Raw genomic sequence first — 57,794 nt, 5'->3', positions numbered from 1 at the left:
GCCTTTCTCAGTTGCTGCCATGGTGAGTGGTGGTGCTGGCATGCTGGTTCTGATTGGAGGTCCAGCAACGGAAACTCCCAGACCCTAGTTGAAGCAGAAATCCCATCCATTCTGCTGCAGACTTCTTCATATCCCAGTATGAGGAGTGCACCGGCTGTCTAGTAGGGATGGGAGGGTGGAGGGACAGAGCAGGCCCTGCAAGGCAGGGAGCAGGTGACTAGCAGCAATAGAGGCTTCACAGGCAGAGAAGCTGGGCAGCTGCTTCGACCGTCTATGATGATCCTTCTTTTGTGGACTTACGGAACTTCAGCAATTCAGTTATTACAAAGCACCATCCTCCCAAGGGCTTGCAAACTCCTTCCTCCTCAGGACTCTGGGACCATATAAACACCCTTAAAAAAAAATCATGAATGGGCCTGCACAGTGTCACATTGCACACACACATGGCATGGAGATGACTGAATTCTGTGCTGAGTGGAGACATCAGCCCTTGGCGACATGGACTATAAGGCACCTAGAGTGGTACAAGGACCCCAGCTTTGGAGAGGAGGTGGCTGGGGTTTCCCATCTGGCTCCCCTGCCTAATGGCTCTGTAACAGAAGAGAAGTTTCCCTTGGCATTACTCAGTGTCCCATTAAGAGTGATGAGTATAGCAATTCCTAACCCTAATTCTTTGCAGCCAGTCCATCCCATAAGGAAGGGAGGTAGTCACATGAACACAACAGGGGCAGAGCTGCCAAGGTAGGTGCTTCCCTGAACTCATGGGGAACACCTTGACAGAGCCTTCTTGTTGAGGCAAAATAAAAAGACTGGCAAAGACACCATCCCAGAGCAAACAAAAAGCTTGGCTCTAAAATGCCACCAAAGGTAGCAAATTCAGCCACAATGAGCTTACCAGTGGAAGGAACAACTTTGTGGTGTATCCCACGGCATCTCAAAGCTGAAGGTCCTGAAGGCACTACTTGTTCTAACAAAGCGTGAGCCCAACTTTTTACTTAATGTTTATTTGAAAAGTGGTGAGTCTTCCACACACTAGTTCACTTGCCAAGTGCTGACAACAGCCAGGGCTGGACCAGAAGCTAGGAATCCCATCTTTGTCTGCCTCTCACATGGATAAGTGCTCAAGGCTTGGGCCGTTTTCCACCAGCTTCCCAGACACATTAGCAGGAAAGTGGATTGAAACACAGAGCAGCCACAACTCCTGCAATATCAGATGCTGAAATCAAAAGGGGTAGCTCAACCAGGTGTACCTCAGCACTAGTCCCTGAACCCAGAATGATGCACCAGGTTATACTAGACTGCTTTGTAGGGACAAGATATTTTCTGGCAGAATCCAGCAAAGATAAATTGTCCACAGGTTAGTTACAACAGCCAACATTTACAACTAAGTGCTCGACACCACACTGTGGATGCTGCCATGCTGTTCCCATCCCCACTCTACATTACCAGTGTCCTGGAGTTTGTGGTTTTGCTTTTTTATGCACAAATGCCCATCCTAACCAAAAAAAATTTTTTTGCTAGCAGGCTGGGCTCCTGGGCTGACTTAAAAGCAGCTACCTGGAAGGCTTGTATCTCAGAGGGTGGGGACCTCCCTGCCCAAGGCTGTCAGCTCAAGGTCTAGTTCAACAGTGAGTACAGGAAAGACAGCTGGACAGCCAAAGCCTTAAGTGAAACCAAACTGAAGGCAAAGTCCTAGTTCTCTGAAAGCTCCCACTTTCTTAGCAAGGTTTAGACTGCAGAGCCTCAGAAGCCACGTGAACAATGGGTGCTGCAAGAAGCGCCGACTCCTCTCTGGGCGAGCCTCCCATGGGTCTTGCAGCAGGCCTCTGGGTGGAAATTCCCCCGCTACCAGCCCTCACTTTAATTCTGCCAGGCAAAATCCTCCTCTCTGGCCCAACTTCTTGTTTGCAACCACAGGCTGCCCTCCAATTCTTTCTCTGGAAAATCAAATACACACCACCTTGAGAGTCTTCTTTGCAAGGAGCACTTACCCTGGTGTATACTCCAAGTGTCCTCCTTGCCAATTCCTAGAGGAACACCGCTGGCCAAATGCAGGTAGCTGAGTGGGCCAAGGGCCCATGTGTCACTTCAGCTGCTGAGCTCCCGTCCAGGTGTAAAGTGGAGCCTCCTAATGCCTGGATTCCTCTCCTGGAAGGTGTCAGAGTCCTGCAGGGATGATGCTGCTGCGTTGGCTTGTGGAACATTTATGATACACTGAGGGTGTTCAGCTTCTGAATACTCCTTATTCTCATAATTCAGAGCTTTTTCATTTCTAGCTGTTGCAGCACAGAGAGATGTAATAAAAAGGAATCTTACATCTTCCTCCTCCTCCGATCAACTCCTGAGAGTTCATTGTGTAACATAACCCATGTGGATAGACATCCCTCACTCGCTAAACTAGGTATGATTTCTTCTCAGTATTGACAAAGTCTCTGGCCAGGACCTGCTTGCAAATACATTTCCAGCTCTCGTGTACTTCTCTACAACCAAAATAGACATTTTTAAAAACAATTATTTTATTGCAAAGTCAGAGAAAAGGAGAGACAGAGAGGTAGATCTTCCGTCCAATGATTCACTCCCCAAGTGACCATAACAGCTGGAGCTGAGCTGATCCAAAGCCAGGAGCCAGGAACTTCCTCCAGGTCTCCCCACGTGGGTGCAGGATCCCAAGGCTTTTGGGACTGCTTTCCCAGGCCACAAGCAGCAAGCTGGATGGGAAGCAGGACTGCCAGGATTAGAACCGGTGCCCATGTGGGATCCTAGCATGCTCAAGGCGAGGACTTCAGTGACTAGGCTACTGCACCTGGCCCAAAAATAGACATTAAAAAAAAAGATTTATTTGTATTGGAAAGGCAGATAAACAGAGGAGGAGATGCAGAGAGGAAGATCTCCCATCCGCTGGTTCACTCCCCCAGTGTCACAATGGCTGGAGCTGAGCTGATCTGTAGCCAGCAGCCAGGTGCCTCTTCTGGGTCTCCACATGGGTAAAGGGTCTCAAAGCCTTGGGCCATCCTCTACTGCTTTCCCAGACTGCAAGCAGGGAGCTAGAAGGGAAGTGAAGCAGCTGGGACATGAACCAGTGTCCCTAACGGATCCCCGCGCACACAAGGCAAGGATATAGCTACAGGCCATTGCACTGGGCCCCAAAATAGACATTTTGAGAGAGGACTTGAAGAATGAAATTGGCTGCTGTGATGGGAGCATTTGTGGTCTTACCAAACAATCAAGCACCTGCCTCACTATTAGGTGCACAGTTGGAATTCAGTATTTCCCGAATGCATGAAAAATGGAGCTGACTTCCTAGCTTAAAAAGCGAGGCTTCTAGTGGGAGGCATTTCACCTTGGTGAAGACGCCACTTGGAAGGCCTGGATTCCACACTCAAGTGGAGCGTATAGGACTTGGTCAGCTCACTCCTGATGAGCACTGGGCAGATGGGGCTGGAGTCACAATTTAGGGCTTTGCCCTCCACGTGCGAGACCAGAATGGAGTTCTGTTTCTGGCTTTGACTTGGCCCAGCCCCATCTGCTGTGAGCATCTGGGGAGTGAATTAAGGTTTTAGAAAACAGGAAAATTTTTAACCTACTAAGAATTTATGACCTGACAGTTTATACTTCGAATTAATCCAGGAGATATTCAGCCCATTGTTTGAGATTAGTACAATATAGATGCTTTTTTTGGGAACAAGGTCAATAGCTGCATCAGAAAATATTAAACTCCTTTTAATTAGAAGAATTTCTGTTAAAAGTTTCAGTACCTTTTCATTAAACACCAGAACTTGAATAAATGTATTTTCATGTATTTGTGTTGCTATGTTTCTATGATCTTCCTTAAAAAAAAAATTGTGACTCTCTAGTCGTCATCTGTATGTTCGCTGTGGTTGGAATAAACAGCGTGAATGAACCAAGTGTCTAGTGCCCCAGTAGGTGGAAGAAAATTCGGCAATATGCCTGCAGTGAGCAAGTGGAATGAGCTGGTTGACAAGCCAACAGATTTTATTGAGCAATCTAAGCTTTTATCTATGCAGAAGCACATCAATGTTTACACAACTTTTACACAAGAACAAAAAAGAAAAAAACATTTAACCTAACAAATCAGTTTACACACATTACCAGTAAAAAGAAAAATAGCAAGTCAATGCCTTGTCTTCTTACGTTGTCATCACTGTTACTCAAATCACAGACAAGCTGCCAAATATAAACTTTGGGGCTGGCAGCAAAGTCAGCTGGCCCATAATCCTGAACATGTGCGTTTATGAGAACTGAAAGTTACCTACCAAGAAAAATAGGTGCTTTCACTTAGCTCTTTACATGTCAGGAGCTGTTTTGGGGCTCAGAAAACAGCAGCTTCTGCCTACAGGGAAAATTTCAGCAACTGCAGACTTGAAAGGGTATGCAGACAGGGGCAAAAAGGGCAAATACTTTTCCCAGCAAAGGACAGACTCCCAGCGAACGCTGGGCGGCAGCAAGCTGATGACATCAGAGCAGATGGGGAAGAGGAATCAACGTAACCTTTGTCATGTGGGAAAGGCAGATGATAGAGGGTGTGGGGAGGATTCACCAGGAAGTAGTTCAAATCTACGGAGCACGCGGCATCTCCTGTAGCTACGGCCGAAGTATCTGGTACCTCTAAGTCATGAAATGACAGAGCACAAAGGCCCTGTGCAGCCCTTCCCAGGACTCCCAGGAATTTCTTCATGCAAGACTTATTTGTTGTGGGGGGGGGGGAACAACCCTCCAACCAATCTAACAGTAGAATGATAGGCAAGCAAATGGATGCATTAAGGACCATCAGAGAAAAAGCAAAGTTCCAATAACCAAAGCCACAGATGTCATCCTTTCTAGACGTCTGGCCTTCACTGTTCTCCATTGTTGATTTTCAAGAGAGACTGTCTGAAAGAGAAACGAAAACTCCATCACCACAGTTCATTTCTATCTCAACTGTAAGCAATCAAATACTCTCTTAAATACTCACCAAATTAAGTCAAAACTTTGAATTGATAGTTAACTATGACAGTGGTATATGTTACCTCTAGCTGCTTATAATCCCCATCAAAAATATGAAATACAGCTCTTTGCACGTCCTTCAAATACAGCGAACATGTGCATTAATTTGGGTGTTGAAGAATCTATTCTCACTTTTAAACAATAAATCACACAGGATTTTATGTTGTCGCCCCCACAGCGTTCCTACTTCAGTAATGTCAAATTAAGACAGATTTTTCCAATTTTAATCACATTCAAGGAAGCATCATTTAAAGATGAGAGTATTCAACTGCATTCTCACCACAATGAAAGGTATATGGGTAGATAGTTTTTCTAATAATACAACCTCTTGATTTCATATTCAATGGAACTGGCACAATCTACAAAGATCCTGTAGCCTGCCATGCAGGTAGCAGCAAAGGTGGGGCAGACAGAACCCTGCCTTGGTCTGCAGCAGTGGTTCTGGGCACCCAAGGCAGTCCTGGGACCTCCCTAAGCATGCTTCCTCAACAGGAAACAGGGGTCTCCTTTCTCATCAAGGGCATTGTGAAGGTTAAGTATGTGACAGGTCTCTATTTGCTCTGGGACCATTGTTGAAGCAACAGAAACAGGAAATCTAACTTACTTAACTTTTTAACAGCTTTTTCATCTCAAACAACTTAGTTTGGTTGGTTGGATTGTTTAACAGGAAAAGAAGAATTTCTTCATGTTTTTCAACCTATGGGGGAAAAAAGAAATAGCATAATGTAGTTTCTGAAACCGTTAGGGGAGGATGAGTTCATTTGCAGGAAAGCTTACTTGTTTCTGCAGTTCTGTACAGCAGCAATTCATTCTGTGTGTCTTTTCTAAAAGCAAATGTGACAAAAGCTGTCAGATGACACTCACTACAGGTAACAAGCAAAACTTAAGCGTGGAACAGAAACAGATCTGCTGCTCATGCATGGTGTCAAATACAAAAGACCTGGAGTGAAGCGTTTGGGATCTGCTGCTGCAGCCTGGCTTTACCACATCTCCATGGTTGCCTATCCTATATAGAATCTGTCTTTTTAGTTGAGGGCACGTATGCTGAATAAAAATCTTTGAAAATACTAGAAAGACTCAATCCCAAATTCTCTGAGACATTCCTTTTCATCAGGATCAAATTTAAACTGAAGTAGGGCAGATGCACAGCATCCTCCTCCCATCTCTAAGGCTCCTGACAGCAACAGTTCCCAGGGCAGTGCTGTCAGCCTGACCTAACGGTGTCTGGGCCAGAGGGACTGCTGCTTGCAAGGAGGTTCCTCTGAGATGGCCACAGGTCCCTGAGCGCAGCCCCTAGGGTGTATGAAGGCAGAGACAGGGAAGGCAGCCCATGGGGACACGGCAAGCTTCTCGACTATTCCTTACACATACCCATGTCATCAGTGTCACTTTGAACAATACCTTTAGTGAAAGTGCTGGGCTTTTTAGATGTGGTATTTTTTGCCAGACCATACATCACCAGCTTATTAGCTACACTGACAGTACCATTCTCTGAACATTTATCAATCGAAACTGTGTGGACATTCTTAGTAATTCCTTTCACAGAAAGCATTACATTCTGATTCAAGATGAAATTTTTCAGCAACTCTATTATTGACTGAGAACAACTTCCATTAAATTCCATTAGTCCTAGGGGAGAAAAAAAAGAATTAGTCTTCAAGTCCCTTTAAAATGAATAACAAGCAAAAGGCTTACTGAATTTAGCTGCATTTGAGTAGGTTTTAGTGTTCTACTGCTACTGGTTTAAAAAACTCAAACATATTCAGTATATACTAACACAGTCTACAGGGCACAAAACAGACACAATGCCTGTCTTCCCTATTCTTGGCAAGCGCAAACAATTTTTAAAAAGATAATTTTTCAACTCTGAGTCCAAAGAATAAACAGTAAACTATGAGGCCGAGCATCAATGCTAATACCCAACAGGATCTCTGAGATATCAGGGGTACAGTACAAGGCTATTTTATTTCAACTAACTTTGTGTAAATTCCAATGGAGACTCAAACATATGCAAATCTAATGAGCAAAGTAAGGCCACCAAAAATGTGTAATTTAAATGTCTGTAGCCCCTCAAGAGAGGCATAATAAAGCACAGAGACCCCAACTCCAATCCTGCTGCTGCCAGTTAACACCTGCATGGGAACCTGAGGCCAAACACAGTTCTTGAACCTTGGCACTCAGAAGTCAACCTGTGAAATGGACTGAATGACCAAATACAGTCCGTAAGAAGTGTGAGAGTAAAGGGTATGAAATTTCTTTTTTGCTGTTGTTTTCTTGGGGGGGGGGGAGGACAGGGATCCTGCTTTTTTTATTTTTGATGTTTACATAGTTGATAGGGGTGAGAAGGGTGAAGGATCAGGGGAAAGAGGGTGAAACCATTCTTTTTCTTCTTCCTGTATCTAGGGGAGGGGGCGAATATAAAGGGAGAAGCCATGTCCAGCCTCCCAACTGCCTCAGTAACTCGAGGATGGGGAGCGGACCACGTGACGTCATCCCAGGATCCCCGTGGTAGAGTATTTTCTGAGGGTTCTGCTCCAGTGGTTTTGATGGTTCTGAGATGCTGCTGACATGACTGCTCCAAGGATGAGGAAATCCCTCCAAGAACCCTCCTGCTAACATAGTCCACCTCAGAGTCTCCATTTGCCCAGAAACTTGCTATCAAGCCTCACTGGGGTAGTTGATCAATTTGTTCTGCCCTCCTTCCTCTGCATAGCAATTGGTGTTGCAGCCCAGCCCAGCCCTGCCCACCACACTCACTTGGCTCTCATGTACCACAGGGGGAGCTGCAGCCCAGAGTGACCCCAAAGCTCCCCCACAGGACTGGCCCCAGCTCTGGTTCCTGTGCCTGCCAGCATGTGAAGTCGACTGGTCTGGCCTGCCCCACATCCCATTCAGATCTCATATCCATCATTGGGCTTTGAAGCTTAACCCAACCAACTCCACCTTCCAGCTCACACTCATGCCAGCGGGTAGTGCTAACAAATTTCTTTGGAAACTACTCAATATTGAGAAATCTGGGCAGTTACTTGAAATATCCATTTAATTCAATGTGAAAAAGGAAAAGGAGGAAAATATCCATGGACACCCAAACTGGAAAGGGTCTTAATAGTCTACCTTCAAGTGCACATTTGATAATTTGGAAAGGAAGCTCTAGGTGTCTGGCAGTGATTGGTTGTACTCTAGAAAGAGGCAGAGTTTCAGTATTTCCATAGTCTGCATATAGCACTCTCACATCATTGTCTGATGTCCCCAGAACAACTGCACGGTACCAGAGGTCATCACCTGAAAACAGAAAGGAGTCTCGGGTAAGACGTTAGTCAACAGGGCCCCCAGTGCAAAGGTGTAGCAGGTAAAGATGCTGCCTGTGGTGCTGGCTTCCTTTGTGGACACTGGTTTCAATCCCAACTGCTCCATTTTTAATCCAGCTCCCTGAGAATGACCTAGGAAAGCATCAGAGGCTAGCTTAAGTGCTTGTGCCCTTGCACCCCCTTGGGAGACTCAGAAGAAGCTACAAGCTCCTGGCTTTGGATTGGCCCAGATCTAGCCATCCACAGCCATTTGGGGAATGAACCAGAGGATAGAAGATCTTTCTTTTCTGTCTCTGATCCCCTTCTAACTCCGCCTTTCAAATAAATCAATGTTTTTTAAAAAGTTATATTCAGTAACCCCTTAAATGTTATTCATAGTTATACCACTTACACACTCATGTCAAGACTTGTGGTTAGACTCCAAATGAATTATATGCATTCACCTTCAGTCCTTCCAAGTTCTACCAAAAGGACAATCAACTTTTTTTAAATGCATAAAACCACAAGAAGGGAGAACAAGAGAGAAGACAACCTAACAGTTAAAGCTGGACACTCGAACAGAAATGAGTGAGCACAGCCAAGGCAGTTCCATGAGGCTGGCACAAAAGGAAGCCCCAAAGTGAAGCTGCAGCTCAAAGCCCTGAACCCCGATGCTCACGAATTAGTACTCATTCCAAAGTAGGAGCAGACACAGAGCAGCACAATGATGGAAAGCATCCTAGATTCAGCCAGATTGCAAGCTCCCCACCATCAGATGAAGACACTAATGGTTCTAGAAAAAAAATTATCTAGGCGCAGACTTGGGAGAGCCCAGAATGACATCTGTCTCTTGACTAGAGATACCAACAGCCAAAACACAATAAATGCGATACCTTCCAAAAGGTAAAGGGAAGAGGACTGCCAACCTATTGTTTAAGTATTTTAAATGTGACAGACAACAGAAAATCATCTTGCATGAACCCTTTCTCAGCTTCTGGATATGTGATCCACCCAAATACTGGAATCAACCAAACAGCAACTAAAAGAAAATTAAGAATTCCAGAAAGCAATGAGGACAGAATCTTGCTGAGCAGGTTGAACAAGAGAGAACTCAGCCAAACAATGGTGGTCCACCCTACACTGACCAGATCCCAAGGGTGTTGGTCAAGCCCTAAAGGACAAACAATGATGGTGCACCCAGCACTGAACGGATCCCAAGGGTGATGGCAAAGGCCACAGGGCAAACAATGGTGGTACACCCTGCACTGACTGGATTCCGAGGGTGATGGTGAAGGCCTCAAGGACAAACAGTCTGGACACAAGCAAGTTATAAGCCTGAAGTGGCCTCTGACAGGCTCCAAGTTCACAAAGCAAATTTACATGTGTGCAGAGTACCAGAAGATTAGCCAAAGTACATAGAGCCCCAACAACAACTAAGGTATCAAAGGGACACACAGCACAGTACCAAAAATGACTCACTGTGAACAGTGATGCAGAATGCTGCTCTCACCAAAAATCATGATTTGTCACAAGAAGAGAAACAAAGCTATGGACAGACATCAGCCAAATGATGGAGGACAAGTTCCCAAGCTGTATCCCCCATACTCAGGACAAGTTTGCAGCCATGCACAAAACTGAAGTACCTTTGCAGGTGCTTTGACATCCAAATAAACAGTTCTGAAATCACAGGGGAGCCAGAGACTGAGAAGGGCTGCTCTGAGATGGTAAGTCGGACTCAACGGGGCAGACTAGGCCACAACTGTGATGTTGGCTACTTCCCCAAAGCAGCCCTGTCCTGTAGGCTCAATCCCAGTTCTTCTGGCTGCCATCCTGCCAGCAGCTTCACCTACCCGAGATGGACAGGAGCCATGTACAGCCATTCCCCCAGGCCCAGGCCTGCCAACCAGACCCAACAGTAGACCCTGAAGCCCTGTGGCCTGCTCCAGATACACTTCCTTCAATTCCAAAGGCAAACCAGTATTCATGACACATATTCCTTAAATTAGCAAAATAATCTGTCAACATGGAATATTTAAGAGAAGAATGGTTGAGTTACTCTCAAATGAACAACTGACTCCCCGAGCCATTTGATTCTACTAGTACATATCAAGTATTATATATTATTCACAATATTAACATGTAAATGCTAATGTCATTGATTCACCACGTAAAGTATGATTACCTAGAGCTAGTTATATGTACAGATTTGCATAAAATGTATATATCTTTACTTAAAATTAATTTTGGGCCAGGATTGCGACACAGCACATTAAGCGTCCACTTGAAATGCCAACATTCCCAAACAGTGCCAGTTCAAGTCTGAGCTACTCCACTCATAATTCAGGTTCCTGCTAATGCACTTGGGATAATGGTAGAAGACAGCTCATGGACTTGGGCTGTTGCCACCATGTGGAAGACTAGGATGAAGCTCCTGGCTCTGGCCTGGCACAGACCTTGCTACTGTGGCCATTGCAGGGGGAGGGGAGGGATGTGAAACACGGGATGAAAAAAAATCTATATTCCGCTCTTGTCAGTCTTTCAAGTTATCAAATAAACCTTTCGAAAAAATTAAGAAAGCTAACCCCAAAATATAAACACACAATACTACCTTAATCTGTATCCAATCAAATGAAATGTGCATGTAATAATAAGATCCACACAATCTTACGTAAAACACAGCTTAACATTTTGTGTAAAATAACCTTACTTGTGTATCTGGCACAGCAGGCCTCTCCAATTCTTGGTATGTAGCACGGCAGGCTTTTCTGAGCATTGCAGTATTCTAACAATTCAGCTGTTAGGCTGCACAGCTTTCTCTGGTTTTCTGAAAAGAGACAGAAGCAATGCTCTGGAAAATTCCCAGTGCCACCATCAGTGGCAGCACACAGCACAGAATGGAGTCTCACTCATCAGATAGCCCTCAGCACATTGAAACCTATTCAGAAACACACTTGGTCTCGGCTGCCCTTTGCTCAAGGATGGGAATTCCGGCGGGGCCTGCAGGGAGTTTCTGGGGACTAGTTTCCTGATGCAGGTCATTATAATACTGTGCTAGTGGCAGGAAAACTCACTGACTGCTATGGTTTACAACTCTTTGGTATACTTCGCAGCATGTTGTTCTTAATATTACTTGCAAGTCATCATAACCTAGGTTGTTGAAAGGATCAAATAATTTCAGTCATCTATTGATTATTGAATAAGAGATTTTGTAATGCTAAAGATATATTTAATAGCAGTTATCTATTATCACAATTTCAGGCTGGCAATTTGAAGTAGAGGTTCATTTTTTTCTGCCTTAAAGCACCTGTAAATGAGAAATCATTCAATATGCACTAAATCATGTTCTGATACTATAAGGAAAACCTCACATATGTTCAAGAGATTCCTTAATTATAATCTCCCATGAAGCAATAAAAAGGAAAATGACAGTTTTTACATGTTATTTTTTTCTTACTAGTGCTAGTGTGTAAGATACAGTAAAACTACGATCATGGATTACAAACTCAATATTCCTACAACTATCTGGTTCAAACTCACTTCATGGTTGTAGAATAGAAATTTAGTAAACCCATTCAATACAGGTAACCTGTTTTTTACTAGCAGATGATATAGTCATTCACAAGAGATTTCACAGGACATTATCTTGTTACATAAAGCTGTTGGTTTTCAAGACCAAACTGCTCAGAGTGTGGAACACAGAGCATCCCATCAAGTCCCATCTGTGTTTTGATAACTCCATGTGCCTCAGGTATTATGATCCACCATTCTTTTAAATAGCAAGTGACATAAAAACCATCAGATCCTCTTCTCCCCTTCATTTCCTAAGGAATTCAAGACAAGCACATTCCTTGCACAGTGTAGAACAACAGCATAAACGTGTATCCAACTGCAGTGTCTTACCTGGCATCTCACTTGGTATAGCATAAAACAAAGTAGGGCTTATGATTTCTAATATGTTTGCTTGTATGGTTTTATTAATTGGCAATTCTATCGTCTTCCACTGCTCCTCTGAAGAGACAGCTGAAAATACAAGCACAGGTGAAACAGGCAAGGAATGCTCCTCTTTCCAGGATTGTAACTGTTGGACTTGATCATCAACCCCTGGTTTTCAGCATTTCTCTTTCCAAACTGGAATTAGGAACTCCACCTGAGAAATCCCATGTCATAGGTAAGTGCAGTCTATATTAAAGGAGTTTGAATGATTTCATTCACACAGCGTATGTTCATTTCCACGGTACACTTAGTATAATCCTTAAAATTTACTTAGACTTTATGGAAAACCCATTGTATGATATACATTCACCTGGTAACTAAATTAAAAACAATTATACTTGTTTACCACTTAAAGTATAACATTAACTTCAAAAACTTATTAACTTATGTTCACAAAGCATATGTCTACAGGAACTTTTTTGTCTTTTAGGATGGAAAAATTTTCAAAGCCTAGAAAAACAAAAAGATAATACATTAAAACACCAAATAAATGGTTTAAAAACATTACCTTGAGGCCTGTGGGTGTCAACATGAGGACTATGTTCATTTACAGGTGAGTTATTTGGCACATCTTTATGTGGTGAGCTGGCTTTTAAAGCTAGATGCTCACCAATAAGAATGTCACTAATTATTCTGGGATAAGAAGTAGAAAGATCCGTGAGTTCAAGTCCCACCCCGTTTTCAGTGACTTCAACCACTCTGGCTTGGAGCTTTACCCCTGCAACACACATCTGAAATCTTGCTATGGCTTCTTTAGTCCAATGTTCATTTTTAGGCTGTACATCTGGAAAACAGGAACAGCACCAGAAACAATTCTTCATATATTCTGTATTTTTGCTCCAATAACATCCAGGACTGGGTCCTTTGCCAAATTTATCATTCTAGCAAACACTTTTGACTAACTTTTCCTCCAGTATTCAATTACACATCAACATCCTCTATGTCCAAGTTACAGACAGTAACGTTTGCTAACAAACTCTAGGGTTTTAAGACAACAAATCTTTCCTTACCACTGCCCCATATCACGATCTAGTTTATTTCCAATAGCCAAAAATAGGAGAGTTCCTTTTAGACTGTCATTATATTGTTATACATACAATGATAAATTAGCAATTAAACTGGTAAAAGAAGCCAACTGATATACTTTTACTTCTGTGGACAATTTTAAAATGTCATCTTTAAATTACTTCAGCAAAAATGCCTTTTCTGAGATCATTTTGGCTTATGCTTTTATTGTCTCAACAGGGGACCCTTAGCTCAGGGTACATGTGAACCACTCCGAGGTCTTGAAAGCACAGATCTGGGGGCCCGCCCTCAGAACTTGTGTATCGTTGCAATTTTAGCAAACGTGCTGCTGAAGCTAACACCCGCCTCAGAGATTCTAATCTTGTAAATCTGGGATTGGGACCAAGAATCTGCTAAACAAACAAAACAAAAAATCCCATGTTGATTCTGTAAATTCAGTGCTCACGTGCTAAGAAATACTGGCATAAAACAGTAAAAGTAATCCCAAACACAGACTACAGAGTGAGGAGTGCAGATGAGCAAAAGGAAAAAGTGAAAACAACTCTGCTCCCTGATTACATTAACATTTGGAACCCCACTTTGCACCATCTTTATGTGCAAACAGAAACACACACACACACACACACACACGCTCTCTTAACACTTGAGGATAGCACTAGTATTATTTCTGATAAGGAAACAGAAGCACAGAAATCTGAGGAAATTTGCCTAAACATCTCTCAGCAAGTGGGTAGCAGAGTTGGTTTTAGAGTCTGCTCTACATCACAGTGGAATTACTGCATCTCTCCTATAATCTGCCTCCAGCACTTAGCAAGGCACATGAAGAAGCATTCCTAACAAGAACACTTACCAGCATTTGGTTGAATGACTGTGAACCAACAGCCAACAAACAGACCTGAGTGCCAGGTCCCGTCCTACACCTGTGTGCAGCCCTCCCAGCAACCCTGTGAACACAGGATTCCTATTACCCATCAGTGCTGTGCCTCCTCACTGCACCAGTCCTGTATGATAGCTGTCTAGATGCTTCTGCTCCTGACGGCAGTGTGGAGTCAGTTTCTCTGTGGCCAACCATAGCACGATTCCCAGATTTCTGTGGAATAAATCCCTGAAAGTATCACTGTTCAATCAGGAGAGGTGAGTAGCTGAAGCCTTGAAGGAAGCCTGCAAAATGCCTGCCAAAGAGGGCCCCGTTAGGCCCCCTCCCCAGCCCTGCAGAAAAGCATCTACTCCAGGATCAACTACTGGCGGCATTCTGACCAACACTTTCTAAAAAGGCCTCTCTACATTTTGTAATATCAAGTAGGATCTTTCACCTCGAACAAGATATTAAAATTCACAGAGAGTAACAAAAGATTACTGTTTCATACCTACTAACCAGCACTTTACCCCCTGGAATGGAACTTGCAAAAAGACTGATGATATTGTCTGCAGTTCATTTACAGTAACTTCTTCGGTGTTTCCATAATCCACAAAGTGTACTTTAACATTTCCATTTGGCAAGATTTCCTTGACTACTGCACGATACCAGTTACCATCACCTAGATTTACCAGAGTTAGAGACAAAGAACACTGTGAAGACCTCATCTTGAAATCAAGATATTCTTTTATCCAAAGTGGCTAATAAATCTGCTCTCTCCCCAGGAGTGACAACAAGCCATGGTGATGTGCCTTGTGCCTTGCTCTGTTAGTTCTGCCCACTCTCCAGCTGCAACCAGTCTCTGATGAGGTGGGCCAACTGAGCAAAACACCCCACCGAGCTACCTGCTCAGAGCACAGGGCTCCCCCCCTAGGCTTCCTTATGCTGTGGAAATTATGAAACCTCGCCTTTTCTGAAACTGTGGGCAGGCACAAGGCAGCAAACCTTGTTGAGCAGTACCTAGCCTGCCTGCCACCCTCTCCTTACATGAAGCAAGAATTCTTGCTTTGTTCTTCAGGACTTGCCCTCAGTTTGGGGGGGGAGGCACTTCACGTTCCACCCCGACACTCCATTCACACTGTCAGCTTCATTTTTCATTCAAACGTTTGTAGAATAAGATTTTGCAAAACCCATTTTTTTTTGCTGTATCTCTAAAATTTTTATAGTACCCAACATTTACATCAAATATAAATGAATTACTTCAATCATAATTTATGCGACAAACAGACTGAAGGTTAGGTAAAACTCAATGAACCTGATTATGTTTTCTTAAAGACTCAGCACGCTCCAACTTTGTGTTATGGCCTAGACTGGTTTAGATTTCTGACTTGATAACACATAGTAGAAAAACTATTTGCAATGAAGCAAAGGTGTCTCATCAAACATATTTTCAAAATAAGCATGTACAAAGGGTCCAGAAGATACAGTGAACCTGCATGAACTGACGTTTTAATATAATAAGATCTTCTAAAATATGAGATATTGAAAATGAAGTTTATGCAAAAAAGGTCATTTGGAGTCTCCTTGCTGTATCTTAAGCATTCACTTAGTCTTGGGTGTGAAAATCACATGCTTGAGCATGCAACAGGAAATAAAAGCTCAGAGTAAGGGCTGAATATCAAGAAACCAGGTTCTAACAGCCACGGTTATGCCAACTACAACTTACCTCCGAAAAAGGCACAGCAAGGCTGCCCTACCTCTGCCTTAAGCCCAGCATGCAACTTCTGCTGGCAATGTTCTGCAAGTAATTTGTTCAACTCACTGAGCCTCTGTAAGGCTGAAAATAAACACATATGCAATATTTAACCTTAAAATCCAGATGCAGACTTTCCAAAAAAGACAGAAAATGTTTTGATCATATAAATCTCAGCAGGTACATCACCAAACAACTGTTGAGTAAACTAAATTATATTCCTTAATTTTAAAATATTATATATATTACAGGAAAGAAGACAGAGACTCTTGGTTCCTAGAAAGGATTCCCAGCTCCAGTCCCGGGCTCCAGTTTCCCATCAGTATGGGCCTATGAGGCAACTGTTCCTGCCTCCCACGTGGGTGATCAGGATCATGTTCCCAGTTCCCACTCACACCTCAGCTACTGCAGGGACTGGAGCAATGAACCAAGAGGTCAGAGTTCTTTTTGTCTCTCTCTCATATATTTCTTAAAAAGCTTTTGGGTGGGGCCTGGCGGCGTGGCCTAGCGGCTAAAGTCCTCTTCTTAAACACGCCAGGATCCTATATGGGCGCCGGTTCTAATCCTGGCAGCTCCACTTCCCATCCAGCTCCCTGCTTGTGGCCTGGGAAAGCAGTTGAGGACGGCCAGAAGCTTTGGGACCCTGCACCCGCGTGGGAGACCTGGAGGACATTCCTGGCTCCTGGCTTTGGATCGGCACAGCACTGGCTGTTGCAGTCACTTGGGGAGTGATTCATTGGACAGAAGATCTTCCTCTCTGTCTCTCTTCCTCTCTATATATCTGACTTTGTAATAAAAATAAATAAATCTTTTTAAAAAAAAGCTTCTGGGTGAATAAGTCATTATTTCATTAATACTCTCAAAAAGCCAACTCCAGTGGTCTACTGGCCCAGAAACTAGCTAAGCTGTAGCACTAGCATAACACTGCATGAGCTCTGCAGGTAAATAAACAGGATGCAAGCCTGGTGAGAAAGTCAGGTGAAAGGTGTTCTGAAAGAAGGAATACACCTGGTGAGCAGAGAGCACAGATAGCATATTCTGAAGAGATTCAGATAGCTTGTGAGTTCTGTGTGGAGTCATCCCAGAGAAATCTTAAGTGCAACACATTTAACAGAAAAGACAAAGTATTCCAGAAGGAGGAAACGACTTTAAGACAAAAAGCAAAATTTCAAAATTAGGTAGTCTTGGTTATAAAAAAGAATAAATTTGTATAATAAATAAAACAATAAAATCTAAATAAATAATAAATAAAAAGAATGAAATTCTACCATTTGCAGCAACATGAACCCCACTGGAAAACATAACACTGAGAAAAAGGATGGACCCAGAAAGATAAATATCACATGTTCTACCTTAAATGTGAAAGCTAAAATTAAAAAAAAAAAAGGCTTTTTACTCATTAAACTTATCTGGTGAACTATTGAGTCTTTTTATTGTAATATAAGTTTAAAATGTTATCTCCAAAACTTGAGGGAGAAGGACAACAGAGAGAAGAAAGCAGGTAAGGGGTGGAGGGAAGAAGCAAATAGGGAAAAAAGGGAATATCCTAATGTTCTTAGAATCGTATCTACAAATCACACTGAATCTGTTAAAAATTATATTAAAAATAAAGGTGAAACAACAACAAAAGCCAACTAAGTGTGTAACCTAATCTTTTCCGGGAGCACGAACACCACAGTTGCCCTTCTTGGGAAGAGAGTCCTTTGATGAAGACTAAGTAACAGACTCACTGGTAAACAGAAAAGAAGAGGCAACTTACCATCCTCATTGAACACTTGGCAGTAGAATTCTCTGGGGCTGTACACCATACTGACCATAACATCCACCGTTTGGTCAGCAGCAAGTTCAACCCACATCCATGATGGTGCACTAGCTTTGCCTTCCATACCCAAGAGAACTGCGAAAAGAAATGAATGTTTTGCACAACAAATGGTTAGAGTAGCACAGGGGCAAGACATACGTAGTGGGCCATGGGTAGAGGTTGCTGGCGAAGTCTCCACTGACATTCTTGGTAACTTTACAGGAAAGTTCATCTTACAATTACTCATTACTACTACACCAAATTTCAATTTTACATTTCTGGTTGATCTCCAACACTTCCGGTTTCAAGCACACTCTTACATGTAAACATTGAGAAGACAAAAAGCGCTCAGCACGACTCTGTGGGAGCATGAGGACCCACACGCTCACAGAGCCGCCCGGACCCCAGCTCAGACACCTGGCTGGCAGACACATCACTCACCGCTAGCTTCCTTCACGTCGCTGGGCTTATCTGTCCTGATCCCGTTCTCCTCAGTGGCAAAGCCCGCGTGTACGAGCAATTTGCCAACACTGATGTTGGAAGTCTCAGATTTATCTATCAACTCTACCAGGGAGCTGGTCTGCAACTTGTCCACCACTCGCACCGTGATCATTTTGTTCTGCACAATCTTCTTCATGAGACAAACGGCTTCTGGAGTCCAAATTCCTAATGATGGCTTCACTCCTTACAAGTAAAATCGTGTGAAGACAATTTAGCTCCTAACTACCACAAAGTTAAATTTTGCCAGTTATGGCAAATACCTGAAAAGTATTTTCTGAACATGAACACAGAATCAAAATTAACAAAGAAAAAGCCTATAAAAGTCTGTTGTTCTGCATAAAAACAAGCCCTAATTCCATTCATGAGAGCTTTCCAGAAAGGCCAATCTTTTGAGCCCACCATAATCTTAAGGGCATTTATGAAAAATCAATTATATATCTAAAGTGTAAATTACAGCTCAATAAAGTTGTTAAGAAAATCACAAAGTGTGAACCAATCTGGTAGGAAATAGTGGCTCCTTGCATTAACACATGCGCTACCTGCAGCATTTACTAACTGATACTGAAAGGGCAGCTACAAACCAATAACCCCAAGGTTATGCTTATGTCAGTTCACGAAATACAAGAGTCAAATGACTTCCAACAACATGTTCAACCTCACTGGGACTGAAGCAAATGGAAATGTCCTCTGCTTATCAAAACTGATAAAATACCACAGAAATACCCTTCCGGCACACGGATTTGTAAAGGAACTTCCACCCTCCTTCTTCTACAGTTTGTGTTCGGATTAGTTGAACCATTTTTGGAGATCAGTGCAATAAAATGCATCACAAACATGAAAAGATGACTGGCTGCCATCCCCATTTCACCCAGGGAACATGTCTTAAGAATGCATTTTTCAACTTAACCACAGTTTGCACTGATCATGAATATTCTGCAAAAATGCAGTTTAAAAAGGCTCTGAATGGCCAAAGCTTAGAAATATCGCTCTGAGATCAGACATTTAGTCACACTACAGTAAAAGTGAATGGAAGTGACTGAAGTCCATTAAGTGATGTGGAAAGACACCCCGGGTCTGGTGGGAGGGATCTGAGATACAGCAATTCCTTGGCGTATGATCGGAATGTCCTTATGGTTCTGCCAAGTTCTCTCTTCCTCGAGTCTCTCTTCTCTTCATGTGAAGGCCTCAGTATTTTAAGACTGTGGGACCAAAGAAATGTCATACCTGCCAGCACGCACTTTATAGCTTGCATTGGCAATTCCAACAACTTTGGGATGATGGGACAGAGTCTTGTCAAACTAATGATTTCAAAGTTTCCATAATCCACATAGCCAACCAGGACGGAATCTTCAGAAGCATAGGCCAGGACAGAGGCACGGTACCACTGATCATCCTCTGAAAAGAAAGACTCAACTGCAAAGGATTCTCCAGTGTGGACATCAACAGTAACTTTTCCTGTCCACCACAGTGGTGGTCATTTGTAGATTCTACTCTAAAACAGAACATCAGGCTTTACCTGATAAACTTTGTTTACTAACACTGCTACTTTGACTTAGAAGACATCAACTCCTAAAATGTAACCTTTGTTAAAGGCTTACTCCCTCAATTATGTCATATGTTGTCATAATGATGTCATATGTTTTCATTACCAATTTATATGCCTTTCCTCTGCAACAGATGGCTCATTAGGACAGAGAACACATCCTGATTGTATCAGCCCCCAAGGTCTTGATACATACATGAACCAGCTCTAGGCAAGCAGGACAAATTTCAGAGCACTACAAATTACATGCCAACCAGAACCCAATCAAGTCAAGCAACCTGTTTACTGGAACCTCTCCCTTCAGCAGAGATAACGAAACCTGGTTACCACATGGTAAGACTTGTGCAGCTACCAATGGCCAAGCCATGAAAGCTTTGTGCTGCCAGGCCTTCCTGCTATTCAAAGCAAAACAAAACAAAACAGCCATGAAAATCCCAAAACCTGAAATTCCCAGGAACAACCTGGGAGGTTCCACCCAGGCATAGAGCATTTATAGACACAGAATCTTTGCCAGTCTCCAGATCCCAAAGGGCTCCTTTACCACCGCCATCCCTGACAGTCACGAGTCCTGAGCCCTTACATTTAACGTGACTAACCTTCTGATAAGACCGTAGCAGGTGCACTCTATTACTCAAGTGTCAACTGCACTCAGCATACACTTCAGGTTTTACTTCAACTGTTTTTACTAAACTTTAAGTATAGAATTCAGTCACACTCTTTCTTACCTGAGAACTGGGCACAACATATATCACCAATGGTTGGATAAAAATCAGAGCGTCGAGACACTTGACCACAGTACTCACTAAGGGATGCCTGAAGTTCAGCAAGTTTATCTGTTGATATAGACCACATCTTAAACAAAAGGAATACACGTCTGTACTGCATCTTTGTTTCTGCATGTTGAGTCTCTTAAAATATAGTATCTTGATACAAGTCAGGAAAATGTACTTACGACCACTTTGTAATTGTTGACAAAAGAAGTCTTCTGGCGTTTGGATGTGGGCAACCACACCACAAAATTCATCACCTACATTCAAGGTTAGCACTTTGGGGATAAGGTCACTTCTGTCAACAACAATTTTGTTTTCAACTGTCATTTTTCCAACATCTTCAGGATCACCTTGTCAGAAGATGAAAAAATAAGCACTTTGGTGTGTTTAAAAGTAAGCTTAAGGAGTTACACACACTCTAGTCATCTTGTAAAAGACAGCATAAAAGCCAGCATCGTGGTCTAACAGGCAAAGTGAACACCTGTGATGCATTCATCCCATATGGGCCCAAGTTTGAGATCCAACCGCCCCAGTCCCAATCCAGCTTCTTACAAATACACTTGGGAAAGTAGCAGAATATGCACAAGTGCTTGGCTCCCTGTAACCACACAGGAGACCTGGAAAAAGCTGGGCTCCTACCCTCAGCCTGGCACAGCCACCTCCATCTGGCGCTGGCATTTGGCAGTGAACCACTAAGATGGAAGATATTCTCTCTCTCTCTCTCTCCTGTGTTTTTGTCAAAAAAAAACAAAAACAAAAAAAACAAAAACAAAAACAGCTGGCTGCAACTGGGCAAGGTCTCTGGAAGATGGCAAACAGCCCATGGAGTTTCTTTCTCCAAGTGAAAAATGCTTATAACACATTTTCAACATTACCAAAAAGCTATACTAGACCCATGAGAGAAAATCAGCAACATAAAAAAACTCAGATGTAATGAAAAAATCTGATGATACACTCTTTAGAGTTTCTGAAGAAGTTAAAGAAAACATATTTGGAACAACTACCCTTTCATGCTACTAACCCCAAACCACATCCAATTAGAAGTCATTCTACAGTAAAAAGATAAATCCCATAGGACTTATTATGGTAATGTTGTAAAGTTTAATTATTAATGCAAAAAATTTTTAAATGCATTAAACAGTTTAAAAAGGAAAAGCAATACAGGTAACAAGGAAAGCAGATTGAAAAATGGCTCAAGAAAAGTCTGAAGGGAAGGCTTCAAGACTACTGAATATAAGAATGCTGAGAATGTAAGAAAACTTGCAGAATTACAAGGCCTACAGAATTCCAAGTTACCAAGGATCCTGTTTCTGCTTGTTTGTTTTGTTTTTTAAAGATTTATTTTGCGGGGGAGGAGGGTGGGCAGCGAGATAGCCTAGCGCTAAAGTCCTCACCTGCACGCACCAGGATCCCACATGGGTGCCGGTTCTAATCCCTGTGACTCCACTTCATACCCAGCTTCCTGCTTGAGGCCTGGGAAAGCAGTTGAGGATGGCCCAAAGCCTTGGGGCCCTGCACCCACGTGGGAGACCTGGAAAAAGTTCCTGGCTCCTGGCTTTGGATCAGCTCAACTCCGGCCATTGTGGCCACTTGGGCAGTGAATCAGCGGATGGAACATCTTCCTCTCTGTCTCTCCTCTCTGTATATCTTCATTTCAAAGGAGAGACACAGAGGAAGATATTCCATGCACTGGTCACTCCCCAAGGAACCTGTTTTCAACAACAAGATTAGAGAGAGATCATGGCACCAATCTACCAGAATCTAGATAGTCAAAGAAAAGCTATTGCCTGAAAGAATTAAAGATGATAGTATTCAGACAAAATAAGGGTCAACTTGCATTACTCAGGAATAAGAAAAACATAATTGCTCAAATTATAAAGAAAATGCTCCTCAGGCCAAGGGGAAACTTTGAAAGGTCACCAAAAGCAACAGTATACAGGTACTTGCGAATGACCTCTTAGGTAGGGCATTACCAGGGATTTTCCAAATCACATTAGAAATTCCATTGAGGCAGATAACACCCAAATACTAACCAGGGGAAAGTCGGTGACCTCAAGGTATGAAAGGCAGAGAAAGGCTTTTAAAATATATATATATATATATATATATATATATATATATATATATATATATATTGATTTTTTTTTTTTGGAAAGTCAGATATACAGAGAGGAGCAGAGACAGAAAGACCTTCCATTCACTGATTACTCCCCAAGTGGCTGCAATGGCCAGAGTTGAGCTGATCCATCTGGAGCCAGAAGCCAGGAGCTTTTTCCATGTCTCCCACGCGGGTGCAGGGTCTTAAGGCTTTTGGAGCTGTCCTCCACTGCTTTCCTGGGTCACAGCAGGGAGTTGAATGAGAAGTGAGGCTGCTGGGACATGAACCAGCATCCATATGGCATCCCAGTGAATGCAAGGGAAGGACTTTAGCCACTTGTCTACCACGCCAGGCCCAAGAAAGACATTAAAAAAAAATGTTTTAAAAACATAAAATTCAACAAGCAAAGAAGGAAGAAGGTGAAAGGAAAGGTCAACAATGGGACCAATACGCCCCCTGCTGTTTGACAGGGAAGGTCGCCAAGCAGGAAGAATGCTGCACTAGTGCCAAGTGCTCTACATCCTGGGTCTTAGGGTAGCGCCCTGTACCGGCAGCCTCTATTTCTTCAGGTATAAACACGTAAGTTGGTAGTCTTGGTGGTCTCTCTCGGATATCAGAATCCCTACTAAAGGCTTTTGCAGCTTTTTGGAATGTAGAACTTAGCACCTGTGTATGTCAGAGGCCAAGCTATGTAATGCCACAGACCAGTATTTTCTCCTAGAAGTCCCAGATCTTGTAGGAGACAGGAGATGCTCAGATCAAGAATTAGGATGTGATAAAGGAGATTACAGGAGATGCCTGCAAAGAGCAGTGCACGATTCAGTGGCAGGCACAGCTGGGCCTGCTGGGCCTGCAGGCCCTTAGGAGGCACGCACTATCAGGATGTACAACCTGGTTTCCAGGGCTCAGCTTGATAGTTGGCCAACATCCGGGGTGGGACAGGAGCACAGATCTGACTGTGAAGTAAGAGTCGCAGCCAGGCTTAGCGATGTACCACTTCTTCCTCACTTCTCTCATCTTCCCATCTCCTCTGTGCTGACCTTAGCAAGATGACCTTCACGAAGGCAATCCCACAGCGTATACACTCACTTTCTCTACTCCTTCTCCTGTGCCTCCACATCAGTACTCTCAACACTTTCCCATCACGGTTTCCCACTCTATTTCTTGAAACCTAGTTTTATTGATTTTTCTTTACTTTGCACTATCTATACTCAAGAGTTCCAACCATGACCGGTACAAATAGACTATCAATTCTTGGTTTTCTCCTATGGATGGCAAAGAATTTCTAACAGCTGAGTCTTCAGCAGAGCTGTCACACAGGAAGCACACACACAGGAGGGTAATGGTAACATCATAAGGTTGCTTCAATTGTCCATGAATGAGGAGGATTTCCGAACCAAGGCGATGTGGTAGGGAAAGAAAAAATACACAAAAGGTATTTGGGAACCAATAAGAACAAGCAGTGGGAAATATGAGAGAAGGCCTATTACTGGAACAGGATGTACCCAAGCATGATATTATTAAATTAGTATCAACTTGGGATGAATGAGCAAATAGACAATAACGTTATGTCTACACCTAAAGTAACTGGTAAAAGAGCAAGCTAATGCAAAAACAATCTAAAAACAATGTATTGGACTAGGCTGTAAGAAAAATGCTGATGCCAAGAGCCAAGGCTATACAGCAGGCTCCTGCACTGCTCGTGACACTGGCGTCCCCTTCAGAGGACCACTGAAGTCCCATTGCTCTGTTTCTGATTCAGGTTCCTACTCATGTGCCTGGAAAGGCAGCAGCAGATGTCCCAACCCTTGGTTCCTCACTTTGGCCTGTCCCAACCCTGGCTGTTGCAGCGATCTGGCCAGTAAACCAGAAAACAGAACATCTCTTTATGTCCCTCTGTCCTCTACCTCTGTCTCTGCATTTTAAATACATTTTTCAAAATGCTGATGGCAAAATTATTGGTTCTCTTATTAATCTTTTTATAATTCCTATTATCCATTTTTACAAATTTGCAGACATAGGGCTTCCTCCCTTCCCTCTCCCCATCCCTTTCTCCTCTCCACCTCCCACTAACCCTTGTATTTTGTGGTGAGATACTCTTGACTCCAACTTTCTGCTTTGCATGTGGGCCATGACACTGATGGTACAGGCAATGGTAGAAAGTTTAACATTTTGTGGTCTAGGTATATTTAGAAGTTTCACTGGGAGCCTATTTTTATTAAGTAGTACAGATGCATTTGCCAACTTTCTTTGATTCCTGGGATTCTGGTCTGCATTATATCCTTCAATTGTGAGATTACAAGTGTATGTTTATTTACCTTTACTTGTTGCTTTGTATTTTCAGTGGAGATTGTCTTACATTAGAGAGAACACTATGATATTTGTCCTTTGGGGATTGGCTCATTTCACTGAGACAATGGTCTCCATTTGGGACCATTTGGCTGCAGTTGGTAAAATACCTGTCTCTGCATTTTAAATAAGTATTTTCGTAATATCCATGGCAAAAATCTATTGGTTCTATCGCTAATCTAAACACAAAAGAAACAAAGAAAGAAAGCAAAGCAAAACAAGAGGGCTAGGCACTCCTGGGGCCAGCCCAGTAATGCGGCAAGCTAATCTTCTGCCTGTGCCTGTAAAAATCTGCCTTTCAAATAAACATACATACATCTTTTAAAAACAAAAATTTATTCCTTTTCCTTACTGATGAAACCCAAGCAAGGAAGAAAGATACATTTAACTAAGGAATGTGAGCAAATTAGCTATCCGTCTAAACCACTCTATCAAAGAGCAGTGTGGATAATAGGGAAGTCCAAAAGACAGAGAAGACCTTTAGAAAATAAGTATCAGTGAATGCCAAGTCCAATCTTTCTTACGTAAAGTGTACAGAACATCCATGATTAGTACGCAGTCTGCTCGGTGCAGTGGCTGTGCTCCTGGTTCAGACAGAGGACACTCCAATAACTCAATCCCTACACTGTTCAGTCAATCTGGAGACTCACCTTGATCTGGACTTGGCTTCTTAGGATTTTGTCCTTGGGGTTTCAAGCCATATCCCATTTCTACAAGCACATGGTCTAAGAGTTTTCCTAATGTGTTGGAAAAATACATACCTCCATTAAGACAGCATACAAAATATTAGAGAATGAATATAAGAAAACAAACACTTGACTGAGATCATAGCTATTAACATACTGGTATATATTTAATGAGCTCAGTTTCTCTGGAGAAAATATAGTTTGCAATGACTACATTTAAAAATTGGAATAGGGAATGGTACTGTGTCACCGCGGGCTAAGCCACCGCTGGTGATGCCAGCACCTGGTGATGCTACTGCTTGTTTGAGTCCCAGCTGTTCTGCTTCCAATCTGCCTTCCTGCTAATGTGCCTTGGAAGGCAGAAAATGATGGCCCAAATGCGGAGCCCTGTCAGGCATGCTATAAGATATCTTTTTCTTACTCTTCCCCTCTCTCTGATGCTCTTTCAAATAAGCAGACTAAAAAACATTGAGGCAAAACACTTAAAATAATTGGAGAGAGAACGTGTAAGATTTCATTTTATAAGCCTGAGTAAAAGAAACTTCACAAGCATGTTTGGAAAGATCACCAATGAATACATTTAAGACACAGTTTACTTATCCAGACTTACAAAGTGTGCCTGAAACAAGGGTTAGTCAACATGAATCATGTTATTCCCTGAAATAACACCCAAAAGCTAAATCATAACATGAAACATAGAAAGACACAAAACACAGATTTTAAACTACATTGCACAGCAGCTTAACTGCACTTTACCAGCATCTATGATGTTGGACTTCAAAAACAGACAGCTAGTAACTTGGAAACTAGGGAAATACTGATAATCCAAGAATTCATTGAACAATGGATATGAAGCCAGAATGAAAAACAGTACTCTAAAATTTTCATTTCCACAACTTGTACACCACATACTACATACTAGAAAAACACAGACTCTCCCTCCAGGGCTGCTCAAAGAGAAAGTAGTGATGGTAGGGAGGGATGAAGGAGAAACCCAAGGCTTCTGCTCCACAAAGGAGCAGAAAGCAGCAGCAGACACTTCAGTGGTCTGTATTATAAAGATAAAACATCTATCCTCACACCGGGTGTGAATCCAGCCCTGTTATAAGCTGCCTACTTTGATGAACTCATGCCATGTCTTTGTTAACTGCCAGGTGCGAGAGGGCGCAGACCACATTTCTGTCACACCCGGAACAACTGCAGGGAGTTGCCGTGGCCTTGCTTCACATTTCTATTGTCTCCCCTTACAACACACCGAGACAGCACACGGCACTAAGCACAAAACTGAAAAAGAAGACGGACTTGGATCTTACCTGAACTTGACAGGGTAACCTCAACAGCAAAGGTAGCCTCTTCCTCATATAAGATGTCAACAATCTTTAACGAGCAGGATTGCTCCGTTAACAGTGATTTCATGGTCTGGATGCAGTCACTGCTCCAACTCCCCTCTGTGGGGAGAACATGGGCCACCCTGCACTTGATGGCCTGAAAGATTTGGTACGAGTTGTTTATGGAAGGTTAGGTTGAAAAACACTTCTAATTAATTATTTTACAAAAATGCAAAAAAACCAAAGCTACTCAGAAACCTCCAACTATCCATCATCAACTTTGGGTAGAATTATCACTCGTCCCACCTCAGTGATTACTGAGCTGGCTTACTTCTCGTTATAGAGAGATAGAAATGCATGGAAGGATAGTAATTATCTGTTACTTACACACAAATTTGAGTCACTTCTACATAATGTTATAAATAAATGATTGTTTTTAAAGAACAGATTAAAAAGATGTGCCTGAAAATGGCCATTTACACCCAAGACAGCACTTAGTTAAGTAAGGTGTGACAGAAATGGAGCTGCGATGGACACTGGGTGTTCATTTACACAGAAGGTACACCAACAGGTTAAAACAAAACACAAAAACAAACAAACAAACCACGGCAGAATATAACAAGCAAACACTGCATTAACGACTCCTCTGAGGCACCTGCTGGGAACTGACAAGGAAACTCACACAAGGAGGAAACAAATCGATCCTGCTGTCCAGCTGCCGGATTCTGCTCACTGGAATGACTTCATCATTTCCAAAGTCAAGGTACAAGACTTGTGCCTGCTTCTGCTGCAAGTCCACATCTCGTACCACGGCCCTGTTCCAGGTCTGAAAGTGCACAACACAACATGCTCCACTCCAAAACAGCCTGTCACCAGCTGCGACCACAGACACACGAGAGGCTCCTGTTCTGCTCAGGGGCATGACATTAAAGAGTCAGCTTTGTTTTTCTAAGCCTCTTGTGAGTCCACAAGCAGCAACGTGGAAAGGCACAGGCAGGGCTCAGGAGGGCCAGGCCCAGGGGAGTACAGGGAACAAGCATGGAACATGAAGGAGCAGAGGCCAGGGGGACGAGGAGGACTGGCAGCCTTCTCAGGCTGCTGAAGCACTGTACTGAACAGCACTCCGCAAGTTACCTGATCCACCGTGTATTTGGCAACGCAGACCTCGCCCTTCACAGGCAAGTACTCCTCCTCAGGCCCCACATTGGCATACGTTTCTTTCAAGCTCACAGAAAGTCGGCTCATGTATTCCAAAACTTCAGGAGAGTACAACTGCACATGGAAGTTACCAGGGTGTTTGAATTCTGAAACTGTTCCCTTTCAAAGACAAAAAAAAAAAAAAAAAAAAAAAAGACAGTGATTCTCGAGGAACACAAGCCATCACGCATCTCTCCAGACGAGCACTAAGCCACAATGACACTTTGCAATCTTTGCTAATCAGACATATTTTGTAGCTACCCCACCGAAGACTCAGAAATAAGAAGCAAAGAAATATTTCTATGGTTTGGAGCGTTTGCCTGTGGGGAGATTAAAGAATACCTTTACTTCCATGGCTTTCTGGAGCTGTAGACTTTTCAAATCAGAAACCATTGTTCTCTGAGCACAAGCAGCTGCTTCTGTAGTAACGCCAAGTGGGCTGTCACTCTGGTTTAGGAAAACATAGCACTGAGTTACTCCCAGACCGTTCAGGGACTCGGTGAGCACTGATGCTCAGTGGTCACGGCCACATGGCAGCCACAGCACTGAGAACCTCCACATGATGACGAAGATAAGGTGCTTGTTTGTTAAAAGCAAACAAGCAAACCGGGTGGAGGAGAGGGGAGGGTGTGGTTCTCTTTTTGGAAATTTGTTTTAAGAATGATTATCTGAGGAAGCCATACCTTTGGTTCTATTTATTTATTTGTTATCAATATTTTTTTTTATTTTCTAAAGCAAAGGGTAGCAGCAGCTAAACTAAACCAAACTTTTTAAATCTGAACTGGGGGCCCTGACACAACAGCTCAATGGCTCAATGGCTAATTCTCCCCTTGCAAAGCATCAGGATCCAAAATGGGCACCAGTTCATATACCCGCTGCCACACTTTCTATCAGCTCCCTGCTTATGGACTGGGACAGCAGTAACGGATGGCCCAAAGCCTTGGGACCCTGTACCCGTGTGGGAGACCTTGAAGAAGCTCCTGGCTCCTGGCTCAACACCGGCTCCCCAAGCAGCCAAAGGACCATATGTCAAGATGGAGCCATCTCAAGCCCTTCATGGGAAATAAATGATTCTCAGCATCCTCCAACACTCACAAAATCCCATCACTAAGGTGTTTAACAGAAAATGTTTTTCTAAACACTACATGGTAAAATATAGAAATAAATGAAAAAAATAACTGTTAGCTAAAATTTCCTTGATTTATAAGGGAGCATTTCAAAATCTCTCTAAAGACATAATGTAAAAATATAACCTTACCTCATTTTTTACTTCCTCCTTTTTTGTTTCAAAGGATGATTTAGTATCTTCAATTTTGTGGAAGCTGAAATAAAGCAACTTATTTAAACACAGCCCACAGAAATCAAGAGAAAGAGCAGTAAATGAAAACTATGTCAACTTCCCAATGAACAAAATCCAGAATGAAAAAATTAAACAGCTTCTTTCAGAGAGAACCAGAAAAACAAAAAACTAAACACCACCATCAAAGTGCCCGATGCCCCATCGAGTGCACAGCTGTGCTGCTCTAGGCGCACAGTGACAGTCTCCAAGGCTGCTTCCTTATCGTTGGGCTGAGATGATCCCTCTTGCACTGACTCAGGGCTCTGAAGTCAGGGGTGAAACAGGTTTATGACCCAGTAGCTGTCATACTCACAAGAGTCATGCATCTGAAAATCACAACTGAACATGTACTATGAGTGTCCCAGGAAAACATACAGGATAGAAAGTAAGACCTTATAAAGCTCTAGTCACTGGAGAAAAAACTCACAGGTGTGACTCTCAATATGTATAACCTGGTAAAATGTATCCATGAAAACTAAGTTGGCAGAGCTGCTGGTTCCAGAGTTGTACATTGGAGTATCTCAACAAACAAGTACAAAGGAACAACTTGTACCCAGTTGTGGCCTGTCTCTCTGACTGGGAACCTTATTTGATCAGGATAAAAAAGTAACCCCAAAACTTAAAATACCTCTTAACGCTCAGAGTATCTGAGGCACTCACTTTTGCTGCACAGGTTTGCACACAATGCTGTGAGCCGACCAGTCCCTCCTCTGGCATGCCGTGGAGCAATAGTACGTCTGCTTGCACTGAGAACACCTCAGGGAGCCTGAGGGACAGAGGCTGCATCAGCACCCATGCTTCCTCCCAAAGCACTTGTCAACATCAAATCATTTTCAAAGACTTCATACGTCAAACATCACCCTCCTCATCACACCAAAGAAAGCAAACCAACCAAACACAATTGTGCTGTTTATGATTAGGTGTTAACATTATACTTTGTAAACCATATTTTAAATTATGCATATATACATATATAAATGAGAAACAGAAAGATAGACGTAGATTCGTTCACTCTCCAAATGCTTGCACCACTGGGGCTGGGCCAAGCCCAAAGCAGAGCCTGGAACTCAATCCAGGCCTCCCATGGAGGCGGCAGCAACCTAGTCACTTGAGCCATCAACATGGCCTATAAGGCCTATATGGCTCTCAGCCAGCAAGGGGGTTATATGAAATACAGGCATCCCATTGTGTGATGTGGGCATCTGAACAGCTCTGCCTAAGGCCCCTTTGAATGCTCTCCCACAATGCAGACAAAAAGGACTGCAATGATGAGAACATGAGAGGGAGCTCAAACTTTTAAAATACAGCCTATCACACACGTTACCAAAGGAGTGATCAAAGGCATCAAAACTGTACTGAAGTGAAAACAGACTTGTGCAAGCAGACTCAAATGATTTACAAATGGTGAGATCACTCTTAGAAAAACTCAGGAAACCTATGAAATAAGTATGCTCAAGAATTCATCAGTGGGTTAAACTTCCTGCAGCCTGCCAGCTGCGGGTGGGTCTCAGGACGGGGCATCTCATGCCTGGATCCCAGAAGCCAGCCACCGTGTGCACGTGGTGAGCTGTCCCTGGGCAGCCAGTGTGCCATTTGGCACCAGGCTCCACCTGCTGGTGAGTCATAGCTCCTGCTGGTGAACATGTGGTCCAGACCTGGGGGTTGGACAAATTGGGCAAAGTAGATCCAATGGCTGGCTAATGTGTGGATTGGTAATGGAACGGGGTGGACTGGGCAGGACTGAGCAAACCTTAGCCTACAAGCGAAACTAGAAACCAGGATGGAGTACAGGTCATGCCAAGCTAGGCTCCTGCTCCTACTGGTCTGCGTGATCCAGGGACGCTAAGCCACAGTGTCTAAAGCAGAGGCCGGGAGAGGTGAGGAGCTGAGCCAAGCTGAGTCAGAGCAACCACTAGCATGCATGTGAGCTATGGCTGGGAACAGGCCCGGTTGGGGAGCTAAGGGGACACCCTAGCTGGGTGGAGGTTCCCACCAAGGAGCTCGGGGCTGGAATGGGGGCTGCATTCTGATCAGGATATGGTTGTAGTCTCACTTAGCGCAAGTGTGGACTGGGACTGGACGCACCAAGCCAGGCCAGACCCTAACACCGTCTGGTGTCCTGGAGGATCAAGGTAGATGTAGGACGGACTGGGTTAGGTCTCAGCCCATACTGAGCCATGTGTGAACTGTATGTGGGTATGGACGAGCCATGGCTGGGCTGAAACATTCAACAGCAAGAACCAGTTTGGGTTGAAGGCCAGTCAGGAAAAGCCACTGTTCCTGCTAGAACAGGAGGTGAACTAAGTAGGGCTGGCTCATGAACCCCCTGGTATGCGCAAAATCTGGCATTGGGAGAGGTTCTGATGCAGGAGTCTGGGCAACTTCTCTGGCAGGACATAGTCCCTGCAGGTAAGCGCAAGAAGTATGATAGGAAATAGCCCAGGACAGGCCATGGAAAGTTTCCCACTGCATACATTTGGCATGGGTCGGGGGCAGACCAGGCTGAATCAGTTCACATCATCCACTGGAGAATCCAAGCACCAGAACAGAGTGTGGGTCAAGGCAGGTTTGGTCGCGACAAAAACCAATGCACAATATGGAATGCCAAGGTGAGGTTGCTTGTACTGGATGTGAACACAGTGCCCAACCAGCACACCTGAGAACCAGGAAGGGAAGGGGCAGAGCCAGCACGGGGAGTAAAGGGGGAGTTCCCTTGCTGGACAGCTACTCCCACTGAGCTGGGATGGGGGCAGACCAGATTAAGCAGGGCTCCAACACCTGTGTGCCTCATGTGGACTCCATCAGGGAAAAGTCAAGCTGGGTCAAATATTCCTACTGGTGCAAGCATAAATTAGAGTGGGTGAGGGTTCGCGTGGGAGACCTGGAAGAGGTTCCTGGTTCCCGGCATCAGATTGGTGCACACAGGCCGTTGCGGCTCACTTGGGGAGTGAATCATCGAAGATCTTCCTCTCTGTCTCTCTTCCTCTCTGTATATCTGACTTTGTAATAAAACAAATAAAATCTTTAAAAAAAAAACAGAGTGGGTGAGGGTTGTTTGGGCTTATCCACAGCATCAACTGTCAGAAGCTGGCACAGGGGGCTAATTCTGTCAAGTCAAACCACAGAACCGCCTGAGAGTGCATGATCCGGGAGTGACAGAGACCTGGGAGGGAAATAGTGGGCTCTTCCCTCTTGGGTTACCACTTTCACTGGAGGGCATGAAAACCAGGACAGGGGCTGAGGTGGCTAGACAGAGAGGCACTCAATAGCATCCATGAGGGCTGGACAGTCGGGCTAGTTAGATGGAACTAGGCTTCAATGCCCATCGACATGTACAAGAGCCGAATGCGATGTGGGACAGACTGGACTAGTTTGCTACACATACTGGCAAACCAGGGTACGGGACGGGCCTGGTGGGGGTTATTGTGGGTTGCTCCAACTAGGCTGCAGCTCCCACTGGTTTATGTGAGGGCCGAGTGTGTGCTAGGCAGAACTAGGCTGGACTACAACACCAATTGGTTCCAGTGGAAGTCAGGGCTGAAAACAGAACCAACCCAGCAATTGCAACCCACCAGCTGATTAGGGCGATGGACTGTGCCAGGCCCGGTACTTGCTAGTACATACAAGAATCTGGTCTGGGAACACCTCAGACAAAGTTTCTTTGGGGATCTCCCCAATTGAAATGAAATGCCGGACTCAGAACCCTAACCAAGAAAAGACAGAAGACAGAACAAGTCAACCAACCACCTCAACTATATGTTGGCAGTGAAAAACTGGGCAAACGGAGACTCTAACCTCATCATGCTTGGAGTGGCGAGATTGGCAGTGATTCATAACTGGTGAACTATCAAAACCACTTGAGCAAGAATTTTGGAGCATGCCCCACATCTAGGACCTGGGGTGGGTGGGAAACTGGGTGGGGCTTCTCCCTCAATATCCCCCTTTACCTCAGACACATGAAGGAAACAATGTGGAAATAATAGTCTTAGCCACTTTCCTATAGCCCTTGAACCTTTTTACCCAAATTAACTATGTAAATAGTCAAAAATAAAATAAAAATGGAAAAAAAGAATCCATCAGTGGACTGCAAGTCTCACCAGTGAGCATGAGAACCAGGGATGGGGGTGGGCATGGCTGGACAGGCATTGGCATCCACTGGCATCCACTGGCATCCACTGGAGGGTGGAATTGGCTGGTTTGAATTAGCTTCAGTGCCCAATGATGTTTATGAGATCTGAATGGGATGTGGGGCAGACTGGACCAGTCCACTGGCAGGCATAGGAACCAGAGCTAGGGACCGGTCCTGTGGGGGATTTGGGGAGGGGTCATTCTGACTGGGCTGCAGCTCCCCCTGTGAGTGTGTGTGTGAGTGTGTGGTGGGCAGGGCAGGGCTGGGCTGCAGCATCCATTGCTATGCAGAGAAAGGAAGGCAGAACAAACTGATCAACTACCCCAGTGAGGCTTGACAGCAAACTTCTAGCTGAATGGAGACTCTGAGGTGGACTATGTCAGTCAACTGACCTTGGAGGGATTTCCTCGTTCTTGGAGCAGTGAGAGCAGCAGCATCTCAGAACCATCGAAGCCACTGGAGCAGAACCCTCAGAAAACACTCTACCACGGAGACCCTGGGATTATATTGGGTGGCTACTCCCCATTTCCGGTGCTGAGGTGGTTGGAAAGCTGGCATGGTTTCTCCCCTTGTACTCCTCCCTTCCCCAGATACAGGAAGGAAAAAGGAAAATGTGTAAAAAATGGTCTCACTCTCTTTCCCCTGATCCTTGAGTGTTCTTACCCTGATCAATTATGTAAACATCATCAAAAATAAAAATTTTAAAATATCCGTCAGTATCTGTTTATCTAAGACAAATAAAGAAATAAAGACACAGCAACAACAACAACAACAACAAAAACTGGGCAGGCCTCTAAAGCTTCTATCCTAAAGGAAACTGGAAGGCAGGAGCGCTGGGCTGGTCAAGCTGCCGCTGAGGACGCCTCAGGACGTATCAGAGCGCTCGGGCTGAGTCCTGTCTCCTGTGCCTTCAGCTCAGTTCCCTGCTCCTGTAAACAGGCACACCTGTGCAAGACCCAGACAGACTCCCAGCCTTCACTCCTCGGCCTGGGTGAAGCTGGGCTGTTAACAGGTGTTTGGGAAGTGAACCAGCCCTCAGAACTCTCTCCTTGTCCATTTGTCTCTGCCTTTCAAATAGAACAAAAGTAAATTCCAAGCAAAAATGTTAAACCCAAGGGAACACTTTCAAATTTTGAAAGGAAAAAAAAAACAAATTATCTAAATAACTAGCAAGCACATGAAAAACTGCTCAAGCTCACTGGTCAGGAGAAGCTCAGGAGACGCCATTTCCCACTCCTGAGGAGGGCTACAACTGAACAACACCAACACCACCAAAGGCCAAGCAGAACTCAGCCAGCAGGGGGAATGTCAAAAGCAAACACACCCTGGAAAGCGATCTCAAGTTAACACCTGCCCTTAGACTCAGCAATTCTGTTGCTAGGTATGTACCCAGGAAAATGAGATATGGCCACACAAGGACCTGGATAAAAACATTTACATAGCTCTATTCCTAACAGCCTGATCCTGCATATAATCAAAATGTTCATCACCTGAAGAGCATTTTAACTGTGCTGACATGGCACCGGGTGAACACATATAATTTTATCCACCAAAAAAAAAAAGCGCACACTGTGGTATAACCTTACAATGGAACGCTACTTGGCAATGAACAAAAATAACTGACACGATGCAACATGGATTAATCTCAAAAAAAAGTATTCTAAAGGAAATAGACTTTACATAAAAGGGTTTATATCATATGGTTTGTTTATATGAAACTCTGACAGGCAAAATTAATTTATAGTGAAGAAAGCAGCATTTGCCTCTAAGGGTATGGTGGCTGGGAAGGACATGAGAAACATGCCCCGTGTTTTGGTGGGGTTTGTGAGTTTCTGCAGTTCACTGTCTGTTAATTTCACCTGAACAGGTGAGAGAGCACCCACCGGAAGCAGGAAGAGAAACAGCTGGCAGCTTGACAGCTACTGTGGCTGAGAGATAACACCCACACGCGCATACACTTATGTTTACACTTTCTAGGCTTAAAATTCATCGTAATAAAGATGTTGCCCAAACATGCAGAATAAGCCCACAGGCATCCAAGACAAGATGCTTACCAAACAGGCCACAGCGATGGCAAGTTGTGGACCGAACAGGAGGCCCTAAGGAGTTGAAGAGTGCCGGGTTACTGATGGACAAAGAATTCTCAGAAACTTTGTGCACCTTTTTGGACTTTGTGGGAGGTACGTTGCTGCTGGGCTTCTATTAGGAACAAAGAGCAGAGTTAGAATTCAGTATCACTTCCTCTTTTAAACACACTTGTGATTCCCTCTTGTGGTGATACAGAGTAAATGTACTTTTCCCTATTCCACAAAGCACAAAATGTTCTCAATTTATATACAAAACAAGTGTAAGAGGACTCTGAACAAGGAAACTTCTGATTTAAAAAAAAAGGGGAGGAACATGTTGGCAAATTCTCTGGGTTTTCATTTTGCCTAATATCCCAGAATAGGTGCTGTAGAAGGTTGCAATTTAGAAACATCAAATGGTGGTGCCAATTAAAACTCTCACTGAAAAATCTGCTCCCTCCAGCCACAGGACCAGGAAAGGGCTAGGCCAACAAGGCAGAGATCTCACTAGTTAACGGATTCCCCTCCAGATAAACATCACAGTTGCAGTTGCACCCTGATCCCAGCAGCAAAAGTAGAGTGGATGCCTGAACTCTACTGACAAGACTATAATGGGGAGCCTCAAGTCTTTCTCACTGGTGTAGTACCAGAAAGGGCCCACAGGGTAGGGGGACACATTTGCTCCCTGGGTAAGGAGGAGGACACTGTTTCCCACAGAACTGATGACGGACTGAGCCGGACCCTACACTGGCTGACACACACAGGAGTCAGGTCTGGGGTCACCTCTGGTGAGGTTTCTTTGGGGACCTCTGCCCCCACAACTGGACTGCTGATCTCAAAACTCCAACCACAGGGAAAATCACAGGATCTGTGGTCTGCTCAAGGAACGCATGTATCATTACTCAGCCTCCTCAACTGCTGAAGCCTGTGCAGTGGACAGCATGTCCAGATGCACATGGGGAACATGATAGCTCATTGAGGCCTACAGAGAACATCCAGTACCATGGGTGGCAGAACAAACTGGACAACTCTCCCAGCCAAGCATCTGGGTGAGTGGAGACCCTGTGGTGGACTATGTCAGCCAACAGAGCCTGGAAGGATTTCCTCAACCTTGGAACAATGAAATCAACAACACCTCAAAACTATGAAAACCACGTAAGGAGCACCCTTGGAATATGCTCCACATTGGGGACCCTAGGATAACATTGAGTGGTTGGCCCCTACCCCGGGTACCAACGCGTTAGGACTGCTGGAAGCAATCTTCTCCCCTTCTCTCCTCCCTTCCTCCAGATGCAGGAAGAAAAAAAAATGGGAAACAACTGTCTCATCCACTTTCCCCAATTCCTTGATGGTTCCCAGCATGATCAATGGTTCACATGGGTGTCCGTCCTTCTCAACTATGTAAACATCATCAAAAAACAAAAACAAAAGAACACCTTGGCAAGATGTGTTCTAAATGATCTGTTTAAGGGAAATACATGTAGGATAACTCTAAGAGGATATGTGGGAAGAATCACTCTACCCAATCTCAAGATTATAAACTCTAGTCCTCAAGACTGTGGAACTGGTGAGGAGAGGAAAGAATATTTTTAGCAAATGACTCTAGATCAATTGAACAACCACAGGCGAAGTAACAGGCAAAACAGATCAAGGCATTAATGAGAAATGTAAAACTTTGAAACATTAAAAAAATACCATTTGGGGGAGATTTAGTACAAATAGAGTTTGAGAACTCGAAGTTAAAAGTATAGTCCATTTAGTCCAGTCAAAAATTGATCAACTGCACCCATTAAAATTTTTCTTTAGTAAAGACAGAAACACTACATACCAGCAAAAAAAATTGCCAAACACATATTTGATTAAGTAGTAACTGAAACATATGAAGAATCCTGAAAACTCAATAGTAAAAAAAAAATCCAATAAGACATGGACAAAAGACAAACATTTTACACAAGAGGAAATGCAGATGAAAAGTACATGGATGGAAGCTCAACACTGTTACCCACTAGGGACAGGTAAAGCCATACTGAGGTATTAAATTAAAAGCACAATGAGGTATCAGTCCACACTTTGAACAATGAGTAAAATAAAAATAGTTAACAGCATCAAATATATATCATATACACTCTTGGTGAAAATGTAAAATGGTTTAGTTACTCTGGAAAATAGTCAAGTGGTTTCTTAAAAAGAGAAAAATGCATCTACTCTCTTTACTTAACCATACCACATAAAACCCTGTACTGCAGTTTTTCAGTAGCCCAAAGTGGACACAAGCCAAATATACTTTAAAGGGCAAATCCTTAAACCGAGCTCTCCTGTAGCAGGTAGACCTACTTAGCAATAGAAAAGATCAAACTATTGATACATACAATAACCTGTATCAATCTTTAAACAATTAAATGCAGTAAGAAAGTCAATTTCAAAAGCTTAAATGCTTTCTGATTTCACTTATACAATGGTCTTAAAAATGACCAAATTGTGGAAATACAGATTATGAAATTAGTGGGTGTCTGAGATTGAGAGGGGGGAGACAGCCCCAAAGGCAGGTAGGTGAGGCTCTAAGAAGGCACAGAGGGTCCCCCCGGACCCCCACCCTGAAGTGAGGGACCACCCTGCGTCCTGAACATGTTAATGTCAGTGTCCCAGCTGCAGCTGGGAGGGACACCCCAGTTCTGCCACATGTCACCCCTGGGAGACACTGGGCACAGGCCTCTCAGGATCTGGTTTTTTTTTTCAACTGCACTTGACTGTAACTAAAAAGAAATGCTTATCTTTTAAGTTCACAGGTTGAAGAAAACAAAGTCTGACCTTGAGCCATACCTACAAATTGAATACTTCTTTATTAGCACAGTTCAAAAACACATTCAAACTCTTGTACCTAAACAAAAATGCAAAAGGTTTAATTAACCTTCAAGTACTTACTTCTTTGGATGGTGAGTTATTTCTAGCAGTGAGAGGCGACAGTGAGTTCCCTGGGAAGCAAAATTACAAATCCTAATAAAGCTCCAAATATTATTCTTAATGTTAAAAAAAACAGCATAACTAAGTAGTATTCAAAAAAACCGGGTTTACATCCTAATCACTTTACAGCTATACATCAACAGGCAACACCCTTATCCTAAGGGAAAATAAGGACCTGACAGCTTCTTGAGTATTTTGCTTTACACCTCACAACGCAGACTTATACTCATTCAGTAACATGGTTATTTTCCCGCCTTTTGAACTCAAGAACATCTTCACATTCTTAAAAAATTCTTACCCAGGAGCCCAAGCAGTTTTCACTTACGTGGCTTATGCCTGTTGAAATTTACCGTATTTCTGAAAATTAAATTTGAACATACTCATTTACCTAAAACCAAAATGTTTTACTTGTTAACATAATTGTCATAATAAAATCATAGTGAGCACAGCGTCTCCTCTTTGTCCGTATGTTTAATGTTTGGCTTACCAGGAGACTAGAAAATTACGCAGTTGCAAAACAGAGGCGTCTCAGATAACTGTGAAGATTTCCACGTCACACCAAAATGCAAGCGGCAGATGAAAAGTCACAGGCCTAACGTAACGGCTTAATGGTTAAACCCTCATCTTGCAAGAGCCAGGATCCTCTATGGATGGTGGTTCGTGTCCCGGCTGTTCCACTTCCCATCCAGCTCCCTGCTTATGGCCTGGGAAAGCAGTGACAGATGGTCCAAAGCCTTGGGATCCTGTAACCATGTGGGAGGCCCAGAAGAAGCTTCTGGCTTCTGATTGGCTCAGTTCCGGCCGTTATGGCCACTGGAGGATTGAACCACGTGGATAGAAGATCTTTTTCTTTACCTCTCCATCTCTCTGTAAATCTGATCTGCCTTTCCAATAAAAAACAAATCTTTGAAAAGAAAAAAAGTTACAGTGTGGACTCTAAGGCCATATCAATGAGCTTTCCATGCAGTCATGCTACAGCCCACTGACTGGGAGCTGATGTTGGGGTGTGGCAAAGTAAGCTGAAATGTGCCATCAACTGGGACTTGGAGTCTGATTGGCTCAGCTTTCGATCTGGCTCCCTGCTAATGCACCTGGGAAAGCAGTGTAAGACGGCCCGAGTGCTTGGGCCTGCCACCCATGCTTGACCAGGAGGAAGCTGCTGACTTTGGCACAGGCCACCAGAAAAGCCCAAGCATGGGGGAGCTCAGGAACTCCCCATGGCAGACACCAGCTTCCAAAAACCCTCATTTTCTCTGATGCTCCAATTTTATCATCAGCGATAAAGTACTGGCAGTGGTTGTCCTTGAAGTGACAGACGTACTCTTGTTTTCACAAAATGCTGGCTAGACTCTGCTTGAAGAACCACTCTGTCACTCTTTCCAAGCACAAAGGATAATGCAAGATAAATGCTTCCTCTGGTCACAATGCAAATCATCACCTTGCTTTTCCACAAGGAGGCAATGCCCATTCATTACAAAAAACACTAAAAAATCCCTGTGCAGAGGAGCAAGTCAGAAAGAAATGAATCGTTTTCATTGCTCCACCAAGGACATTTAAATTGAAATGGGCATTTCTGGGTTTTGTTTGCTTAACTGCAAGTGCATGGTAATGAAGAGCACACTGCCCACTGACCCAGGTAGACATTCTGCCCTGAGTGCAGCTTCAAGGCACTAACAGGTCAGCCACTGTGCTGTGTAGCTCCCGTGTACAATCAGCATGCACAAGACAGGCCGATCACGGTTGGAAACCATCAGCAAATAGCCACATGCTGAGGAGCACATCACCTCAGTGCTGAAAGATCACATCACAGCTCATAAACATTCAAGGAGGCTCAATTCCAGCAGGACCCAGCCCCCTTTCAAAGCAGACTTTTTAGAATCAGGATTGAAGGAATGAGAACTCACAGCAACTGGGCCATATCTTAGACACAGGAGTCCATAGCTCTGTGAGCTACTACACACAACTATTTTGCAAGGTATTTAAAAAAATACAATCTTGGGAACACACACAAGAAAGCCAATGTGTGTGCCTACTACATCTCTGGACGTATCTATACAGATACTAATACTTGCACCTTCACTGAGTTTAATTCTCTGTGAAGGGAAAATAAAAGGCTCTTCTGCAGATATTTTCCCCCAGAAATCTGTAATTAAACAAACCAAAGGTAATTACAATCTGGGTTTCCCTTCTAAATTAATAATGAAACGCAAATACCACAGGTTGTAGTCACTTGAGTGCTGTGTTTACAGCTCTCTGGTTCAGTCATATAGACGTGTGAAAGTGCTAGAAACCATTAGAATCAGGAAGAAGGCCACGGTCTGCACTCACCTGTGGGCGGTGTCTTCAGGTCTCCTCTGGTTCCCGCTTCTCCACTGATGCCATTAGTGTTTGAAGACGTGGAACCATCGTCCTGACTAGCCAGAAACTGCTTGGTTTGCTCACCAAGCAAAAAGCTGTTCTTTTTGTTTATTGTCTCTGGGCTTTTTAACCTGAAAGTTGGATGATTGTGGTGTGGCCCGGGATTCCTCAGAGAATCCCGTGAAGGAAGCTTGCTTTCAGCTTTCTCGAAGTTAAATGGCTCTGTCATTTTACAAGTAGACGTTTCCAAACTATTTCTTGACAGCACATTCAGTGGCGATTTAACACAGAAGTCTAAGGAAAGAAATACATTAAAGAAGCAACTTTTAATGACAAAAGCGGAATGGCAGGCAAAGTGATTTCTTCCATAAAATGGAATCATGCCATCAAATCTGGCCTTCAGGCACAAGCCCGGATAATTCTCTAAGTACAAACTCCAAGTTTAATGGACATCAATGACAAAACAACAAAGCAAGACACATCTGAAGAGTAGTCTAACTTTAACTCCACTGCCGACTTCACAAAGCTTTCACAGTAACATAAAAAGGGTTTTTATGCTTTAAAAGAAATATATCCAACCTACACCTTAATGACAAACCACAAGATGGTGCCTTTTGAAGCAGTTCATCACTTCCCCACTGCCTTCTCAGAATCTCTCTCCTACTTTATGCTACACCAAGTCCTTGAATTTGCTGAACCCAACACCCAGAATGTCCCTGTTCCCTGTGCTCATCACAGCGTGTGTTCAGCTCAAGATCAGTGCGGCTGAGCCCCTTGCTCAGCTCAGACAGGCTCCAGCTGAACCTGCGTGAACTGTAACCTGTACTGCTGCTTTGAATGTGCCGTCTGTGTGGACCCTTCTCTCAAAGTTAGGCCCAGTGCAGGGTTTCCCTGTCTCATGTGTTGCTCTACACAGAATGAAGCTAGCCCATTGTTTCCCTAGAACTCTTGTGAGCCTTTCAGGGTAACTCAAGGGCAAAGCAAACAACGTCACTCTGAAGCAGCAGCTCCTGGCCATCTCCGTCAACTCAGTTTCTGCCTCTTCTCCCACAACTGCCCATAAGCAGAGGAAAAAAGCCATAAAGGCAAACCATGCTGCTGCACAAGACTGAATAGAAAATGAACAGCAATATGATCCTCCCTTTTAACTAACTAAAACTTCCACCTCATTTCTAGTTTTTAAGTTAGGTTAAACTAGTGCAATGACAGCAGAGAAAAGACCATGAAATTTAAAAAATATGCACTCTCAAAGGTAGGGCACTCACCGTAGGCTCGATCCAAGGAAGCCAGTTCTGACAGGCTGAAGATGGACAGCCACAGTGGGAGAGCAGCAGCCAGGAAGCATCTGTCCCAACAAGCCTAAACTGGAGGATCAGACAGAGAGCTACAATACTGGATGCAGCAAGGAGAGAGAACATGTCAAGCAACAGGAGGGAAACACCTTCCGGAGAGCTGGAGGTGGGGTGGGCTTATGAATGCTGACTCCAGTCTCCATAACAAACAGAAAGGATTGTCATTGCATTATTGAGAGTAACTGCCAGAAAAATGGAAATGGAATGCATACTTTTAAAAGAGGAAAAACAGTGAAGCATGGTAATAATTAGCTAACCTCCAAATACTGTAACAGAAACAAACCCAAGTAATGTATACCAATGAATCAGTCTAAAAAAATAATAAAAATGCAGGGGGGGGTCAAGCTGGATGTTGTACACAAAAAGCACACATAAAAATTATATGGTATGCTTGAAAATAAAAGGAATAAAACATGTGCTTTGCAAAAAGCCAAAACAAAGAAGAAATGTTAACAGGTTAAAAAATTCAAGAAGAAACTCCTAAGACATACTTTACACTGATTAAAAAAAAAATTCAAAGACAGAGCAGTAGGAGTGTCTGAAACAAAACAAACTGCCTCGGAGATGACTGAAGGGGGAAAATATCAGTTCATGCAAGGACCTAGCCATCTCAGACACACACCAGACACAGAGCAAGCGGGGAAGGAGCAAATGGATCCAACAGCGACCAACACAACCAACACTGAGTGCTGTGTACTCTGCACTACAAAGACTGAGTCATTCAGCCCCCCAAAGCCCAGCATTATTCGGGTTACACCTATGTAAGACCATGCACAACAACGTCTTTATCAGTTTATGACCTCAATCAGCCTGCACCACGCAAGCACTCAGCCATCTTCCACTCCTAGGAAGGCTTTCAGCCTGGCTCTGCCACGCAGGGAATGAACCAGCAGAGGGATGGAAGATCTCAGTGTGTGTGCATGTGTGTGTGTGTGTGTGTGTGTGTGTGTGTGCACTACCCAGGGAATGAACCAGCAGAGGGATGGAAGATCTCAGAGTGTGTGTGTGTGTACGCGTGCGCACTACTCAGGGAATGAACCAGCAGAGGGATGGAAGATCTGAATGTGTGTGTGTGTGTGTGTGTGCATGTCTGCAATGCTTTCAAATAAATAACCTTTACAAAAAACTTGCTGAAACAGCACAAAGGTAGTGACTGAGAGCAAATATGCATACATGAACAAATACTTATACTTTAAAAATGTAATAAACACAAGGGAACAACCATTCAACCTCAGCTATGGTTTCCTTTCTTTCTTTTTTTAATTCACACTGAAATAACCTATTTTCTGCCTAGTGTGGGTGCTGTGAAAGAGGCCACTCATCACTGAAGAGCACACTCCCTCTAGGATGCAAATGTGCCTCTGTGTGGTCCTAAAAAGGCGCTGAGCTACTCACTTAGTTACTCTTGCAGAAATCATCTCATTACAAAAAAAATCCTGTATGCATTCATGTTCATCTAAAGTGGTAAAAAAAAAAGGGGGGGTGGGTGTTGTGGCACAGGTTAAACTGCTGCTTGTGATGCCCACAAACCACATCGCAGTGCTTGGTTCAAGTCAGTTATTCTGGACTTCCTTTCCATGAGCTTGGGAGGGAGCATCTGAGAGCCCGGGCACCTGGGTTCCTCCCAGCCTCGTTCAGGACTGGGATGAAATCTGCATCTTCGAGCTTTGGCCTCCTTCAGCCTTGGCTGTGGCAAGCTTCTCGAGAGGCAACCAGAGGATGCAAGATTTCTTGGTGCCACTCTGCCTTTCGAATAAATAAACAGATTTTAAAAACTCAGGGTAGAGGGAAGTGATGGCAGCTGTCATGCACACCTTGACAAAGACAGATTATATGGTTATTTAGAATCCTGGTTTTCAAAAAAAATTGCATAATACTGCTAGAAGTTTTTATGTAAATAAAAAACTGAAAAAAATAAAGTTTACAGGTCAAGCATCCACAATCTGAAAATACAAAATGGTCTAGAATCCAAAACTTTTTGACACATCCATCTGTCCTTACAAGCGGAAAATTCCACCTCTGACTTTCTGTGGCTGCTCACAGTCAACACACAGATGCACTGTGGAAGACCTGCTTTGAAGTTTGGGCTCCTGGCTTCCACCCAGGCCATTTCCAGCTATGTCAGGCACCTAAAGAATAAACCAGCAGGTGCAAGCTGCAACTCTGTATAATTTCTTCTCTCCCTCCATTTCTCTACCTCTCTGTCCAACTTGCCCCTCACCACCTTTGCTGTTCAATAGATGAGAAAGGTTTTTTCCTAAGAACAAAGTGCACTAAAAATGTTATATAAAATAATCTCCTGAGACCCGGCGCCTAGCGGCTAAAGTCCTCGCCTTGCACATTCCAGGGTCCCATATTGGCACTGGTTCTAATCCCTGCAGCCCCACTTCCCATTCAGCTCCCTGCTTGTGGCCTGGGAAAGCAGTGGAGGATGGCCTGAGACCTTGGGACCCTGCACCCATGTAAGAGACCCGGAAGAAGCGCCTGGCTCCTGGCTTCAGATTGGCACAGCTCCGGCTGTTGCGGCTCACTTGGGGAGTAAACCATCAGACGGAGGATCTTTGTTTCTCCTCCTCTCAATATGTCTTTACAATAAAAAAAATAATAATAATAAATCTTAAAAAAATTATCTCGTGCTCGCTTCGGCAGCACATATTCTAAAATTGGAACGATACAGAGAAGATTAGCATGGCCCCTGAGCAAGGATGACACGCAAATTCATGAAGCGTTCCATATTTCTGTATATGCTTGCAATGAAAGAATCTCAACTGAACTTGAACTGTGGTAATGCAACAAGGTGGAGGAATCCACCATGGGGGGAGGGTTTGGGGAGCGGTGCGGGGAATCTCAGTGCCTATAAAACTGTGTCACATAATGCAATGTAATTAAATTAAAAAAAATACATATCTCCTGAATAGGCATGCAAGGTATATACGAAACTTAAATGGTTTCATGTTTGGGCCTGGATCACATTTCCAGGATATCTCATTATACATATGCAAATGTTCCCAAATCCAAAGCATTTCTGCTCCCAAGCAGTTTGGGTAAAGCATACTCAACCTGTATAAACATTCAATAAAAACAGCAAGAAAAAAAGAAGAAAAAAATGTGCAAACTCCACATTAAAAGTATGAACTTAAAATTCAACATATTTTGAATAGTAACGAGTTGTCTGGGATGAGTTGATGAGGTAATTTTTTTCACTTTTTCTTTTCCAGTTTTCAAATTATACCTAAATTATACTTTTATAGTAGGGAAAAAAAGTGAAAGAATCACATAATACAATCAAAGGACAAAGCTACAACAATTCAGCAATACTTAGCTTTGATCCTGGAGTTAGGTAACACTTTTTCTGAGAATAAAGTCAGGACTCTCCTCAGGGAACAAAGGATTCTGAAAAGGAGCTGGCAACCAGCCAGTGGGCAAGTGGCACTCCCTCCGTTTATGCCTCTGCTTTGCTTCCTTGGTGAGATTTACAGATTTGCTTGGAAGGCCTAGTGACAGGGGAAGAATTCTTCCTTTCACTGGTTTACTCCCCAGATTCCCGCCAACAACCAAGGCTGCTGGAACTCAGGGGACAGGAACCCAAACATGCTGGGCGACACCTGTCCCTAGCAGGTGCGTTGGATGAAAGCTGAACTGGAAGCTGAGCAGCTGGGACTTGAAGGAGGCATTCCAGTCCAGGAACCACCCCACCACAGTGACAGCTCAACCCGCTGTGTGACTCTGGGACAGCACTACTCCCAGGACTCAGTTTTCAAACAGGCAGCCAAGGCTATTTAGTCCAAATGATTCCTGGTCACCTAAAACCTGGAATTATACTATCTTAAATGTGTAATTCTCATGTCATTGACTTTCCCTTGGTCAATTACAATGCTATGAGTTTTTACACATATATTAAATGCATGTGTGACTACCACCAAAATCGGGAAACAGCAGCAGGCTTTTACAGGCTGAATTTGAATACTGAAAGCACTTCTAGGACTCTGCATTTACAGCTACATGCCTTTATCCCGTGTCAGACACTGGGTACATCTGAATCTTGAATATGCACAATCTGTGGCCTAACTTAATTCCCAACCTTGGTCTGCAGACTTTTCATCTACAGGTAGAGATACTGACGCAAAGATCTTAACGCCCCGTGGCTTCAGCTCCCCCACCCCCAACCTCAAATACAGCCCATTATGTTGGCTTGCTCACCAACAAAAATGTATTAAGTCACCTGGAATCCACAGTCCTGGTTGCCTAGTTAACACAGGAGGCTAATTTGAGGAGTTCCCTCCTTCCTTCATGTTAAAGGGATCCCTTACAGTCTCGGGGTTGGGGATGTCATAAAAAGGCAATAGCCTGGGCATGACTCAGTTGTTGAGAGGCTTGGGCTGGGTGTGTCACCGACCTCAGGACCCTGGGAGGTTCCCAGGAGCAATCTCTTACTCCCTTGGAATCAAACTCCCCGCCTTCTCTAGCCTTGGGGGACCATCCTAGGATCCACGGCAGGGCAGCGTGAGGCAAGCCCTTTCTTCTCCTTTGAGGAGGGCACAGAGTCAACCCAGGGGCACTGGCCGTGACATTTAGCCATTGTTTTCCTTCTCTGGAGGATTTCTTCCTGGTCACCCCACACAATCTGCTCAAAGAACCAAAGAACTCGTGGGGCACAAGAACACGGGCTTTGAGGTCACACCCAAGTCCCCCTTTCCTCGTCTGGTAGGGCTATTTTGGGCAAACCACTTCATGTCTCTGGGGTCCAGGGACTGGTAAAAGGAGGAAGTGTACACAAGCCACTCAGCTAAGTACTTAAGGCACGGGCATTCTCTCCATTGAACTCGGAACAGCCATGGCTTAAAAAAAATCCGACTGGAATGGGTCTGCACGTTTGAGAAGTACAGTACTACTATTTCTTTATGCCCAGGGATGAGCCACGGTGAGCTCATTTACTTGTCGAGGCCAGCTCCTTTCACTGTCAGGGTAAGAATCAGGTCAGATTTCTGCCTCTGAGGTATTGCATCTGATACCTTTGTGTCTCTGAGCCAACCAGAAGCATCTGTTCTAACTCCGGAGGCCCGACAGGACAAATGAGGTAGGACCAGCGGCACAGGTGGTGCAAATCAGCGCCAGCTTACTCACACCGGCAGTGACTGCCGCGTGCAGCTTACCCACACGGCTGGCACTGCAGCCTTTGAGTTAAATGAAAGCACCCAATTCTTACACAGTTCCTTTTCAAGAAAAGCGGCGCGTCCACATCTGCGCACTACTCCCACATCCACTTCAGGACACCCCCCCCCCCACTGGCCCACACCTCAGGCCTGCATCGCCAGCCCCTCCAACCAACACGGAGTCGTCCCAGACCCAAACCTCCAAGCCCTGACCTCACCCTTCTCAGCCAAGACCCCAAAGCTTCTTCTACCCTTCCAACCTCACTCCACTTCCAGGCCCCTTGGACCGGCTCAACGCCCGATTTCAACGCCCGACCTCAACGTCCAGCTCCCAACGTCCAGCCCCCAACGACCGAAGCCCCACAACCTCACGCTGCTCTTCTTCCTCCCCCAGGTCCCTGGTAAGCCTGACCTGAGAAGAGGCTGAAGGGCTGCTGACCCTGACCTCTCTCTCTCAAGGCAGCCCGCTGTGGCGTCAGGCGGCTGCCTGGACACCTCCGGGCCCAGCAGCTCCACACGCGCTCTACCGGCCTCCAAAGCCCAGTCACCTCCCAGGCTTCCAGCAGCGCGCCTGCGCGGTCTGGCCGCGCACGTCGCGCCTGCGCACTCAGCGCCACGTGCGTCCGGCGACGCCCACGCGCGCCCTCCCACCTGCGGCTGAGCGCGAGTGCCCCGGCTGTGAGTTCTGGAATTTGCTTGTGGATAGATCTAGGAAGCAGTGTATCTACATAATATCTATCTACCTGTCCATTAGAAAAGATAGCCCCGAGAACGAGTTTGTGATGGTTGCCTTTTTATTCAGATTTGCTTGGTGCCTCGTGTCCATTCTGCTTAAGTTTTTCTTGCGGCTGTTTCTCAGACTTCCCTTGACCACCTCCTTCAGTATGGTAGGTAGGTAAGGTCTTTTGTAGACAGGGGAATCACACGATTGGAATTTGATTTTCCTCATGGTAGGAATGGAGTTAGGGAAGTTACCGGAAAGGAAGGGGCCACTTAACGGGACCCCAGTGTTTCTCGAGCGGAGGCAGGGAGCATCTGAGGAGAAGCAGGAGATTTCTGGAAGGATCCTCTCTCTCTCTGCGCAAAGTCTACACCGAGGAACTTAATGATAGCTGTGGCAGCGTGAAGCCAGCAGGCAGAAGCTTCAACTGGGTCTTCCACATAGGAGCTGGGGCCCAAACACTTGGGCTATCCCCCCTGGTTCTCCCAGGCCCACCGGCAGGGAGCTGGATTGGAGGTGAATTAGCGGGCCCTCCAGCTGGTGCCCATATGGGACATGGGGGTGGCAGGCAGGTGCTTAACTCACTGCATCACAACGCCCGCCCCTGGAGTATTGTCTTTAATAGTAGGTATGTTCAAAACAAGGTTAATATTTGTACTTAGTGAGCTGTTGGGAGAAAAGGTTCTGTTTTATCCATGCCCTTTTCTTACAATTTACTTATCGAAAAAAGGGCAATTCTTCTCGCAACTGACTTCGATTGCCTCTCTATTTTTTATTTATTTTTTTAAAAATTGATTTATTTTTATTGGAAAGATTTACAGAGAGAAGGAGAGACAGAAAAATCTTCCATCTGTTGCTTCACTCTGCAATGGCCAGAGCTGAGCCGATCAGAAGCCAGGAACTTCTTCCCGGTCTCCCACATAGGTGCAGGATCCCAAGGCTTTGGGCCGTCCTCCACTGCTTTCCCAGGCCACAAGCAGGGAGCTGGATGGGAAGCAGAGCAGCTGGGATTAGAACCGGTGCCCACATGGGACCCTAGTATGTGCAAGGCGAGCACTCTAGCTCACAGGGCTCTTGCCTCTCTTTTTATAAGAATTGCCTCAGGTGTTTCTCTGTTGCAGTAGATCAAAAGTTACATATCAGGTAGCTGTTTCCCTGTAGGGGACACCAAGATTGACTGAGTAGGCTCAAGTGTTGTTATCATGAGGTTTCCCACAACTTTTTATCTAAGCTTCTGGACTGACAGATGACCACTATCTGTGTATATTATTTCATTACAGTTTGCAAAATGGTGATAGATTCTCCTTTTACGTTTGTTACATAGAATTCTGCGGGAGAATGTTTCCATCCACTGTATGCTTCGCAGTCTGCAGCAGGAGAGGTTGGCCAAATGCCTCATTTTTTTTTTTCATTGCTATCAGTTTTCAGTGTGTGAGATTTCTTGATATCTTCCCAAAATGGTTAAAAACACTTTTGAAAATCAGTGCATGCACTGACTTTCAATGTAGCTGGTGTGTCTCAATGCTGCTGTTATTTTTGAACACTGAAATTATCCCTTGCTGACCAGCTGCAGCACAAGTGAATTATTTCCTTTTCAGGCACTACTCACGTTCTCTTCACGTTACTTCTACTTAGCTTCTGCTAAAATCAACATGTGCAAGCTCTTGTACATTTCCGTCCCAGACTGGGAATTGCCTTTGATCTTCAAGCAAAGTCCAGGTAATCTGTAGCAGGAAGTAGTATTTACACATCACCATTTGGAGAACAAAGGTATGCCATTAGATTGATTATAGTTTCAGGCTTTTCAGTGGGCAGATTTTTTTTTTTTAAGGAAAAATACTCTAGGTACATACTTATGTTTCTGACTTCAAATCAAGGATTGCATTATTTTTATTTCATTTCTATGATTTTCTATTACTATTTTTCTCTTATAGTGAAAAACTTGATTCCCAGAATTTAGAAATAATGGTATTCCTGACAATAGAAGTATTGAAACAGCTTATGGTTTCTTTGATTTCCACCCCTCCCTATCATCGTGGGAATGTTGGGTTGATTTGTCAAAGCCAAATCATTTCTCTCCCATCATGGACACTTTTAATGAATGTGCCTCCAGTGCAGTCGCTTTATTTGAGGAGGGAGGTGTTATTTCCTGTTGAAAAGGAAAGAGAAGAGAAAGTCAACGGAACGGTGTAAAGTTTTGCTAGACAACGTCTTGCCTTTAAGACTTGACTGGATTCATCATTTTACTCAAAGAGTCCTAACGCAAAAACCTTGTTTGTTCCCGCTCGGGACCCAGTCGGACAACCGTCTTCATACCCCTTTTGTGGACAGGGGATACCCGCCGAGAGGTTGCTTGCTGAGCTCGGGAACGCGCTCGGCCCAGGGCGGGAAGCGGACGCTCCAACTGTCAATTATTCAACAATGGCACTCTAGGGGCCACTCTGAAGAGCCGAACGCAGCGTTAGGCAACCCCAGAAACCTCTCCAAGGAGGTAAAGGGCGGGTAGGCTGGAGTCCCTGGAGACTCCGCCCTCGTCAGGTGCAAGGTCTGCGCATCAGTGCCGGGAAGCCACAGTTGGGAATTGTCTTTTATTGCTCTACGTCTCTCGAGCCAAAGGGAGAGAAGGGGTAATATCCTGACGGTCGCTTCTACGAGAAGAAACCACCTGCTTGGCTCCAGGAAAGTCGCCAGAGGCGGGTAGGACTAAGGGCCCGGGGGCTGCGCAGGTGGGACGCGCGCGGGGTATCCCAGCCAGGCCGGGCAGGGTGGGGGCCGCCCGGGGTCGCGAGGCTCCGCCCACTGCAGGCAGGTTACCCTGGCCCTCAAGGTGCGCGCGTCACGCCGCCCGCGTGGCGCTGGTTGGCTCCTCCGCGGAGCCCCGCCCCCCCAGCTGTAGCCCGGCCGGCTCCGGCGCCGCCGCCATCTTTGTTGATGTGTCAGCCCGGCGGGGGCTCGTGAAAGTGGCGGCTCCCCGAGCGAGGTGTCCTCCCTGTTCCCCGTCGCGCTCTCCCCCGCTCCTCCCCTCCTGCCCCGCTATGGAGAAGTCGGTTCCTGCGCCGCGGCGCCAGCGGCCCCCTTTGGGTGCGGCCTGAGTCTTGGAAAACTGGGGTGAGTGCCTGAGGGGCGCCCGCCCGCGGCGGACAGGGCGGCCTCCCTGCCGGCCGCTGTCGCGGGGAGCCGGGCTCGCAGCCCCTGTCCTCTCCTCCCCGGGAACGGGGCGACCTGGGCGAGTCGGGGGGCTCCTGGAGGCCGTGGGTCACGAGCGGCCGGATTGGCTGCACCTGGGCTGCCGGGGGATCTGGCATGGGTTTCGGTCGGCTTTTTCGCCTGTCGAGTTCACGCTGTTTGTGTGTTGTTTGTCGTTGTGGCGACTTGCTAGCCCTTCCTCGACCCCTGCCCTTCCTTGTACTAAGTTGCTGGAAATGGTTCTTTGTGGAGTTGCGGCTGAGAGGGACGCTGTTGTGTTTGGATGCTGCTTTTCTTCCAAGGACGTCATAAAGCTGGGTTGGGAGCGAAGGGATTCCAAACGTGACTCCATCCGAGTGTAAAATGGTGCAGCCCCCTAACACACGTGCCCGGCCGGCAAGCCCGAGGAACAGTGCAGGTGTGATGACCGCTCTGCTGTTAACAACTTGACAACTTTGGCTAATAGTCACGTCTTGGTTTCACGTGGGGCCGAGTGGCCCGGGTTTACAGTCGCAGCGTCTGGATCAAAACCTTGCTGGTTCGACGTAGTTGTCTTGTTACCTCCAGCAGTCAGAGCATAGCAAATATATGCAGTGCGGTCCCGGGTACTTCGCAGTTTGCTTCACATGGGTGACGTGTTTCTTTGACACCCAGTTTTTTTTTCTTTCCTAAAAAGTAAGTTGGGTGTGTTTCTAAGGAAGACATGCAGTAAATCAGTGCAGATGTGTCGGTATTCACTTAGAAAAACCGGTAGATGAAGTGTTCAGGTATTGAGTGGGTGTGGCCTTTACAGCTGCTAAGAACCCTTTGGTGTTTATCTTGAGGGACCATTGGTCGACAGTCTGAACTATCTTTGTGTCTAAAGCACACGGCCCCTCAGCAGCTGTTCTCTTTGTCCGGAGTGACAGAAATGCAGGGAAGACTGGCCAGTTGTTTCTCTTCTTATTCCTTTCATATTCTTTGGATTCATGGAAACTAGTGTGGAACTTGCCAATCCGGAAGAACTGAGAATGAAAACTCCTCTTCCCTAAACAATTGCTGCACAGCCTCTGAGGAGATGCAGAGTGTGTTTCTTAGTTCCAAAGCCTCTTGTGGTTCAGAATGAGTGCACATCAACCTCATTATTCTTTCAACCGTGGAGATTCCATGGAGTGTCGCTGGCATCAGGCTTACTGATTGCCTAACCCAGAGGAGTGGCCTGGGTGTAACACACGCAGCACCGGCAGAGCTGCCCTTTGATGCTGTCCGGGAGCTGATCTCCTTCCACGGTCCTGAGTGTGGAGGAGAGACAGGTGGCGCGGTACTCGGCTCTCAGGGCCCAGGCCTGCCCTTGGAGACTCAGCAGTCATCTACAGCTTTCACATCGCTGCAGCAGTTGACGTTTGTGGGTTCTTTCAAACTTCTCCTTTGAACTTTCTCAACTACTGAGATTGAAAAGTTTTATGTGGGTGAAGTATGTAAGGAGGGGCAGGCATTCTGGCATTTGGCTACCACCCCATATAGGAACTCCCTCTATTCCAGCTTCCTGCTAATGTGCATGGGAAGGCAGTAGAGGGTGGCCCAGGTGCTTGGGTGCCTGTCACCCATATGGAAGACCAGGATGGAGTTCCAGACTCCTAGCTTTGGCTGTTGTAAGCGTTTGAGCAGTGACACAGTGGTTAAAAGCTCAATGGATCTATTTATCTCTGTCTCGCTCCCTCCGCTTTTCTTCCCCTCCCACTCTGTCTCTGTCACCATGCCTTTCAAATAAGTCAATCTTGAAAAAAAAGATGCTGGGGTGAAGGGTGAAAGACAAAGCAGCCTCAGCATACTACTGATTGGGCTGAGAGTGTTTCTTAATAACTTTTTAAAAAAAAGTTTTTATTTATTTTTGGGACTGGCGCAATAGCCTAGTGGCTAAATCCTCACCTTGCGTGTGCCTGGATCCCATATGGATGATTCATGTCCCAGATGCTCCACTTCCCATCTAGCTCCCTGCTTCTGGTCTGGGAAAGCAGTAGGGGATGACCCAAAGCCTAGAAACCCTGCACCTGCATAAGACCTGGAAGAAGCTTCTGGCTCCTGGTTTCAGATCAACTCAACTCTGGCCATTGCAGCCACTTGGGGAGTGAACCAGTGAATGGAAATGGAAGCTCTTTCTGTCTTTCCTCCTCTCTATCTGTCTTTCCAGTAATAAATAAATAATCTTAAAAGCTTATTTTAAAAAGGCTTATTAATAATTTTATTGGAAGAACAGTTCTACACAAAGGAGAGAGCGAAACATCCTTCATCTGCTGGCTCACTCCAGGTGGCTGCAGTGGCCACAGCCGAGCTAATCTGAAACTAGGAGCCCGGAGCTTCTTTCAGGTTTCCAACACAGGTATAGGGTCCCAAGACTTTAGGCCATCCTCGATGGCTTTCCACCCCACAAGCTGGGAGCTGGATGAGAAGTGGAGCAGCTGGGATACAAACCAGTGTCCGTATGGCTTGTGCAAGGCAAAGTTTTAGCCATTGAGCCATTGCACAGGGTCTGGTAACTGTTAAAAATACATGAACTGATCATCTAATGAGTGCTATTGAATAAATTTTGTTTACTACATAATACCAAAAATAAACCTAAACTAAATGTTTCTTCAAATTTTAAACATGAAAATTCTTTAAGCAGATGTACACATATGTTTAATTTTGAATTATTGGCATTTCATTTTTGAAAAGCAAACTATAGGTTAGCATTTTTTCCTTTTAGTTATTGGATTTTGGAGAAAAATTTTAAAATACTAATGTTTTCTTAGATTCAGATGTTAAGATCATCTGTGCAAATTACTTCACATTCAGATTTTCTTATTGACTTTCTCTGATATTTTAAAAATTATATAAAATTGTATGAGGTAAAATATTAATAATGACATATGCTAAAAATTGATAATCTGATGATGATGTAAATTCCAGGTAGACATAATTTCTGTTGCTGTCCTGTCACTGTTTTGGTGGTGGCCTTGGATGTTGCTGCATTTATCACTCGTCCTTTTTGTTGTTGCTGTTGCTTTTTAATTAGCATCTATGTGAGTGATATAATGCACAAACCATAAAATCCATCATGTGCAAGTCATAATGCAAAGCTAAACACGCCCCACGGGGTGATTGGCCTTGACTCTCCCAAGGGACTTGTCACGGTAGTGAGCTTGTAGACAGGGTTTTCATTCTGAGGCTGTTTCTCTTAAAGGACAGTCGGCTTGTGAGCATTGAAGTTGCATTTTGCCTAAAATGTGATTGCTGTCTATTGAAAATGATTTCTTCTGTATTGTTGAGCTACTCTAGAGTTATCTTTTTATCTTTCAGAATGTAAAATTTGATCTACCCAAATGCCTATATGAAATTTTGGCATCAAGTGTTTTCATTGTGTGAAAGAAGATGTTCAAGTTTCTTACACAGATTCTTTTTCATTGTTTCATTGCTTTATTTTTGGAAAGGTTTACTAAGGAAAATGTCTTTTGAAGTTTGTGTGTGTGTAAGTTGTGAGAAGATAGTGATGTACTCTGTGGATACTTTTTGATTCTGCTTTTGCCTCAGACTTTAATTGTATCAGAATTTTGTTAGAACTGGTCAGAAAGGCTAGTTATTTTTTGTCTATGCTTTGTTCAAAGTATAGTTGGGGAAATAAGTAGAAAGTCTATAGTATATTTCTATTTCCTTTCAAGATTTTACTTATTTGAAAGAGTTAGAATGAGAGAGAGAAACAGATTTTCCATCTGCTGGTTTGCTCCCTGAATAACCCACTAGCTGGGGATGGACAGTGAAGCCAGGAGCCTGAATTCCACTCAGGTCTCCCTCTCGAGTACCAGGAACTCATGGCAGTCTTGGATGGCAGCTGTCCCAGGCACGTGAGCAGGGAGCTGGTCACAAGTACAGCAGCCTTGGGAAGTGCTGCCTTTCTACAGTGCAGCTCTCAGCTTAGCCGCAGGACTGGGAAGCTATTGTTTCTACACTGGTTAGTAAACTATTACATTGAACAGGAATGATCTTGCATACTCAACTCATCTATCTGAATGGATCTAAATGGATATTTGAGGATTATATACCTGTAATTCTATGGGTTTTCAGTAGTATAGTTTATAATTTTTAAATTTGTAGTTTGCTGTAGGTAATGTTTATGACGAACTAAGGGTCTTTATTTTTTTTAAACATTGATTTGATTTGATTTGAAAGAAAGACTGGGAGAGAGATCTTCCATTTGCTGGTTGAATTCGCAAATGTTCGCAGGCTAAAGCTTGAAGCCCAGAACTCAATCTGGGTCTCTCAAATGGGTGTCAGGGACGTAATAACTTGGTCTTGCTGACCCCCACAATGGGTATTAAGAATTGCAGGTGTCCCTAGCAGCAACTGCTGTACCGAAACACCTGTCCTGAATCTTTCTGTTGAACACTGGCAAAGCTAAAAATTAAGATGCTTTAGCATTAAAATAAATGTGTTGTAATTTTTGATGTTTGGGGGCCAGTGCTATGGTGTAGTAGGTTAAGCTGCTGCCAGGATCCCCTATGGGAGCTGATATTTCTGATCAGCTCCGTGCTAACAGTACTCAGAAAACAGCAGAAGATGGTTCTAGTGCTTGGGCTCCCGTGATCACATGGGAGACTCGCAGGAAGCGCCTGACTTTGGCTTGGCCCGACCCTGGCCATTGTGGTCATTTGTGGAGTGAACCAGTGGTGGGGGACTTCACTCCCTGCCTCTGCCCTCCCTCTCTAACATTACCTGTAAGTGAATGAATACATCTTAAAGACAAAGAAGCAAAAACAGTGTTTAGTGTTTATGGGCAGAGTGTGATAACCTACCTATCGCAGGTCTCATCGCGTGCGGGCTGTTTTAATTTATGACAGTGTTCTCAACATCTGGTCAATGTCTGCGGACTAAAGGACATATTTGGTGAGTGGATATCAATTTTGGAAATGTATTTCTGAGCTGATATTTTTGTATGACAGTTGTTTATTTAATAACTTGTTACCAGTTATCTGAATTGGATTTTTTTTGCTTGTATTTGCAGCTTATTGAATAAGCCTAAGTTTTTGTTTATAATGCCAGATAGTGGAAAAACAAGGGCAGGACTTAAAAAGTGGTTAAAATGATGTTTTTATTTATATGCCTCTTATAAGGAAGTAATTTTGTAGAAATGTGAGTGGCTCAATAAGAAATGAAATGCAAGTTAGATTGTGGTTGGCATTTCAGGCAAGTTACAAATGTTTCTTGACCAGTTGCCTAAAGCTGAGGAGCTCCAGTAAGAGCGAACCAGCTCTCACCCACGGGCAGCTTTGAAGTGTGAATTGGTCCTGCAGTGCTGTGTGAGAAACAACTCTGCAAAATGAAATTGCTTGAATGCAAAAGAATTTTCTATTTCAAATGAAATATTTCTCCTAATTTTAAAGTTGCTAAAAGGTTTAAAAACCTTGTTGATGTCTTTTTAAGAATGTGCGCGTGAGAGCGCTCATCTGCTGGTTCACTCTCCTAATGTGCCAAAGGCCAGAGGCAGAGTGTAATCCAGGATGCCAGGGTGAGGCAGCCCAAGGACAGGAGCCTTCACTTGTGTTTCTTAGGGCATGCGCTAACAGGGGGCAGTAGTCAGGACTCCAGCATATGCAGTGGCTCAGCTGCTGTACCATACGTCCTACCCACTGTATGATTTGTTTTAAAGCAATATATGTTGTATATTTTGAAGATACCTTTGATTTGTACATTCTTTATAAGTGTTTTGTAATTAATTAGAAAATGGGTGAACATCTTACCTGTAGGTTCCCCGCCCAACAAGGAGGGGTCAAGGAAGGCATAAAATCCCAAGACCCTTCCTCAAACCTTTGGTGTCTCTCTCTCCCTCCTCTTTCGAGAGGCACCCCACCTCCTGGCTTTTCGGAGGTGCTTCCCCTTCCCTCCCTGCTCTGCTTACCTGGTCCCTTCGCAAATAAACTTTTCTGTCTGCAAAAAAAAAAAAGTGTCTTGTAAACAAATACCTACTTTTACACACTCCCTCCATTGGTCTGCTACCAGGCTAATCCATTCTCAGTAGCTTTGATGACTGCCTCCCCCTGCTACTACTACCAAAGGAAAAACCTTTGGAAGCCATCGAAGCGTCCATATTGGTCTACACCAGCACTGCCAACTGGAGACCTGTGGGAGGACTCCGCTCATCATGTTCCTCTCCCCCACATCCACGGTTGTGTAGTGACTCGGTCTGCTCTCGTGGCTTGTTGCGTGAATACACACAGGTCTCTGTGGACTCCTCTCTTGGCTTTGTTCCTTTGAGCATCGGCAAGCCAAGTCTGTAAGCTCAGTGGTTACCAGATGGCAGTTCATTTGATGATTTTTGTGAAGG

At 44.4% G+C, this 57,794-nt stretch overlaps 1 protein-coding gene and 1 non-coding gene across 2 annotated transcripts; one reads left to right on the top strand and one right to left on the bottom strand.

Moving 5' to 3' along the window:
* Window positions 1–4,859: 4,859 nt before the first annotated feature.
* Window positions 4,860–51,194, bottom strand: TDRD1 (tudor domain containing 1). Its single transcript, XM_058671095.1, has 27 exons — window positions 51,112–51,194; window positions 47,963–48,201; window positions 41,016–41,339; window positions 38,649–38,698; window positions 35,715–35,859; window positions 30,192–30,297; window positions 29,451–29,514; window positions 28,535–28,639; window positions 28,130–28,312; window positions 27,678–27,821; window positions 26,981–27,152; window positions 25,632–25,718; window positions 20,717–20,884; window positions 20,490–20,597; window positions 19,446–19,616; window positions 18,162–18,404; window positions 17,679–17,816; window positions 15,893–16,003; window positions 14,678–14,848; window positions 12,793–13,068; window positions 12,192–12,311; window positions 10,999–11,115; window positions 8,119–8,286; window positions 6,406–6,633; window positions 5,782–5,828; window positions 5,614–5,701; window positions 4,860–4,890 (listed from the first exon to the last, which is right to left on the bottom strand). The coding sequence occupies exons 1-27, from the start codon at window positions 51,192–51,194 to the stop codon at window positions 4,877–4,879; spliced, it is 3,870 nt and encodes a 1,289-aa protein (XP_058527078.1). The 3' UTR covers window positions 4,860–4,876.
* Window positions 45,031–45,137, top strand: LOC118759518 (U6 spliceosomal RNA). Its single transcript, XR_004996236.2, has one exon. It is a non-coding gene; the product is annotated as a U6 spliceosomal RNA (small nuclear RNA).
* Window positions 51,195–57,794: the final 6,600 nt, after the last annotated feature.

This window comes from Ochotona princeps, chromosome 13, assembly GCF_030435755.1.
Source record: "Ochotona princeps isolate mOchPri1 chromosome 13, mOchPri1.hap1, whole genome shotgun sequence".
In the NCBI taxonomy this organism is placed as follows: Eukaryota; Metazoa; Chordata; class Mammalia; order Lagomorpha; family Ochotonidae; genus Ochotona; species Ochotona princeps.
This window is presented reverse-complemented; position numbering and strand designations above follow the sequence as displayed.

Coding starts and splice junctions, on each gene's coding strand:
- TDRD1 (XM_058671095.1), bottom strand. CDS start 51,194: ATGGCGGCGGCGCCGGAGCCGGCCGGGCTACAGCTGGGGGGGCGGGGC. Junction 28,313..28,534: donor AGAAAGCCATGGAAGTAAAG/GTATTCTTTAAT, acceptor TGTCTTTGAAAG/GGAACAGTTTCAGAATTCAA. Junction 20,598..20,716: donor TCAACAATTACAAAGTGGTC/GTAAGTACATTT, acceptor CTATATCAACAG/ATAAACTTGCTGAACTTCAG.